General features: G+C 44.7%; 1 protein-coding gene and 1 pseudogene across 4 annotated transcripts; one reads left to right on the top strand and one right to left on the bottom strand.

Annotated features, from left to right (window-relative positions):
* Positions 1 to 29,304: 29,304 nt before the first annotated feature.
* Positions 29,305 to 45,608, bottom strand: LOC124035417 (annotated as a pseudogene).
* Positions 45,609 to 46,609: 1,001 nt separating this feature from the next.
* LOC124035007 (insulin gene enhancer protein ISL-3-like) lies at positions 46,610 to 53,102 on the top strand. 4 transcript variants are annotated; one of them, XM_046348398.1, is made up of 6 exons: positions 46,610 to 46,771; positions 47,210 to 47,399; positions 47,905 to 48,167; positions 49,324 to 49,604; positions 50,267 to 50,434; positions 50,836 to 53,102. In XM_046348398.1, exons 1-6 carry the CDS (start codon positions 46,714 to 46,716, stop codon positions 50,950 to 50,952), a joined length of 1,077 nt encoding a protein of 358 aa, XP_046204354.1. In that variant the 5' UTR covers positions 46,610 to 46,713; the 3' UTR covers positions 50,953 to 53,102. The 4 variants fall into 4 exon arrangements, with proteins under 4 accessions (XP_046204354.1, XP_046204352.1, XP_046204353.1 ...); XM_046348396.1 differs by having other exon boundaries at positions 49,324 to 49,616; XM_046348397.1 differs by having other exon boundaries at positions 49,321 to 49,604.
* The last annotated feature ends 18,987 nt before the right edge of the window (positions 53,103 to 72,089 follow it).

Genomic DNA, 72,089 nt, shown 5'->3' with positions numbered 1-72,089 from the left:
ATCTGGGGCTAGGCTACCGCTCTCATGTTAGTCTTCCCTTCTCAGTGGGGCTCCGGACAGAGACAGACAGACAGATCTGGGGCTAGGCTACCGCTCTCATGTTAGTCTTCCCTTCTCAGTGGGGCTCCGGACAGAGACAGACAGACAGATCTGGGGCTAGGCTACCGCTCTCATGTTAGTCTTCCCTTCTCTGTGGGGCTCCGGACAGAGACAGACAGATCTGGGGCTAGGCTACCGCTCTCATGTTAGTCTTCCCTTCTCTGTGGGGCTCCGGACAGAGACAGACAGACAGATCTGGGGCTAGGCTACCGCTCTCATGTTAGTCTTCCCTTCTCAGTGGGGCTCCGGACAGAGACAGACAGATCTGGGGCTAGGCTACCGCTCTCATGTTAGTCTTCCCTTCTCTGTGGGGCTCCGGACAGAGACAGACAGATCTGGGGCTAGGCTACCGCTCTCATGTTAGTCTTCCCTTCTCTGTGGGGCTCCGGACAGAGACAGGCAGACAGATCTGGGGCTAGGCTACCGCTCTCATGTTAGTCTTCCCTTCTCAGTGGGGCTCCGGACAGAGACAGACAGACAGATCTGGGGCTAGGCTACCGCTCTCATGTTAGTCTTCCCTTCTCTGTGGGGCTCCGGACAGAGACAGACAGATCTGGGGCTAGGCTACCGCTCTCATGTTAGTCTTCCCTTCTCTGTGGGGCTCCTGACAGAGACAGAGACAGACAGATCTGGGGCTAGGCTACCGCTCTCATGTTAGTCTTCCCTTCTCTGTGGGGCTCCGGACAGAGACAGACAGATCTGGGGCTAGGCTACCGCTCTCATGTTAGTCTTCCCTTCTCAGTGGGGCTCCGGACAGAGACAGACAGACAGATCTGGGGCTAGGCTACCGCTCTCATGTTAGTCTTCCCTTCTCAGTGGGGCTCCGGACAGAGACAGACAGACAGATCTGGGGCTAGGCTACCGCTCTCATGTTAGTCTTCCCTTCTCTGTGGGGCTCCGGACAGAGACAGACAGATCTGGGGCTAGGCTACCGCTCTCATGTTAGTCTTCCCTTCTCTGTGGGGCTCCGGACAGAGACAGACAGACAGATCTGGGGCTAGGCTACCGCTCTCATGTTAGTCTTCCCTTCTCAGTGGGGCTCCGGACAGAGACAGACAGATCTGGGGCTAGGCTACCGCTCTCATGTTAGTCTTCCCTTCTCTGTGGGGCTCCGGACAGAGACAGACAGATCTGGGGCTAGGCTACCGCTCTCATGTTAGTCTTCCCTTCTCTGTGGGGCTCCGGACAGAGACAGACAGACAGATCTGGGGCTAGGCTACCGCTCTCATGTTAGTCTTCCCTTCTCAGTGGGGCTCCGGACAGAGACAGACAGACAGATCTGGGGCTAGGCTACCGCTCTCATGTTAGTCTTCCCTTCTCAGTGGGGCTCCGGACAGAGACAGAGACAGACAGATCTGGGGCTAGGCTACCGCTCTCATGTTAGTCTTCCCTTCTCTGTGGGGCTCCGGACAGAGACAGACAGATCTGGGGCTAGGCTACCGCTCTCATGTTAGTCTTCCCTTCTCAGTGGGGCTCCGGACAGAGACAGACAGACAGATCTGGGGCTAGGCTACCGCTCTCATGTTAGTCTTCCCTTCTCTGTGGGGCTCCTGACAGAGACAGACAGACAGATCTGGGGCTAGGCTACCGCTCTCATGTTAGTCTTCCCTTCTCTGTGGGGCTCCGGACAGAGACAGACAGACAGATCTGGGGCTAGGCTACCGCTCTCATGTTAGTCTTCCCTTCTCTGTGGGGCTCCTGACAGAGACAGAGACAGACAGATCTGGGGCTAGGCTACCGCTCTCATGTTAGTCTTCCCTTCTCTGTGGGGCTCCGGACAGAGACAGACAGATCTGGGGCTAGGCTACCGCTCTCATGTTAGTCTTCCCTTCTCAGTGGGGCTCCGGACAGAGACAGACAGACAGATCTGGGGCTAGGCTACTGCTCTCATGTTAGTCTCTCCTTCTCTGTGGGGCTCCGGACAGAGACAGACAGACAGATCTGGGGCTAGGCTACCGCTCTCATGTTAGTCTTCCCTTCTCTGTGGGGCTCCGGACAGAGACAGACAGATCTGGGGCTAGGCTACCGCTCTCATGTTAGTCTTCCCTTCTCAGTGGGGCTCCGGACAGAGACAGACAGACAGATCTGGGGCTAGGCTACCGCTCTCATGTTAGTCCTCCCTTCTCAGTGGGGCTCCGGACAGAGACAGACAGACAGATCTGGGGCTAGGCTACCGCTCTCATGTTAGTCTTCCTTCTCAGTGGTGCTCCGGACAGAGACAGACAGATCTGGGGCTAGGCTACCGCTCTCATGTTAGTCTTCCCTTCTCTGTGGGGCTCCGGACAGAGACAGACAGACAGATCTGGGGCTAGGCTACCGCTCTCATGTTAGTCTTCCCTTCTCAGTGGGGCTCCGGACAGAGACAGACAGATCTGGGGCTAGGCTACCGCTCTCATGTTAGTCTTCCCTTCTCTGTGGGGCTCCGGACAGAGACAGAGACAGACAGATCTGGGGCTAGGCTACCGCTCTCATGTTAGTCTTCCCTTCTCTGTGGGGCTCCTGACAGAGACAGACAGACAGATCTGGGGCTAGGCTACCGCTCTCATGTTAGTCTTCCCTTCTCAGTGGGGCTCCGGACAGAGACAGACAGATCTGGGGCTAGGCTACCGCTCTCATGTTAGTCTTCCCTTCTCTGTGGGGCTCCGGACAGAGACAGACAGACAGATCTGGGGCTAGGCTACCGCTCTCATGTTAGTCTTCCCTTCTCAGTGGGGCTCCGGACAGAGACAGACAGATCTGGGGCTAGGCTACCGCTCTCATGTTAGTCTTCCCTTCTCTGTGGGGCTCCGGACAGAGACAGACAGATCTGGGGCTAGGCTACCGCTCTCATGTTAGTCTTCCCTTCTCAGTGGGGCTCCGGACAGAGACAGACAGATCTGGGGCTAGGCTACCGCTCTCATGTTAGTCTTCCCTTCTCTGTGGGGCTCCGGACAGAGACAGACAGATCTGGGGCTAGGCTACCACTCTCATGTTAGTCTTCCCTTCTCTGTGGGGCTCTGGACAGAGACAGACAGATCTGGGGCTAGGCTACCGCTCTCATGTTAGTCTTCCCTTCTCAGTTGGGCTCCGGACAGAGACAGACAGACAGATCTGGGGCTAGGCTACCGCTCTCATGTTAGTCTTCCCTTCTCAGTGGGGCTCCGGACAGAGACAGACAGATCTGGGGCTAGGCTACCGCTCTCATGTTAGTCTTCCCTTCTCTGTGGGGCTCCGGACAGAGACAGACAGATCTGGGGCTAGGCTACCGCTCTCATGTTAGTCTTCCCTTCTCTGTGGGGCTCCGGACAGAGACAGAGACAGACAGATCTGGGGCTAGGCTACCGCTCTCATGTTAGTCTTCCCTTCTCTGTGGGGCTCCGGACAGAGACAGAGACAGACAGATCTGGGGCTAGGCTACCGCTCTCATGTTAGTCTTCCCTTCTCTGTGGGGCTCCTGACAGAGACAGAGACAGACAGATCTGGGGCTAGGCTACCGCTCTCATGTTAGTCTTCCCTTCTCTGTGGGGCTCCGGACAGAGACAGACAGATCTGGGGCTAGGCTACCGCTCTCATGTTAGTCTTCCCTTCTCAGTGGGGCTCCGGACAGAGACAGACAGACAGATCTGGGGCTAGGCTACTGCTCTCATGTTAGTCTTCCCTTCTCTGTGGGGCTCCGGACAGAGACAGACAGACAGATCTGGGGCTAGGCTACCGCTCTCATGTTAGTCTTCCCTTCTCTGTGGGGCTCCGGACAGAGACAGACAGATCTGGGGCTAGGCTACCGCTCTCATGTTAGTCTTCCCTTCTCAGTGGGGCTCCGGACAGAGACAGACAGACAGATCTGGGGCTAGGCTACCGCTCTCATGTTAGTCCTCCCTTCTCAGTGGGGCTCCGGACAGAGACAGACAGACAGATCTGGGGCTAGGCTACCGCTCTCATGTTAGTCTTTCCTTCTCAGTGGTGCTCCGGACAGAGACAGACAGATCTGGGGCTAGGCTACCGCTCTCATGTTAGTCTTCCCTTCTCTGTGGGGCTCCGGACAGAGACAGACAGACAGATCTGGGGCTAGGCTACCGCTCTCATGTTAGTCTTCCCTTCTCAGTGGGGCTCCGGACAGAGACAGACAGATCTGGGGCTAGGCTACCGCTCTCATGTTAGTCTTCCCTTCTCTGTGGGGCTCCGGACAGAGACAGAGACAGACAGATCTGGGGCTAGGCTACCGCTCTCATGTTAGTCTTCCCTTCTCTGTGGGGCTCCTGACAGAGACAGACAGACAGATCTGGGGCTAGGCTACCGCTCTCATGTTAGTCTTCCCTTCTCAGTGGGGCTCCGGACAGAGACAGACAGATCTGGGGCTAGGCTACCGCTCTCATGTTAGTCTTCCCTTCTCTGTGGGGCTCCGGACAGAGACAGACAGACAGATCTGGGGCTAGGCTACCGCTCTCATGTTAGTCTTCCCTTCTCTGTGGGGCTCCGGACAGAGAGACAGACAGATCTGGGGCTAGGCTACCGCTCTCATGTTAGTCTTCCCTTCTCTGTGGGGCTCCGGACAGAGACAGACAGATCTGGGGCTAGGCTACCGCTCTCATGTTAGTCTTCCCTTCTCAGTGGGGCTCCGGACAGAGACAGACAGATCTGGGGCTAGGCTACCGCTCTCATGTTAGTCTTCCCTTCTCTGTGGGGCTCCGGACAGAGACAGACAGATCTGGGGCTAGGCTACCACTCTCATGTTAGTCTTCCCTTCTCTGTGGGGCTCTGGACAGAGACAGACAGATCTGGGGCTAGGCTACCGCTCTCATGTTAGTCTTCCCTTCTCAGTTGGGCTCCGGACAGAGACAGACAGACAGATCTGGGGCTAGGCTACCGCTCTCATGTTAGTCTTCCCTTCTCAGTGGGGCTCCGGACAGAGACAGACAGATCTGGGGCTAGGCTACCGCTCTCATGTTAGTCTTCCCTTCTCTGTGGGGCTCCGGACAGAGACAGACAGATCTGGGGCTAGGCTACCGCTCTCATGTTAGTCTTCCCTTCTCTGTGGGGCTCCGGACAGAGACAGAGACAGACAGATCTGGGGCTAGGCTACCGCTCTCATGTTAGTCTTCCCTTCTCTGTGGGGCTCCGGACAGAGACAGAGACAGACAGATCTGGGGCTAGGCTACCGCTCTCATGTTAGTCTTCCCTTCTCTGTGGGGCTCTGGACAGAGACAGACAGATCTGGGGCTAGGCTACCGCTCTCATGTTAGTCTTCCCTTCTCTGTGGGGCTCCAGACAGAGACAGACAGACAGATCTGGGGCTAGGCTACCGCTCTCATGTTAGTCTTCCCTTCTCTGTGGGGCTCCGGACAGAGACAGACAGACAGATCTGGGGCTAGGCTACCGCTCTCATGTTAGTCTTCCCTTCTCTGTGGGGCTCCTGACAGAGACAGACAGACAGATCTGGGGCTAGGCTACCGCTCTCATGTTAGTCTTCCCTTCTCTGTGGGGCTCCTGACAGAGACAGACAGACAGATCTGGGGCTAGGCTACCGCTCTCATGTTAGTCTTCCCTTCTCAGTGGGGCTCCGGACAGAGACAGAGACAGACAGACAGATCTGGGGCTAGGCTACCGCTCTCATGTTAGTCTTCCCTTCTCTGTGGGGCTCCGGACAGAGACAGAGACAGACAGATCTGGGGCTAGGCTACCGCTCTCATGTTAGTCTTCCCTTCTCTGTGGGGCTCCGGACAGAGACAGACAGATCTGGGGCTAGGCTACCGCTCTCATGTTAGTCTTCCCTTCTCTGTGGGGCTCCGGACAGAGACAGACAGACAGATCTGGGGCTAGGCTACCGCTCTCATGTTAGTCTTCCCTTCTCAGTGGGGCTCCGGACAGAGACAGACAGACAGATCTGGGGCTAGGCTACCGCTCTCATGTTAGTCTTCCCTTCTCAGTGGGGCTCCGGACAGAGACAGAGACAGACAGATCTGGGGCTAGGCTACCGCTCTCATGTTAGTCTTCCCTTCTCTGTGGGGCTCCGGACAGAGACAGACAGATCTGGGGCTAGGCTACCGCTCTCATGTTAGTCTTCCCTTCTCAGTGGGGCTCCGGACAGAGACAGACAGACAGATCTGGGGCTAGGCTACCGCTCTCATGTTAGTCTTCCCTTCTCAGTGGGGCTCCGGACAGAGACAGAGACAGACAGATCTGGGGCTAGGCTACCGCTCTCATGTTAGTCTTCCCTTCTCTGTGGGGCTCCGGACAGAGACAGACAGATCTGGGGCTAGGCTACCGCTCTCATGTTAGTCTTCCCTTCTCTGTGGGGCTCCGGACAGAGACAGACAGATCTGGGGCTAGGCTACCGCTCTCATGTTAGTCTTCCCTTCTCTGTGGGGCTCCTGACAGAGACAGACAGACAGATCTGGGGCTAGGCTACCGCTCTCATGTTAGTCTTCCCTTCTCTGTGGGGCTCCGGACAGAGACAGACAGACAGATCTGGGGCTAGGCTACCGCTCTCATGTTAGTCTTCCCTTCTCTGTGGGGCTCCTGACAGAGACAGAGACAGACAGATCTGGGGCTAGGCTACCGCTCTCATGTTAGTCTTCCCTTCTCTGTGGGGCTCCGGACAGAGACAGACAGATCTGGGGCTAGGCTACCGCTCTCATGTTAGTCTTCCCTTCTCAGTGGGGCTCCGGACAGAGACAGACAGACAGATCTGGGGCTAGGCTACTGCTCTCATGTTAGTCTCTCCTTCTCTGTGGGGCTCCGGACAGAGACAGACAGACAGATCTGGGGCTAGGCTACCGCTCTCATGTTAGTCTTCCCTTCTCTGTGGGGCTCCGGACAGAGACAGACAGATCTGGGGCTAGGCTACCGCTCTCATGTTAGTCTTCCCTTCTCAGTGGGGCTCCGGACAGAGACAGACAGACAGATCTGGGGCTAGGCTACCGCTCTCATGTTAGTCCTCCCTTCTCAGTGGGGCTCCGGACAGAGACAGACAGACAGATCTGGGGCTAGGCTACCGCTCTCATGTTAGTCTTTCCTTCTCAGTGGTGCTCCGGACAGAGACAGACAGATCTGGGGCTAGGCTACCGCTCTCATGTTAGTCTTCCCTTCTCTGTGGGGCTCCGGACAGAGACAGACAGACAGATCTGGGGCTAGGCTACCGCTCTCATGTTAGTCTTCCCTTCTCAGTGGGGCTCCGGACAGAGACAGACAGATCTGGGGCTAGGCTACCGCTCTCATGTTAGTCTTCCCTTCTCTGTGGGGCTCCGGACAGAGACAGAGACAGACAGATCTGGGGCTAGGCTACCGCTCTCATGTTAGTCTTCCCTTCTCTGTGGGGCTCCTGACAGAGACAGACAGACAGATCTGGGGCTAGGCTACCGCTCTCATGTTAGTCTTCCCTTCTCAGTGGGGCTCCGGACAGAGACAGACAGATCTGGGGCTAGGCTACCGCTCTCATGTTAGTCTTCCCTTCTCTGTGGGGCTCCGGACAGAGACAGACAGACAGACAGATCTGGGGCTAGGCTACCGCTCTCATGTTAGTCTTCCCTTCTCAGTGGGGCTCCGGACAGAGACAGACAGATCTGGGGCTAGGCTACCGCTCTCATGTTAGTCTTCCCTTCTCTGTGGGGCTCCGGACAGAGACAGACAGATCTGGGGCTAGGCTACCGCTCTCATGTTAGTCTTCCCTTCTCAGTGGGGCTCCGGACAGAGACAGACAGATCTGGGGCTAGGCTACCGCTCTCATGTTAGTCTTCCCTTCTCTGTGGGGCTCCGGACAGAGACAGACAGATCTGGGGCTAGGCTACCACTCTCATGTTAGTCTTCCCTTCTCTGTGGGGCTCTGGACAGAGACAGACAGATCTGGGGCTAGGCTACCGCTCTCATGTTAGTCTTCCCTTCTCAGTTGGGCTCCGGACAGAGACAGACAGACAGATCTGGGGCTAGGCTACCGCTCTCATGTTAGTCTTCCCTTCTCAGTGGGGCTCCGGACAGAGACAGACAGATCTGGGGCTAGGCTACCGCTCTCATGTTAGTCTTCCCTTCTCTGTGGGGCTCCGGACAGAGACAGACAGATCTGGGGCTAGGCTACCGCTCTCATGTTAGTCTTCCCTTCTCTGTGGGGCTCCGGACAGAGACAGAGACAGACAGATCTGGGGCTAGGCTACCGCTCTCATGTTAGTCTTCCCTTCTCTGTGGGGCTCCGGACAGAGACAGAGACAGACAGATCTGGGGCTAGGCTACCGCTCTCATGTTAGTCTTCCCTTCTCTGTGGGGCTCCTGACAGAGACAGAGACAGACAGATCTGGGGCTAGGCTACCGCTCTCATGTTAGTCTTCCCTTCTCTGTGGGGCTCCGGACAGAGACAGACAGATCTGGGGCTAGGCTACCGCTCTCATGTTAGTCTTCCCTTCTCAGTGGGGCTCCGGACAGAGACAGACAGACAGATCTGGGGCTAGGCTACTGCTCTCATGTTAGTCTTCCTTCTCTGTGGGGCTCCGGACAGAGACAGACAGACAGATCTGGGGCTAGGCTACCGCTCTCATGTTAGTCTTCCCTTCTCTGTGGGGCTCCGGACAGAGACAGACAGATCTGGGGCTAGGCTACCGCTCTCATGTTAGTCTTCCCTTCTCAGTGGGGCTCCGGACAGAGACAGACAGACAGATCTGGGGCTAGGCTACCGCTCTCATGTTAGTCTTCCCTTCTCAGTGGGGCTCCGGACAGAGACAGACAGACAGATCTGGGGCTAGGCTACCGCTCTCATGTTAGTCTTTCCTTCTCAGTGGTGCTCCGGACAGAGACAGACAGATCTGGGGCTAGGCTACCGCTCTCATGTTAGTCTTCCCTTCTCTGTGGGGCTCCGGACAGAGACAGACAGACAGATCTGGGGCTAGGCTACCGCTCTCATGTTAGTCTTCCCTTCTCAGTGGGGCTCCGGACAGAGACAGACAGATCTGGGGCTAGGCTACCGCTCTCATGTTAGTCTTCCCTTCTCTGTGGGGCTCCGGACAGAGACAGAGACAGACAGATCTGGGGCTAGGCTACCGCTCTCATGTTAGTCTTCCCTTCTCTGTGGGGCTCCGGACAGAGACAGACAGATCTGGGGCTAGGCTACCGCTCTCATGTTAGTCTTCCCTTCTCAGTGGGGCTCCGGACAGAGACAGACAGACAGATCTGGGGCTAGGCTACCGCTCTCATGTTAGTCCTCCCTTCTCAGTGGGGCTCCGGACAGAGACAGACAGACAGATCTGGGGCTAGGCTACCGCTCTCATGTTAGTCTTTCCTTCTCAGTGGTGCTCCGGACAGAGACAGACAGATCTGGGGCTAGGCTACCGCTCTCATGTTAGTCTTCCCTTCTCTGTGGGGCTCCGGACAGAGACAGACAGACAGATCTGGGGCTAGGCTACCGCTCTCATGTTAGTCTTCCCTTCTCAGTGGGGCTCCGGACAGAGACAGACAGATCTGGGGCTAGGCTACCGCTCTCATGTTAGTCTTCCCTTCTCTGTGGGGCTCCGGACAGAGACAGAGACAGACAGATCTGGGGCTAGGCTACCGCTCTCATGTTAGTCTTCCCTTCTCTGTGGGGCTCCTGACAGAGACAGACAGACAGATCTGGGGCTAGGCTACCGCTCTCATGTTAGTCTTCCCTTCTCAGTGGGGCTCCGGACAGAGACAGACAGATCTGGGGCTAGGCTACCGCTCTCATGTTAGTCTTCCCTTCTCTGTGGGGCTCCGGACAGAGACAGACAGACAGATCTGGGGCTAGGCTACCGCTCTCATGTTAGTCTTCCCTTCTCAGTGGGGCTCCGGACAGAGACAGACAGATCTGGGGCTAGGCTACCGCTCTCATGTTAGTCTTCCCTTCTCTGTGGGGCTCCGGACAGAGACAGACAGATCTGGGGCTAGGCTACCGCTCTCATGTTAGTCTTCCCTTCTCAGTGGGGCTCCGGACAGAGACAGACAGATCTGGGGCTAGGCTACCGCTCTCATGTTAGTCTTCCCTTCTCTGTGGGGCTCCGGACAGAGACAGACAGATCTGGGGCTAGGCTACCACTCTCATGTTAGTCTTCCCTTCTCTGTGGGGCTCTGGACAGAGACAGACAGATCTGGGGCTAGGCTACCGCTCTCATGTTAGTCTTCCCTTCTCAGTTGGGCTCCGGACAGAGACAGACAGACAGATCTGGGGCTAGGCTACCGCTCTCATGTTAGTCTTCCCTTCTCAGTGGGGCTCCGGACAGAGACAGACAGATCTGGGGCTAGGCTACCGCTCTCATGTTAGTCTTCCCTTCTCTGTGGGGCTCCGGACAGAGACAGACAGATCTGGGGCTAGGCTACCGCTCTCATGTTAGTCTTCCCTTCTCTGTGGGGCTCCGGACAGAGACAGAGACAGACAGATCTGGGGCTAGGCTACCGCTCTCATGTTAGTCTTCCCTTCTCTGTGGGGCTCCGGACAGAGACAGAGACAGACAGATCTGGGGCTAGGCTACCGCTCTCATGTTAGTCTTCCCTTCTCTGTGGGGCTCCTGACAGAGACAGAGACAGACAGATCTGGGGCTAGGCTACCGCTCTCATGTTAGTCTTCCCTTCTCTGTGGGGCTCCGGACAGAGACAGACAGATCTGGGGCTAGGCTACCGCTCTCATGTTAGTCTTCCCTTCTCAGTGGGGCTCCGGACAGAGACAGACAGACAGATCTGGGGCTAGGCTACTGCTCTCATGTTAGTCTCTCCTTCTCTGTGGGGCTCCGGACAGAGACAGACAGACAGATCTGGGGCTAGGCTACCGCTCTCATGTTAGTCTTCCCTTCTCTGTGGGGCTCCGGACAGAGACAGACAGATCTGGGGCTAGGCTACCGCTCTCATGTTAGTCTTCCCTTCTCAGTGGGGCTCCGGACAGAGACAGACAGACAGATCTGGGGCTAGGCTACCGCTCTCATGTTAGTCCTCCCTTCTCAGTGGGGCTCCGGACAGAGACAGACAGACAGATCTGGGGCTAGGCTACCGCTCTCATGTTAGTCTTTCCTTCTCAGTGGTGCTCCGGACAGAGACAGACAGATCTGGGGCTAGGCTACCGCTCTCATGTTAGTCTTCCCTTCTCTGTGGGGCTCCGGACAGAGACAGACAGACAGATCTGGGGCTAGGCTACCGCTCTCATGTTAGTCTTCCCTTCTCAGTGGGGCTCCGGACAGAGACAGACAGATCTGGGGCTAGGCTACCGCTCTCATGTTAGTCTTCCCTTCTCTGTGGGGCTCCGGACAGAGACAGAGACAGACAGATCTGGGGCTAGGCTACCGCTCTCATGTTAGTCTTCCCTTCTCTGTGGGGCTCCTGACAGAGACAGACAGACAGATCTGGGGCTAGGCTACCGCTCTCATGTTAGTCTTCCCTTCTCAGTGGGGCTCCGGACAGAGACAGACAGATCTGGGGCTAGGCTACCGCTCTCATGTTAGTCTTCCCTTCTCTGTGGGGCTCCGGACAGAGACAGACAGACAGATCTGGGGCTAGGCTACCCCGCTCTCATGTTAGTCTTCCCTTCTCAGTGGGGCTCCGGACAGAGACAGACAGATCTGGGGCTAGGCTACCGCTCTCATGTTAGTCTTCCCTTCTCTGTGGGGCTCCGGACAGAGACAGACAGATCTGGGGCTAGGCTACCGCTCTCATGTTAGTCTTCCCTTCTCAGTGGGGCTCCGGACAGAGACAGACAGATCTGGGGCTAGGCTACCGCTCTCATGTTAGTCTTCCCTTCTCTGTGGGGCTCCGGACAGAGACAGACAGATCTGGGGCTAGGCTACCACTCTCATGTTAGTCTTCCCTTCTCTGTGGGGCTCTGGACAGAGACAGACAGATCTGGGGCTAGGCTACCGCTCTCATGTTAGTCTTCCCTTCTCAGTTGGGCTCCGGACAGAGACAGACAGACAGATCTGGGGCTAGGCTACCGCTCTCATGTTAGTCTTCCCTTCTCAGTGGGGCTCCGGACAGAGACAGACAGATCTGGGGCTAGGCTACCGCTCTCATGTTAGTCTTCCCTTCTCTGTGGGGCTCCGGACAGAGACAGACAGATCTGGGGCTAGGCTACCGCTCTCATGTTAGTCTTCCCTTCTCTGTGGGGCTCCGGACAGAGACAGAGACAGACAGATCTGGGGCTAGGCTACCGCTCTCATGTTAGTCTTCCCTTCTCTGTGGGGCTCCGGACAGAGACAGAGACAGACAGATCTGGGGCTAGGCTACCGCTCTCATGTTAGTCTTCCCTTCTCTGTGGGGCTCTGGACAGAGACAGACAGATCTGGGGCTAGGCTACCGCTCTCATGTTAGTCTTCCCTTCTCTGTGGGGCTCCAGACAGAGACAGACAGACAGATCTGGGGCTAGGCTACCGCTCTCATGTTAGTCTTCCCTTCTCTGTGGGGCTCCGGACAGAGACAGACAGACAGATCTGGGGCTAGGCTACCGCTCTCATGTTAGTCTTCCCTTCTCTGTGGGGCTCCTGACAGAGACAGACAGACAGATCTGGGGCTAGGCTACCGCTCTCATGTTAGTCTTCCCTTCTCTGTGGGGCTCCTGACAGAGACAGACAGACAGATCTGGGGCTAGGCTACCGCTCTCATGTTAGTCTTCCCTTCTCAGTGGGGCTCCGGACAGAGACAGAGACAGACAGACAGATCTGGGGCTAGGCTACCGCTCTCATGTTAGTCTTCCCTTCTCTGTGGGGCTCCGGACAGAGACAGAGACAGACAGATCTGGGGCTAGGCTACCGCTCTCATGTTAGTCTTCCCTTCTCTGTGGGGCTCCGGACAGAGACAGACAGATCTGGGGCTAGGCTACCGCTCTCATGTTAGTCTTCCCTTCTCTGTGGGGCTCCGGACAGAGACAGAGACAGATCTGGGGCTAGGCTACCGCTCTCATGTTAGTCTTCCCTTCTCTGTGGGGCTCCGGACAGAGACAGACAGATCTGGGGCTAGGCTACCGCTCTCATGTTAGTCTTCCCTTCTCAGTGGGGCTCCGGACAGAGACAGAGACAGACAGATCTGGGGCTAGGCTACCGCTCTCATGTTAGTCTTCCCTTCTCTGTGGGGCTCCGGACAGAGACAGACAGATCTGGGGCTAGGCTACCGCTCTCATGTTAGTCTTCCCTTCTCTGTGGGGCTCCTGACAGAGACAGACAGACAGATCTGGGGCTAGGCTACCGCTCTCATGTTAGTCTTCCCTTCTCAGTGGGGCTCCGGACAGAGACAGACAGACAGATCTGGGGCTAGGCTACCGCTCTCATGTTAGTCTTCCCTTCTCAGTGGGGCTCCGGACAGAGACAGAGACAGACAGATCTGGGGCTAGGCTACCGCTCTCATGTTAGTCTTCCCTTCTCTGTGGGGCTCCGGACAGAGACAGACAGATCTGGGGCTAGGCTACCGCTCTCATGTTAGTCTTCCCTTCTCTGTGGGGCTCCAGACAGAGACAGACAGACAGATCTGGGGCTAGGCTACCGCTCTCATGTTAGTCTTCCCTTCTCAGTGGGGCTCCGGACAGAGACAGACAGACAGATCTGGGGCTAGGCTACCGCTCTCATGTTAGTCTTCCCTTCTCAGTGGGGCTCCGGACAGAGACAGAGACAGACAGATCTGGGGCTAGGCTACCGCTCTCATGTTAGTCTTCCCTTCTCTGTGGGGCTCCGGACAGAGACAGACAGATCTGGGGCTAGGCTACCGCTCTCATGTTAGTCTTCCCTTCTCTGTGGGGCTCCTGACAGAGACAGACAGACAGATCTGGGGCTAGGCTACCGCTCTCATGTTAGTCTTCCCTTCTCTGTGGGGCTCCGGACAGAGACAGACAGACAGATCTGGGGCTAGGCTACCGCTCTCATGTTAGTCTTCCCTTCTCTGTGGGGCTCCTGACAGAGACAGAGACAGACAGATCTGGGGCTAGGCTACCGCTCTCATGTTAGTCTTCCCTTCTCTGTGGGGCTCCGGACAGAGACAGACAGATCTGGGGCTAGGCTACCGCTCTCATGTTAGTCTTCCCTTCTCAGTGGGGCTCCGGACAGAGACAGACAGACAGATCTGGGGCTAGGCTACTGCTCTCATGTTAGTCTCTCCTTCTCTGTGGGGCTCCGGACAGAGACAGACAGACAGATCTGGGGCTAGGCTACCGCTCTCATGTTAGTCTTCCCTTCTCTGTGGGGCTCCGGACAGAGACAGACAGATCTGGGGCTAGGCTACCGCTCTCATGTTAGTCTTCCCTTCTCAGTGGGGCTCCGGACAGAGACAGACAGACAGATCTGGGGCTAGGCTACCGCTCTCATGTTAGTCCTCCCTTCTCAGTGGGGCTCCGGACAGAGACAGACAGACAGATCTGGGGCTAGGCTACCGCTCTCATGTTAGTCTTCCCTTCTCAGTGGTGCTCCGGACAGAGACAGACAGATCTGGGGCTAGGCTACCGCTCTCATGTTAGTCTTCCCTTCTCTGTGGGGCTCCGGACAGAGACAGACAGACAGATCTGGGGCTAGGCTACCGCTCTCATGTTAGTCTTCCCTTCTCAGTGGGGCTCCGGACAGAGACAGACAGATCTGGGGCTAGGCTACCGCTCTCATGTTAGTCTTCCCTTCTCTGTGGGGCTCCGGACAGAGACAGAGACAGACAGATCTGGGGCTAGGCTACCGCTCTCATGTTAGTCTTCCCTTCTCTGTGGGGCTCCTGACAGAGACAGACAGACAGATCTGGGGCTAGGCTACCGCTCTCATGTTAGTCTTCCCTTCTCAGTGGGGCTCCGGACAGAGACAGACAGATCTGGGGCTAGGCTACCGCTCTCATGTTAGTCTTCCCTTCTCTGTGGGGCTCCGGACAGAGACAGACAGACAGATCTGGGGCTAGGCTACCGCTCTCATGTTAGTCTTCCCTTCTCAGTGGGGCTCCGGACAGAGACAGACAGATCTGGGGCTAGGCTACCGCTCTCATGTTAGTCTTCCCTTCTCTGTGGGGCTCCGGACAGAGACAGACAGATCTGGGGCTAGGCTACCGCTCTCATGTTAGTCTTCCCTTCTCAGTGGGGCTCCGGACAGAGACAGACAGATCTGGGGCTAGGCTACCGCTCTCATGTTAGTCTTCCCTTCTCTGTGGGGCTCCGGACAGAGACAGACAGATCTGGGGCTAGGCTACCACTCTCATGTTAGTCTTCCCTTCTCTGTGGGGCTCTGGACAGAGACAGACAGATCTGGGGCTAGGCTACCGCTCTCATGTTAGTCTTCCCTTCTCAGTTGGGCTCCGGACAGAGACAGACAGACAGATCTGGGGCTAGGCTACCGCTCTCATGTTAGTCTTCCCTTCTCAGTGGGGCTCCGGACAGAGACAGACAGATCTGGGGCTAGGCTACCGCTCTCATGTTAGTCTTCCCTTCTCTGTGGGGCTCCGGACAGAGACAGACAGATCTGGGGCTAGGCTACCGCTCTCATGTTAGTCTTCCCTTCTCTGTGGGGCTCCGGACAGAGACAGAGACAGACAGATCTGGGGCTAGGCTACCGCTCTCATGTTAGTCTTCCCTTCTCTGTGGGGCTCCGGACAGAGACAGAGACAGACAGATCTGGGGCTAGGCTACCGCTCTCATGTTAGTCTTCCCTTCTCTGTGGGGCTCTGGACAGAGACAGACAGATCTGGGGCTAGGCTACCGCTCTCATGTTAGTCTTCCCTTCTCTGTGGGGCTCCAGACAGAGACAGACAGACAGATCTGGGGCTAGGCTACCGCTCTCATGTTAGTCTTCCCTTCTCTGTGGGGCTCCGGACAGAGACAGACAGACAGATCTGGGGCTAGGCTACCGCTCTCATGTTAGTCTTCCCTTCTCTGTGGGGCTCCTGACAGAGACAGACAGACAGATCTGGGGCTAGGCTACCGCTCTCATGTTAGTCTTCCCTTCTCTGTGGGGCTCCTGACAGAGACAGACAGACAGATCTGGGGCTAGGCTACCGCTCTCATGTTAGTCTTCCCTTCTCAGTGGGGCTCCGGACAGAGACAGAGACAGACAGACAGATCTGGGGCTAGGCTACCGCTCTCATGTTAGTCTTCCCTTCTCTGTGGGGCTCCGGACAGAGACAGAGACAGACAGATCTGGGGCTAGGCTACCGCTCTCATGTTAGTCTTCCCTTCTCTGTGGGGCTCCGGACAGAGACAGACAGATCTGGGGCTAGGCTACCGCTCTCATGTTAGTCTTCCCTTCTCTGTGGGGCTCCGGACAGAGACAGAGACAGATCTGGGGCTAGGCTACCGCTCTCATGTTAGTCTTCCCTTCTCTGTGGGGCTCCGGACAGAGACAGACAGATCTGGGGCTAGGCTACCGCTCTCATGTTAGTCTTCCCTTCTCAGTGGGGCTCCGGACAGAGACAGAGACAGACAGATCTGGGGCTAGGCTACCGCTCTCATGTTAGTCTTCCCTTCTCTGTGGGGCTCCGGACAGAGACAGACAGATCTGGGGCTAGGCTACCGCTCTCATGTTAGTCTTCCCTTCTCTGTGGGGCTCCTGACAGAGACAGACAGACAGATCTGGGGCTAGGCTACCGCTCTCATGTTAGTCTTCCCTTCTCTGTGGGGCTCCGGACAGAGACAGACAGACAGATCTGGGGCTAGGCTACCGCTCTCATGTTAGTCTTCCCTTCTCTGTGGGGCTCCTGACAGAGACAGACAGACAGATCTGGGGCTAGGCTACCGCTCTCATGTTAGTCTTCCCTTCTCTGTGGGGCTCCGGACAGAGACAGACAGATCTGGGGCTAGGCTACCGCTCTCATGTTAGTCTTCCCTTCTCAGTGGGGCTCCGGACAGAGACAGACAGACAGATCTGGGGCTAGGCTACTGCTCTCATGTTAGTCTTCCCTTCTCTGTGGGGCTCCGGACAGAGACAGACAGACAGATCTGGGGCTAGGCTACCGCTCTCATGTTAGTCTTCCCTTCTCTGTGGGGCTCCGGACAGAGACAGACAGATCTGGGGCTAGGCTACCGCTCTCATGTTAGTCTTCCCTTTTCAGTGGGGCTCCGGACAGAGACAGACAGACAGATCTGGGGCTAGGCTACCGCTCTCATGTTAGTCTTCCCTTCTCAGTGGGGCTCCGGACAGAGACAGACAGACAGATCTGGGGCTAGGCTACCGCTCTCATGTTAGTCTTCCCTTCTCAGTGGGGCTCCGGACAGAGACAGACAGATCTGGGGCTAGGCTACCGCTCTCATGTTAGTCTTCCCTTCTCTGTGGGGCTCCGGACAGAGACAGACAGACAGATCTGGGGCTAGGCTACCGCTCTCATGTTAGTCTTCCCTTCTCAGTGGGGCTCCGGACAGAGACAGACAGATCTGGGGCTAGGCTACCGCTCTCATGTTAGTCTTCCCTTCTCTGTGGGGCTCCGGACAGAGACAGAGACAGACAGATCTGGGGCTAGGCTACCGCTCTCATGTTAGTCTTCCCTTCTCTGTGGGGCTCCTGACAGAGACAGAGAGACAGATCTGGGGCTAGGCTACCGCTCTCATGTTAGTCTTCCCTTCTCAGTGGGGCTCCGGACAGAGACAGACAGATCTGGGGCTAGGCTACCGCTCTCATGTTAGTCTTCCCTTCTCTGTGGGGCTCCAGACAGAGACAGACAGACAGATCTGGGGCTAGGCTACCGCTCTCATGTTAGTCTTCCCTTCTCTGTGGGGCTCCGGACAGAGACAGACAGATCTGGGGCTAGGCTACCGCTCTCATGTTAGTCTTCCCTTCTCAGTGGGGCTCCGGACAGAGACAGACAGATCTGGGGCTAGGCTACCGCTCTCATGTTAGTCTTCCCTTCTCTGTGGGGCTCCGGACAGAGACAGACAGATCTGGGGCTAGGCTACCACTCTCATGTTAGTCTTCCCTTCTCTGTGGGGCTCTGGACAGAGACAGACAGATCTGGGGCTAGGCTACCGCTCTCATGTTAGTCTTCCCTTCTCAGTTGGGCTCCGGACAGAGACAGACAGACAGATCTGGGGCTAGGCTACCGCTCTCATGTTAGTCTTCCCTTCTCAGTGGGGCTCCGGACAGAGACAGACAGATCTGGGGCTAGGCTACCGCTCTCATGTTAGTCTTCCCTTCTCTGTGGGGCTCCGGACAGAGACAGACAGATCTGGGGCTAGGCTACCGCTCTCATGTTAGTCTTCCCTTCTCTGTGGGGCTCCGGACAGAGACAGAGACAGACAGATCTGGGGCTAGGCTACCGCTCTCATGTTAGTCTTCCCTTCTCTGTGGGGCTCCGGACAGAGACAGAGACAGACAGATCTGGGGCTAGGCTACCGCTCTCATGTTAGTCTTCCCTTCTCTGTGGGGCTCTGGACAGAGACAGACAGATCTGGGGCTAGGCTACCGCTCTCATGTTAGTCTTCCCTTCTCTGTGGGGCTCCAGACAGAGACAGACAGACAGATCTGGGGCTAGGCTACCGCTCTCATGTTAGTCTTCCCTTCTCAGTGGGGCTCCGGACAGAGACAGAGACAGACAGATCTGGGGCTAGACTACCGCTCTCATGTTAGTCTTCCCTTCTCTGTGGGGCTCCGGACAGAGACAGACAGATCTGGGGCTAGGCTACCGCTCTCATGTTAGTCTTCCCTTCTCTGTGGGGCTCCGGACAGAGACAGATCTGGGGCTAGGCTACCGCTCTCATGTTAGTCTTCCCTTCTCTGTGGGGCTCCGGACAGAGACAGACAGATCTGGGGCTAGGCTACCGCTCTCATGTTAGTCTTCCCTTCTCAGTGGGGCTCCGGACAGAGACAGAGACAGACAGACAGATCTGGGGCTAGGCTACCGCTCTCATGTTAGTCTTCCCTTCTCTGTGGGGCTCCGGACAGAGACAGACAGACAGATCTGGGGCTAGGCTACCGCTCTCAATGTTAGTCTTCCCTTCTCTGTGGGGCTCCGGACAGAGACAGAGACAGACAGACAGATCTGGGGCTAGGCTACCGCTCTCATGTTAGTCTTCCCTTCTCTGTGGGGCTCCGGACAGAGACAGAGACAGACAGATCTGGGGCTAGGCTACCGCTCTCATGTTAGTCTTCCCTTCTCAGTGGGGCTCCGGACAGAGACAGACAGACAGATCTGGGGCTAGGCTACTGCTCTCATGTTAGTCTTCCCTTCTCTGTGGGGCTCCGGACAGAGACAGAGACAGACAGATCTGGGGCTAGGCTACCGCTCTCATGTTAGTCTTCCCTTCTCTGTGGGGCTCCGGACAGAGACAGACAGACAGATCTGGGGTTAGGCTACCGCTCTCATGTTAGTCTTCCCTTCTCAGTGGGGCTCCGGACAGAGACAGACAGACAGATCTGGGGCTAGGCTACCGCTCTCATGTTAGTCTTCCCTTCTCTGTGGGGCTCCGGACAGAGACAGACAGACAGATCTGGGGCTAGGCTACCGCTCTCATGTTAGTCTTCCCTTCTCAGTGGGGCTCCGGACAGAGACAGAGACAGACAGACAGATCTGGGGCTAGGCTACCGCTCTCATGTTAGTCTTCCCTTCTCTGTGGGGCTCCGGACAGAGACAGACAGACAGATCTGGGGCTAGGCTACCGCTCTCATGTTAGTCTTCCCTTCTCTGTGGGGCTCCGGACAGAGACAGAGACAGACAGACAGATCTGGGGCTAGGCTACCGCTCTCATGTTAGTCTTCCCTTCTCTGTGGGGCTCCGGACAGAGACAGAGACAGACAGATCTGGGGCTAGGCTACCGCTCTCATGTTAGTCTTCCCTTCTCAGTGGGGCTCCGGACAGAGACAGACAGACAGATCTGGGGCTAGGCTACTGCTCTCATGTTAGTCTTCCCTTCTCTGTGGGGCTCCGGACAGAGACAGAGACAGACAGATCTGGGGCTAGGCTACCGCTCTCATGTTAGTCTTCCCTTCTCTGTGGGGCTCCGGACAGAGACAGACAGACAGATCTGGGGTTAGGCTACCGCTCTCATGTTAGTCTTCCCTTCTCAGTGGGGCTCCGGACAGAGACAGACAGACAGATCTGGGGCTAGGCTACCGCTCTCATGTTAGTCTTCCCTTCTCTGTGGGGCTCCGGACAGAGACAGACAGACAGATCTGGGGCTAGGCTACCGCTCTCATGTTAGTCTTCCCTTCTCAGTGGGGCTCCGGACAGAGACAGACAGATCTGGGGCTAGGCTACCGCTCTCATGTTAGTCTTCCCTTCTCAGTGGGGCTCCGGACAGAGACAGACAGATCTGGGGCTAGGCTACCGCTCTCATGTTAGTCTTCCCTTCTCTGTGGGGCTCCGGACAGAGACAGACAGATCTGGGGCTAGGCTACCGCTCTCATGTTAGTCTTCCCTTCTCTGTGGGGCTCCGGACAGAGACAGACAGATCTGGGGCTAGGCTACCGCTCTCATGTTAGTCTTCCCTTCTCTGTGGGGCTCCAGACAGAGACAGACAGACAGATCTGGGGCTAGGCTACCGCTCTCATGTTAGTCTTCCCTTCTCTGTGGGGCTCCGGACAGAGACAGACAGATCTGGGGCTAGGCTACCGCTCTCATGTTAGTCTTCCCTTCTCTGTGGGGCTCCGGACAGAGACAGAGACAGACAGATCTGGGGCTAGGCTACCGCTCTCATGTTAGTCTTCCCTTCTCTGTGGGGCTCCGGACAGAGACAGAGACAGACAGACAGATCTGGGGCTAGGCTACCGCTCTCATGTTAGTCTTCCCTTCTCAGTGGGGCTCCGGACAGAGACAGAGACAGACAGACAGATCTGGGGCTAGGCTACCGCTCTCATGTTAGTCTTCCCTTCTCTGTGGGGCTCCGGACAGAGACAGAGACAGACAGTTCTGGGGCTAGGCTACCGCTCTCATGTTAGTCTTCCCTTCTCTGTGGGGCTCCGGACAGAGACAGAGACAGACAGATCTGGGGCTAGGCTACCGCTCTCTTGTTAGTCTTCCCTTCTCAGTGGGGCTCCGGACAGAGACAGACAGATCTGGAGCTAGGCTACCGCTCTCATGTTAGTCTTCCCTTCTCTGTGGGGCTCCGGACAGAGACAGAGACAGACAGTTCTGGGGCTAGGCTACCGCTCTCATGTTAGTCTTCCCTTCTCTGTGGGGCTCCGGACAGAGACAGAGACAGACAGATCTGGGGCTAGGCTACCGCTCTCATGTTAGTCTTCCCTTCTCAGTGGGGCTCCGGACAGAGACAGACAGATCTGGGGCTAGGCTACCGCTCTCATGTTAGTCTTCCCTTCTCAGTGGGGCTCCGGACAGAGACAAAGACAGACAGACAGATCTGGGGCTAGGCTACCGCTCTCATGTTAGTCTTCCCTTCTCAGTGGGGCTCCGGACAGAGACAGACAGACAGATCTGGGGCTAGGCTACCGCTCTCATGTTAGTCTTCCCTTCTCTGTGGGGCTCCGGACAGAGACAGAGACAGACAGATCTGGGGCTAGGCTACCGCTCTCATGTTAGTCTTCCCTTCTCAGTGGGGCTCCGGACAGAGACAGACAGATCTGGGGCTAGGCTACCGCTCTCATGTTAGTCTTCCCTTCTCTGTGGGGCTCTGGACAGAGACAGACAGATCTGGGGCTAGGCTACCGCTCTCATGTTAGTCTTCCCTTCTCTGTGGGGCTCCGGACAGAGACAGACAGACAGACAGACACAGCTCTCCTCGAACTCAATCTTGGGGTGACTTTGAATAATGCTCCATTTGCACAACACTGACCCAGTGAGGACAGAGGAGACGTGTGTGGGCCTAGAAAGAACCATCATCAGGAAATCCCACTTTAAATAGGTCCCCAAATGTGAAACAAAACAGGTTGAAATAAAACCAGCAATGGGCCATATTCAAGCCTTTACAGAACAAGCCTATTCAAGTGTTCCTATGTTAATTACAAGACAGATTTGACATGGGATTTCTCTAAGTTGGGTGGGAGTGGGAGTGGGTGGTGTTTTTGCTTTCATTTTATTTGTATTAGCTACTGTAACTGTGCAGTTCTCTCTGCTCTAACAACCAAGCCACAGGGTGCTTTCTCTGGACAAACTGTCTGTGCCAAATAAACAGACACTTTCTTACTATACTTTTGTCTTTCTATAACAGAGATAAAGAGGTTTGTATTGAAGGAGAGGAACATCAACCATATCAAGCCTGGCATTTTCTAGCCAGATACAAGAACAGGCAATTGAAGAAATGACGGAGGAATTAAAAGTATGAGGATAGGTAGTGAATGGCCCTAAAGGATCCCAAGAGGTACAGTATAGGAAAAGCATGTGAATCTGATTATGAGCTGTGATGGAGGATTGATGTTTTAGATTGGAGTGCTGGTAGCCTGAACATGCCAATCCTGTGCACTTTAATCTTTACAGATGTTTTGTAAACTTAATATGTGGGGAACTCATTGCCAAATATCAGGTGGTGCCATTCAAATAATAAATAAACCTTTGTAACATTAACAATACTGTGGTCCCATTTTATTGCTTTCAGTTGTACATGAGCCATGCCATTTTCAATTATAATATGTTGTACATTGGTAGCAGAGATTTTCGTATTCACTCTAATATTCATTACTTGCATGTATTTACCAAGGGAAATGATGTATATATGGATGCCCTTTATAAAGCAATACATGAAATAACACAGTAGAATACATTCCAGACCAAAAAGTACTTAGATGTATTCTAATTTGCATAATCCGAGATAGAATCCTCTACATTAATATGAATGAGTTTGTTTTACATGTGGGCTCTTTATCAGATATGACTGAGCCTTCCCATTGGCTCCAGACTCTACAACATCACCCTACAACACTTTTGCATTAGCAACTGTCAACTTATTTGCATATCGCTCTGAAATGAAATAAATGATTCACATCTATTACCATTGGAGAGACCTGTCACAACAAAAATGTAATTGGTTAACGAGGTTTCTCATTATAAATGTCTGGTAATGAGGATTAAACCCCCTAATTAACTTTCGATCAAATAATTAATTGAGTACAAACTACCCATTTTGTTGCTTGTCAAGTGTTTACAAGTAAATGATATGTGTAATTGTTAATTAATAACAACCAAGGCTTCAATCAAGCAGGCCTAAGTGTTTCAGAAGTATTCATTAAGACATGGGGAGAGTAAAGTGGGGGTTGGGTCTCATGTTATTTGAGGACCTGGATCATGTGAAGTAAAGTCATTATGGGTTTCAATAAGAGCTGATGTAGCGTTGTATTTCCAGCTGAACGATCACACCACCCTCCTTTGAGACAATGCTTTTCCTCTACTTAGGGGTTAGCGGAAGAAACGTTTGGCATGTATGTCTTAACAAATATATTTGCATTCTTAAGTAGATATCCTTTGTTAGTGTAATTGAGCACTTCAGTGTTCATTAGGAAACTATACATTTTGAACATTTTGAAACACACTGATTATCCTTGTCCTTCATAAATGTGCCATTATCCACCATAATATATAACACTATTATCCTGATACTGTAGCTTTCCATTATCCACCGTGATATTTAACACCATTATCCACCGTGATATATAACACTATTATCCTGATACTGTAGCTTTCCATTATCCACCGTGATATTTAACACCATTATCCACCGTGATATATAACACTATTATCCTGATACTGTAGCTTTCCATTATCCACCGTGATATATAACACTATTATCCTGATACTGTAGCTTTCCATTATCCACCGTGATATTTAACACCATTATCCACCGTGATATATAACACTATTATCCTGATACTGTAGCTTTCCATTATCCACCGTGATATATAACACCATTATCCACCGTGATATATAACACTATTATCCTGATACTGTTAGCTTTCCATTATCCACCGTGATATATAACACTATTATCCTGATACTGTAGCTTTCCATTATCCACCGTGATATTTAACACCTTTATTATCCACCGTGATATATAACACTATTATCCTGATACTGTAGCTTTCCATTATCCACCGTGATATTTAACACCATTATCCACCGTGATATATAACACTATTATCCTGATACTGTAGCTTTCCATTATCCACAGTGATATATAACACTATTATTCTGATACTTTAGCTTTCCATTATCCACCGTAATATATAACACCATTATCCACCGTGATATATAACACTATTATCCTGATACTTTAGCTTTCCATTATCCACCGTGATATATAACACTATTATCCTGATACTGTAGCTTTCCATTATCCACCGTGATATATAACACTATTATCCTGATACTGTAGCTTTCCATTATCCACCGTGATATATAACACTATTATCCTGATACTGTAGCTTTCCATTATCCACCGTGATATATAACACTATTATCCTGATACTGTAGCTTTCCATTATCCACCGTGATATATAACACCATTATCCACCGTGATATATAACACTATTATCCTGATACTGTAGCTTTCCATTATCCACCGTGATATATAACACCATTATCCACCGTGATATATAACACTATTATCCTGATACTGTAGCTTTCCATTATCCACCGTGATATATAACACCATTATCCACCGTGATATATAACACTATTATCCTGATACTGTAGCTTTCCATTATCCACCGTGATATATAACACTATTATCCTGATACTGTAGCTTTCCATTATCCACCGTGATATATAACACCATTATCCACCGTGATATATAACACTATTATCCTGATACTGTAGCTTTCCATTATCCACCGTGATATATAACACCATTATCCACCGTGATATATAACACTATTATCCTGATACTTTAGCTTTCCATTATCCACAGTGATATATAACACTATTATTCTGATACTTTAGCTTTCCATTATCCACCGTGATATATAACACTATTATTCTGATACTTTAGCTTTCCATTATCCACCGTGATATATAACACTATTATTCTGATACTATTTCCATTATCCACAGTGATATATAACACTATTATTCTGATACTTTAGCTTTCCATTATCCACAGTGATATATAACACTATTATTCTGATACTTTAGCTTTCCATTATCCACAGTGATATATAACACTATTATTCTGATACTTTAGCTTTCCATTATCCACAGTGATATATAACACTATTATTCTGATACTTTAGCTTTCCATTATCCACAGTGATATATAACACTATTATTCTGATACTTTAGCTTTCCATTATCCACAGTGATATATAACACTATTATTCTGATACTTTAGCTTTCCATTATCCACAGTGATATATAACACTATTATTCTGATACTTTAGCTTTCCATTATCCACAGTGATATATAACACTATTATTCTGATACTTTAGCTTTCCATTATCCACAGTGATATATAACACTATTATTCTGATACTTTAGCTTTCCATTATCCACAGTGATATATAACACTATTATTCTGATACTTTAGCTTTCCATTATCCACAGTGATATATAACACTATTATTCTGATACTTTAGCTTTCCATTATCCACAGTGATATATAACACTATTATTCTGATACTGTAGCTTTCCATTATCCACAGTGATATATAACACTATTATTCTGATACTTTAGCTTTCCATTATCCACAGTGATATATAACACTATTATTCTGATACTTTAGCTTTCCATTATCCACCGTGATATATAACACTATTATTCTGATACTTTAGCTTTCCATTATCCACCGTGATATATAACACTATTATTTTGATACTTTAGCTTTCCATTATCCACAGTGATATATAACACTATTATTCTGATACTTTAGCTTTCCATTATCCACCGTGATATATAACACTATTATTCTGATACTGTAGCTTTCCATTATCCACAGTGATATATAACACTATTATTCTGATACTTTAGCTTTCCATTATCCACAGTGATATATAACACTATTATTCTGATACTTTAGCTTTCCATTATCCACCTTGATATATAACACTATTATTCTGATACTGTAGCTTTCCATTATCCACCGTGATATATAACACTATTATTCTGATACTGTAGCTTTCCATTATACACCGTGATATATAACACTATTATTCTGATACTGTAGCTTTCCATTATCCACCGTGATATATAACACTATTATTCTGATACTTTAGCTTTCCATTATCCACAGTGATATATAACACACTATTATTCTGATACTGTAGCTTTCCATTATCCACCGTGATATATAACACTATTATTCTGATACTTTAGCTTTCCATTATCCACAGTGATATATAACACTATTATTCTGATACTGTAGCTTTCCATTATCCACCGTGATATATAACACTATTATTCTGATACTTTAGCTTTCCATTATCCACAGTGATATATAACACTATTATTTTTTTTTTTTTTTTTTGTCTGATATAACTGTAAACTTTCAGTAAATATTTACAACACTATTATTCTGATACTTTAGCTTTCCATTATCCACCGTGATATACAACACTATTATTCTGATACTTTAGCTTTCCATTATCCACCGTGATATATAACACTATTATTCTGATACTGTAGCTTTCCATTATCCACCGTGATATATAACACTATTATTCTGATACTTTAGCTTTCCATTATCCACAGTGATATATAACACTATTATTCTGATACTGTAGCTTTCATATATACAACACTATTATTCTGATACTTTAGCTTTCCATTATCCACCGTGATATACAACACTATTATTCTGATACTTTAGCTTTCCATTATCCACCGTGATATACAACACTATTATTCTGATACTGTAGCTTTCCATTATCCACCGTGATATATAACACTATTATTCTGATACTGTAGCTTTCCATTATCCACAGTGATATATAACACTATTATTCTGATACTTTAGCTTTCCATTATCCACAGTGATAAACAACACTATTATTCTGATACTTTAGCTTTCCATTATCCACCGTGATATATAACACTATTATTCTGATACTTTAGCTTTCCATTATCCACCGTGATATATAACACTATTATTCTGATACTTTAGCTTTCCATTATCCACCGTGATATATAACACTATTATTCTGATACTTTAGCTTTCCATTATCCACAGTGATATATAACACTATTATTCTGATACTGTAGCTTTCCATTATCCACCGTGATATATAACACTATTATTCTGATACTGGAGCTTTCCATTATCCACAGTGATATATAACACTATTATTCTGATACTTTAGCTTTCCATTATCCACCGTGATATATAACACTATTATCCTGATACTGTAGCTTTCCATTATCCACCGTGATATACAACACTATTATTCTGATACTGTGGCTTTCCATTATCCACCGTGATATATAACACTATTATTCTGATACTGTAGCTTTCCATTATCCACAGTGATATATAACACTATTATTCTGATACTTTAGCTTTCCATTATCCACCGTGATATATAACACTATTATTCTGATACTTTAGCTTTCCATTATCCACCGTGAAATATAACACTATTATTCTGATACTGTAGCTTTCCATTATCCACCGTGATATATAACACTATTATTCTGATACTTTAGCTTTCCATTATCCACCGTGATATATAACACTATTATTCTGATACTGTAGCTTTCCATTATCCACAGTGATATATAACACTATTATTCTGATACTTTAGCTTTCCATTATCCACCGTGATATATAACACCATTATCCACCGTGATATATAACACTATTATTCTGATACTTTAGCTTTCCATTATCCACCGTGATATATAACACTATCATTCTGATACTTTAGCTTTCCATTATCCACCGTGATATATAACACTATTATCCTGATACTGTAGCTTTCCATTATCCACCGTGATATATAACACTATTATTCTGATACTTTAGCTTTACATTATCCACAGTGATATATAACACTATTATTCTGATACTTTAGCTTTACATTATCCACCGTGATATATAACACTATTATTCTGATACTTTAGCTTTCCATTATCCACCGTGATATATAACACTATTATTCTGATACTTTAGCTTTACATTATCCACAGTGATATATAACACTATTATTCTGATACTTTAGCTTTCCATTATCCACAGTGATATATAACACTATTATTCTGATACTTTAGCTTTCCATTATCCACAGTGATATATAACACTATTATTCTGATACTGTGTTACGGCCTTCTTCCGTTGAAGGAGAGTCGCACCAAAATGCAGCGTGGTTAGTTCGATACATCTTTAATAAAGAAAAAACACGAACAATACAAAAACAACAAACGGAACGTGAAAACCTCTACAGCCTATCTGGTGACAACTAACACAGAGACAGGAACAATCACCCACGAAATACTCAAAGAATATGGCTGCCTAAATATGGTTCCCAATCAGAGACAACGATAATTACCTGACTCTGATTGAGAACCGCCTCAGGCAGCCATAGACTATGCTAGACACCCCACCAAAACCCCATGACAAAAACGCACCACAATAACCCATGTCACACCCTGGCCTGACCAAATAAATGAAGACAAACAGGCTGACTCTGATTGAGGCTCTGGCAGCGCTGCCAGAGCCACCGTGATATATAACACCATTATCCACGGCGATATAACAGTGTATTATTCTGATACTGTAGCTTTCCAAAAAGGAAAGCCCAAACATCCATTTGATCAGATTTCAAATCCTCAACAAAAACAAATTGAAAGGAACCAGTTGTGAGACATTGTAGCATATCCACTAGCTTTATTATTCATTAAAAAGATATCACAATCAAAGATGTATTAGATGTAGACATTTTAAGCACCCATTTCAAAATGCACAAGAAGCATGAAATGCAGTTTAAGGCAGGATTTTCTTTTGGGTAGTTAAAACTGGAAGCTTATGGTGGTTAATGTTTCATCTTCAGATTTCGGAGTATTATAGGATCTTGGTTGGATCATGATGGCGATCACTTCTTCAATGCTGCAGTCATCTCAGGAACAGCCTACAAGTACAAACAGTTCTCATACCCCTGACAGTTTCATTGGCAACAACAACAAATGACACATCCATTGTTTTTGACTGTTTTCTGAAATCAGAGTGTATGTAAACACAGGTAAGATGAGAACTATTGTCACAGTTCTGGACCTGCCTGTTATTATTATCTCTACCTACCCATCACTTCAGCAGAATATTACTAACTTAAACACCTAGTCACCAACACCGGCCGATCACACGCAACGACACTGGTTAATAAATGATGAGCCAAACAAATGGAAAAAGCCACTAGGCTTTCACTTCTCACAAAGGGTCCCTCTTGAAGAGTCTGGCAAAGCTTGGGCACTGGATCTGGATCTGACCACCTCCGTCTTTATGCTTAAACTAGAGGGTAGAAGTGCTGCCTGGAACCCTGTGGCGTTGAGCCCTGCCAAAGTTACCTGGATCTGCCACCTCCGTCTTTATGCCTAAACTAGAGGGTAGAAGTGCTGCCTGGAACCCTGTGGCGTTGAGCCCTGCCAAAGTTACCTGAACATGTCAATTAGCAGTGAATAGGAACACAGAATCGATAGGAAAGCCAACACCAGGCAGTCCCCTTAGTTTAACTATCAGGTGGTTCCTGTTAAGGTTGAGGAGTGGAAGTTACTCTCTGAGCAGGAGGTCCTCTCATGAACTATCCACTGATACATTCACGAGTTCAATAATTCAGTACATCTGCTTTTCCATTAGGTGGAGTAATATACAGTTACAAATGGTTCCTATTCTATCAATCACAATAACTCATTTACCAGGTTTGGATTCAGGCACTCAACAGAGAAATGTTTACAGTCGGAAAGAGTAAGAACTCAACTGCATATTCATTTAAACATGATTTCACTCAGTGTTATTTTAGGCTAGGAAACCTAGTTAACAGATTGTAACTGAATAAGGCACAACTCAGTAAGCCACAAGGTCTCTAGAAGTTTTGCTTTCTGAGATTAAACAACTGAATAATATGCAAATGTATGAGAGGGAAAACCAGACATTAACATGGCCTTTAAAACAGGTCAAATAGATGGCTGCACCACCAAGCTAATGAATCCCCATTATTTAAGACTGAACGGCAAATGGAAGGTGTCCTTTAATGATTTATAATGATAAACCTAACTATTCAATCAAACTCATTTATAGAACCCCTTGTACATCAACAGTTGTCACAAAATGCTTTTACAATGAATGACATTATTACACAGGAATACTTTTAATGAGCGTCTAACTGACAGCCTGGGCCTCTGATCACAGGAAATGGCTTGCGGGAGGTCTCTAGTGAACCAGGAAGTGCCTCAATGACACAATCAGAGAAGAAGAAGAGTGAATTAACAGTGACCATTAGACATTTCCCTTAATAATTGAAATGTTTGAATAAAGGCTCAAAGGGAGTCAGTTTAAATGCAGTAACATTAGTCGATCAGTCGTTGATGTGTCTTATTACAGCGTCATTAACTGAGGAGGATATCTGAGATATCACCTTTTTCTTGCGCTTTTCAAATGTGTTTTGCTATTGGAATAAGGCACGAGGGGATTTGGTATATGGCCAATATACCACGGCTAAGGGATGTTCTTAAGTACGACGCAATGCAGAATGCCTGGACACAGCCCTTAGCCGTGGTATATTGGCCATATACAACAAACCCCTGAAGTGCCTTATTGCTATTATAAAACGGGTTACCAACCTAATTAGAGTAGTAAAAATACAAGTTTTTTCATACCTTGAACCAGCCAGTTTATAATAATTTATAGCTAATTAAGGACCTATGTAACGCTCGTCTTCTTCCTCTGAGTAGGAGTAGGAGAGATCGGACCAATGTGCAGCGTGGTAAGTGTCCATAATGATATTTTATTTACATGAACACCAGAAAACAAAATAACGAGAGAATGAAATGAAATGAAACAGTCCTGTACGGTGACAAACACTAAACAGAAAACAATCACCCACAACTCAAAGGTGAAACCAGGCTACCTAAGTATGGTTCTCAATCAGGGACAACGATTGACAGCTGCCTCTGATTGAGAACCATACCAGGCCATACACAGAAATACCAAAACATAGAAAAAGGAACATAGACAACCCACCCAACTCACGCCATGACCATACTAAAACAAAGACATAACAAAATAACTAAGGTCAGAATGTGACAACCTAATTCAGTCAAAACCAATGTTATGTTTGCTTTTATCAGGAAACCACTTTTGGTAGAATAAGGTCCATATTATTAATATAACAAATACACATCATATTAATAAAACTATTTTAAATCCTCCTGAGGGTACTAGAAGAATGACTCTTAAATGAGAAATTGACAGGGTGTGACAGGGATCTGTAACGATGGCATGAGGGTGTGATGGATATTTCCCTCAAGACTCCTCACCACAATTTACCCATCAGGACTAAGCAGATCTCAAGTACATGAACACTGACACTTTAAATGCTGTCATGAATTAGAAATACTGGGCACCATACAGGATAAATCCAGTGTATCAGTGTTGACTTGGATAACACTCAAAGCACTTTACTAATCCTATACAGGGTGTGGTGTGCAATACTTCATTTAGCCAATGCTGAAGATCTAGGTCCACCTCCTTAAGATTGACTAAATATTTACCTCCATATAGGGATTCATTTCACACCTTTAATATCACAATATCTAATCGTGTCATCATTGACAGTTTTACCTTGAAGAGATCCTCCACCAAACCGTAGTCAGCTACCTGGAAAATAGGTGCCTCTGGATCTTTGTTGATGGCAACGATTATCTAGAAATGAAACACGTGTCACAGTTGGTCTCAGTACATGTACTAACCTGTCCTCTGAATGAAAATGCAAAGCGGTGTGCATACTGTACATGGATTGCCTCAGAATGTTAACGGAGGCTAAACCAAACACTTCAATCATAAATTAAAGATACATTGCTATGTAAACTGTTGATCCACATCCTAAAGCAGTGAGTCAGCATCCGGCATTAGGACAATATCAGTCACTATGATGAGAATCAAAATTAAGTTTAAAAAAAGAAAAGAAAAAGAACAAAATAAAATAAAGTTGAATTACCATCCCTTACTACTCTCTCGCGTGTTATATACACACACTATGCTTTCATGACATATTGCATAGCTTGTTAAAGCAGCAAACATACAAACCCAAATTAGCTGCACTTAAGTGATGTCACATAAGAATGTGTTTGTTTTAAGTGGATGAAAGTGATTTTATAAACAGCTCCGTGACATCAAGCGACTGGACATACGTAGAAGCAGAGTACATTTCATACAAAACAAATAGATATGGGACTATGGCTGCATAATAATACATAATACTGTGGTCTGACACATTCAGAACACATCCCACACACTCTACTCTCCTCTTAAGAAGCTCTGAAGCAAGAGAGAGAAAATACAAATAAATTATACATCATTCTTTAAAAAGCTTCTTCAGATTCCCTTTTAAAACACACTTCCTAAGTGCACGGGATCCCGGAGCAGATAGCTCGCCTTGGTGGAAGAAATCCACTCAGGAGACTGTTGTCATGGCTACGAAAGTGTTTCTCCATTTTACATTTACATAAAACAGTTCTCTTCCAGGGACAGACGTATTCTGCCCTCCACTTGTTGTAAAAGTGGGTCAACTACAGTGAAAAAAGAGGAATACAAATAAGAAAAAGTACTCTGACCAAGTTCATTCAAATCCTCCTCATATATAGACAGTCTGAAAGAGTGAATTGCTGTAATACTATTAATGAGGTAAATTGGGGCAGTTGTATGACACCCATTTTGGCTTTTTCAAATCAGCCTATACAGTAACAGTGTTAACTGGACTAATTATTGGAATGGGTGATAAACATTTTAAAAAACAGTTTCAAAGAGTTGTAAATGTTTTTTTATTAATTAACACTTTTTAACATTAATACAATTTATTTTAAATCAATATGCCATTTAATCAGTATCCCCATTGTTTTACTGTATGTATATCTTTACTTGTTAATCCATCACTAGTGCAAATTCCATAAAAGGCGGTAGAATAAGCTTAGTTACATGAAATTGTGATAAACATGAGGGTGAGACATATTTATCACTCTCCTGGTGACAAGGCGCTACATCACAAAGAGCTCAGAAGAATTTAATCAAATAAATCAACACCACAGTTAATTTAGCAATCAGACGCACAAGCCCTATAACTATACGTACTTGTGCATGACTTGCGACAGCAAGAATCAGCAAAAAACTATGTTTTAAAAAGCACAACTTGCTTCAAAAATATCTTGCTGTATAAAACACATCCTTTATTAGAAAGTACTAGAAAAATTCAGAACATCTTGCATCCTCAAATATAAAAATATATATTTTTTCATCAGTAGAACAAATCTATTTACATTTGTTTAAATGAAAAGAATTATCCACAAGTAATAACACAGATATACCACAATAATACCACTAGCTTATTTAGGCTGCTTAGTTTGATGTTATGTGGTGTATCAAAGGTGCTGAAATCAGAGATGCCCACTGCGATGTAGAGTTCCTGGAAATAAAACACAATACATTATTATACTGACTGGCCATTTGATCAAAAATGTAATTCATATAACGAAAAATGTATATTATTGCAATAATACTACATAGACATAAATAAATCAGCTTTCAAGTTTTAATAAACAGAGTTATTGTAGGGACAAAAAATATATATTCTGAAAAAAAAAAAGTCTCAACCAAATGAATGAAAAGGTTTGGCCACAATATGATATGTAAAGACTATTGATTTAACCATTACTTTTCAACAACTTAAAATGAGAAGATGATGCGTGTTTGCACACATTAATACACAGCGTGGCCATCAGAGAATCCCTATGACCACAGCCTTATGAGATAGGCTCTCCTAACCAGTAGTTGCAGTGACCATAAGTGACCAACACCAGAACCACAAACTGATCCCCAATCCCCCGGAACCATTTCCACCATACTCTGACCCGGTAGGCAGTCAATTCCTGACCATACATCTCAATGGCTCTGACCAGAGTGTGGTCCTTTAGGGTGTCTGACAGCCAGAGTGTGGGGGCCTGGGCCCCTGGCTGCAACATTACCATCCATTCTCCAGGGAGCAGCACATCAATTGCTTTCAGCTAAATGCACTCACATATGAATATTTCAGTAGGATTTAATGTTTCAGCTGCAGCCCCAGAGGAACAGAGCATCAATTTGTGAACACAGTTCTCCCGGAGTTAAAAGCCAGGCCGGATAATACAGTATGAAAGGCACTGTCAATCCAGAGGCCTTTTTTCCCCCCAGACTGGGAGAGAGAAAATAAAAAATAGAAAAGCTTCTCCCCGTTAGCCTCCAAGTAGGTCCCCAGCTGGGTATAAACAGCTTTTTGAAAGTTTTCCACTACAAACTGCTAGACTTGGGGGGTCATTTAGCCCTGGATGTTTTTAAAGTATATGTAGGGAGAGGAGGAGAATGGCCAGATGATTTGCCAAGCTTGGTCAGTTTTTCCCTCCTCTTCTGCCTGTCTGTCTGCTTGCCTGTCTGGCGTTTGGTCTCTCCACAGCTGCTGTGAGCCGTGGCAGCAGGGCAGGGACTTGGTGCACTTGCTGGCCTGTTAATAAAATCCCCCAAAGTGATGCTGAAACCCAGTGGTTCACACAGCACAGCTCCCCTCAGGTGTGAGAACACAAGCTCCTGTACACACAGCCAGATTGTGACACAACGGAATTAATCAACCAGGTGATCACGGGATGCTGCTGTGTGCAAACAGACAACAATTGACAACAGGTTGGCTAACGATACTAAATACTGTTAGACTGGCTCTGTGGTATCTCAGGACTGAGTCCTAGAACTGGTTTGACAGAAGAATCTATGATATTCAATGCCTTGAAAAGCATATGAAAAAACAGTAAAAGTGGTCCCACTAGAAGTCTTTATTTTGTTATATTTGTACTGTTGGCCTACATGTGACAATGCTTGTAAAGATGAGAAAATTATAAAGTTATCACTTGAAATGATTTCTTTAGTCCTCTAAAATCATAAGTAAAAGACTATATCAACCTGCATCATTCAGAAACCACCAATGCCTATACAGTGCTCTCACTTAACAATAGCCTTATATTATAAAGCTTTCCTTCTTTGTTCCTTATGACAAAACCTGAAACAATTGTGTAATTATTTTAATCAATTGTTATTGTATCCCATTTCAAGTAAGATACTTAGTCTTTGTAAGTACTTAACAAGAATACAGTAATTGAAAACATTAATTTTGCCAGCGTTATTTTGATTGATACATTGAGTCAAGCGGAGGTGTTGCTCTCCTCATTTAAGTGACACGGTGTCTTGTAAAAGCCACTAATAAGTTTTATCCTGATGAGTGCAGTTCATAATAAAATACACGACAACGCATGTGTAAACTAAAACAGGCCACTGACAGTTACACTAATAAGGTCATAATGGCCCAGGTTCCTGAAGCCAACAATGCAGAAAAGCCCGCAGGCAGCAATCAAAAATGTATCCTAATTATCATGTGAATACTGCATCACCTCTGAAGAATGATAAATTATAAATCCACAACATGGTTCCCCTCTCAGACTGGCATGAGGAAAGATGTGATTTCTTTGTGTGTGTGGGGGCGGGGGGGTCAGAGCATTTCTGAAGGCTTGTCATGGAATAATGGAGACTTAGGAGGTAGAATTAGTAGACATAGACACTGCTTACTGTGTAGGAAATATACATACAACTTTAAATATATACAGTACCAGTCAAAAGTGCACACACCTGTAGAATAATACTGAAGACATCAAAACTATGAAATAACACACATGGAATCATGTAGTAACCAAAAAAATGTTAAATACATCAAAATATAATTTAGATTCTTCAAAGTTGCCACGCTTTGTACACTCTTGATATTCTCTCAATCAGCTTTACCTGGAATATTTTTCCAACATTCTTGAAGCAGTTCCCACATATGCTGAGAACTTGCTGGCTGCCTTTCCATCAGTCTGCGGTCCAACTCATCCCAAACCATCTCAATTGGGCTGAGGTCGGGTGATTGTGGAGGCCAAGTCATATGATGCAGCACTCCATCACTCTCCTTAATGATCAAATAGTCCTTACACAGCCTGGAGGAGTTGGGTCATTATCCTGTTGAAAAACAAATGACAGTGGGACTAAGTGCAAACCAGATGGGATGACGTATCACTGCAGAATGCTGTGGTAGCCATGCTGGTTAAGTGTGCCTTGAATTCTAAATAAAATCACTGACAGTGTCACCAGCAAAGCACCTCCACACCACCTCCTCCATGCATCACGGTGGGAACCACACATGCAGAGATCATCCGTTCACCTATTCTGCGCCTCACAAAGACACAGCGGTTGGAACCAAAAATCTCAAGTTTGGACTCATCAGACCAAAGGACAGATTTCCACTGGTCTAATGTCCACTGCTCAGGTTTCTTAGCCCAAGCAAGTCTCTTCTTATTGGTGTCCTTTAATAGTGGTTTCTTTGCAGCAATCCGACCATGAAGGCCTGATTCACGCAGTCTCCTCTGAACAGCTGATGTTGAGATGTGTCTGTTACTTGAACACTGTGAAGTATTTATTTGGTCTGCAATTTCTGAGGCTGGTCTTCCTTTCATGTGGCGGTCCAGTTAACTCTAATGAACTTATCCTCTGCAGCAGAGGTAACTCTGGGTCTTCCTTTCATGTGGCGGTCCAGTTAACTGTAATGAACTTATCCTCTGCAGCAGAGGTAACTCTGGGTCTTCCTTTCATGTGGCGGTCCAGTTAACTCTAATGAACTTATCCTCTGCAGCAGAGGTAACTCTGGGTCTTCCTTTCATGTGGCGGTCCTCATGAGAGCCAGTTTATTCATAGCGCTTGATGGTTTTTGTGACTGCACTAACTGACCTTCATGTCTTAAAATAATGATGGAATATTGTTTCCTCTTTGGTTATTTGAGCTGTTCTTGAAATAATATGGACTTTTACCAAATAGGGCTATCTTCTGTATACCACCCCTACATTGTCACAACGGATTGGCTCAAACGCATTAAGGAAAGAAATTTCACAAATTAACAAGGCACACCTGTTAATTGAAATGCATTCCAGGTGTCTACATGAAGCTGGTTGAGTGCATGCCAAATGTGCAAAGCTGCCATCAAGGCAAAGGACAGCTACTTTGAAGAATCTCAAATAAATTTTGATTTGTTTAACACTTTTTTGTTAACTACATGATTCCATATTTGTTATTTCATAGTTTGTGTCTTCACTATTATTCTACAATGTAAAAAATAGTAAAAATAAAGAAAACCCCTTGAATGAGTAGGTGAGTCCAAACTTGACTGGTACTGTATATATAATATTACTGTAAATAGTATATTACATTTGATTACATCAATTATATTTCCAGTGCCCTGATTTGTTTTGAATATGAATAGCAATACACAAGCAATGAATGGTTACTGGTTTAGGATGTTGCATATCATACCCTTCTGTGATTGTACACAATGTAAACAGGAAACAACAATATTGGCAGAGTTGTCCATTTTGAGGGGCAGGGTGGACTCACAGCACTTAAGTCTCCTTCCTAATGGGACTGGTAAATCATTTAGGATCTTAAATCAGCCATTAACTACATTACAGCCGCTTCAGACGGCCCTAATGTGGGTCTGATGACAGCTGGGATATCCCTGTCGCGAGCCAAATGACCCATTTAGCCTTTTTAAGCTTATTCAATTTTAAATAATGTCACAATAGAGAGTATTGTCACACATTGTGATTTTGTTTGTATTGTTTTGGAAAACAAGTGTGTGCTTGCCTGTATTAATTCCCTTTAACCTGATGTAGCAGGCATAAGAGAAGCGCCTGAGCGGAGTTCCCACATTCGGTTTTCAGCGGAAAAGGAAGCTAGGTTGAAAATAGGTGTATTCCTGAAAACCGGACTATGCAACACGACTAAGAATAATTCCCTTTACTGTGAGGGGTCTGTCTTGTGGCTTGTTGGCTTTGCCAAAACATACACAGCCTCAGCAGTCTTGGCACACACACACACCCTAATCCACACAAATCTGCTAACTAACACACTGTACACACAATTGAATGTAGGGGACAGATAGGCCATCTTGGAACATCAAGATCGAGAAAATACAGTGCATTCAGAAAATATTCAGACCCCTTGATTTCTTCCACATTTTGTTATGTTAGACGTATTCTAAAATTGAATTTAAAAAAAATATTATTTTAAATTTCCTCATCTACGCACAATACCCCATAATGACAAAGCGAAAACAGTTTTTTAGAAATGTTTGCAAAAAAAAAAAAAAAAAACAGAAATATCTTATTTACATAAGTATTCAGACCCTTTGCTATGAGACTCGAAATTGAGCTCCTGTTTCCATTGATCACCCTTGAGATGTTTCTACAATTGATTGGAGTCCAGCTGTGCTACATTCAATTGATTTGACATGATTTGGAAAGGCACATACCTGTCTATACAAGGTCGCACAGTTGAAAGTGCATGTCAGAGCAAAAACCAAGCCATGAGTCCTAAGGAATTGTTCGTAGAGCTCCGAGACAGGATTGTGTCGAGGCACAGATCTGGGGAAGGGTACCAAAAAATGTCTGCAGCATTGAAGGTCCCCAAGAACACAATGGCTTCCATCATTCTTAAATGGAAGAAGTTTGTTGCCACCAAGACGCTTCCTAGAACTGGCCGCTCGGCCAAACTGAGCAATCAGGGGAGAAGAGCCTTGGTCAGGGAGGTGAACAAGAACCTGATGGTCACTCTCACAGAGCTGCAGAGTTCCTCTGTTGAGATGGGAGAACCTTCCAGAAGGACAACCATCTCTGCAGCACTCCACCAATCAGGCCTTTATGGTAGTGGCTAGACTGAAGCCACTCCTCAGTAAAAGGCACATGACAGCTACCTTGGAGTTTTACAAAAGTCACCTAAAAACTCTCAGACCATGAAAAACAAGATTCTCTGATCTGATGAAACCAAGATTGAACTCTTTGGCCTGAATGCCAAGCGTCACGTCTGGAGGAAACCTGGCACCATCCCGACGGTGAAGCATGGTGGTGGCAGCATCATGGTGTGGGGATGTTTTTCAGCAGCAGGGACTGGGAGACTAGTCAGGATCGAGGGAAAGACGACCAGAGAAAATTACTAAGAGATCCTTGATGAAAACCTGCTCCAGAGAAGAATGGGAGAAACGCCCAAAATACAGGTGCGCCAAGCTTGTAGCGTCATACCCAAGACGACTCGACACTGCAATCGCTGTAAATGACTAGATTTGAAATGGAATAGGCGTACAGAGGCCCATTATCAGCAACCATCATGCCATCGCAGCTTCATTAAATAGTACCCACAAAACAGTCTCAACGTCAACTGTGAAGAGACGACTCCGGGATGCTGGCCTTCTAGGCAGAGTTGCAAAGAAAAAGCCATACCTCAGACTGGCCAATAAAAAGAAAATATGAAGATGGGCAGAAGAACAGAGACACTGGACAGAGGAACTCTGCCTAGAAGGTCAGCATCCCGGAGTCGCCTCTTCACTGTTGACATTGAGACTGGTGTTCTGCGGGTACTATTTAATGAAGCTGCCAGTTGAGGACTTGAGAGGCGTCTGTTTCTCAAACTAGACACTAATGTACTTGTCCTCTTGCTCAGTGGTGCACTGGGGCCTCCTGCTCCTCTTTCTATCCTGGTTGGAGCCCTTTTGCACTGTTCTGTGAAGGGAGTGGTACACAGCGCTGTACCAGATTTTCAGTTTCTTAGCAATTTCTCGCATAGAATAAACTTCATTTCTCAGAACAAGAATAGACTGACGAGTTTCAGAAGAAGGTTCTTTGTTTCTGGGCATTTTAAGCCTGTAATCGAACCCACAAATGCTGATGTTCCAGATACTCAACTAGTCTAAAGAAGGCCAGTTGTATTGCTTCTTTAATCAGCACGACCGTTTTAAGCTGTGCTAACAATTGCAAAAGGGTTTTCTAATGATCAATTAGCCTTTTAAAATGATACACTTGGATTAGCTAACAGAACGTGCCTTTGGAACACAGGAGTGATGGTTGCTGATAATGGGCCTCTGTACGCTATGTAGATATTCCATTTCAATCTGCCGTTTCCAGCTACAATAGTAATTTACAACATTAACCATGTCTGCACTGTATTTCTGATCAATTTTATGTTATTCTAATGGACAAAAAAAGTGCTTTTCTTTCAAAAACAAGGACATTTCTAGGTGACCCCAAACTTTTGAACGGTAGTGTATATACAGTTGCAAAACTGTCTAAAACTGTTTTTGCTTTGTCATTATGGGATATTGTGTGTAGATTGAGGGGGGAAAAACTATTTATTCCATTTTAGAATAAGGCTGTAATGTAACAAAATGTGAAAAAAGTCAAGGGGTCTGAATACTTTCTGAATGAACTGTAGGCTAATGAAGGTCAGCAAAAGTGCACATACAGTTCAATTAAAGTCATTCAGCAAGACCAAACATAATTACATTTGTAATCCAAAATACCTCAATTAAAATATAATTTGACAGAACATTTAATATGATAGTGTGATGCTGAAAAACTGAAACAATCATATACAATTTATTAAAGTTCTATTATTATTTTCTTGTCCGGTTGCTCACTAAGAAATATTGTATGTTGGTTTCTGCTGTGACACAGTGAAATAACAGAGACAATAAAAGGGTGTGTGTTGTATCACTTACAGGTGCTACAATCTTGCCAGTCTGGCCGACCTGAATGTCATTGGGGACATAGCCAGCATCCACAGCAGCTCTGGAGGCCCCCACTGCATTCACAACATACAGCAGTTTATTAATACACATGATCATACCACGCAGTTACACACAGACAACTGACCTCACACTCTTTCCACTGTCCCTCACACATGCACCCACTCACTCTCAAAGATTCTCTCTCTCCTTCTCTCTGATGTACACACACATGCACCCAATCACTCTCAAAGATTCTCTCTCTCCTTCTCTCTGATGTACACACACATGCACCCACTCACTCTCAAAGATTCTCTCTCTCCTTCTCTCTGATGTACACACACATGCACCCACTCACTCTCAAAGATTCTCTCTCTCCTTCTCTCTGATGTACACACACATGCACCCACTCACTCTCAAAGATTCTCTCTCTCCTTCTCTCTGATGTACACACACATGCACCCACTCACTCTCAAAGATTCTCTCTCCTTCTCTCTGATGTACACACACATGCACCCACTCACTCTCAAAGATTCTCTCTCTCCTTCTCTCTCATGTACACACACATGCACCCACTCACTCTCAAAGATTCTCTCTCTCCTTCTCTCTGATGTACACACACATGCACCCACTCACTCTCAAAGATTCTCTCTCTCCTTCTCTCTGATGTACACACACACATGGTTATTTATACCTGCAGCACCCATTTTGTCAGCGAGGTCGTACAGCAGTTTGATGTTCTCACCACTCTTCAGCCCTCGTCCTAATGGGACAAAGAAATCAAGTGCTTGGTCACAATGACCTAACAGAATGAGAGGCCAGGGAATGTGAATGACACGTTGGCTGAAGCAGTCAGACAGTGTAAAGCTAAGCCCTTACCTGTGGACACTACCACTTTGGCACTAGTGAGCTCTGGTCAATCGCTCTTGGTCAGGATCTGCTTAAGTCATTCTGACATCCCCACAGGAGAGGGTGAGGCAACTGCAACAGAACGGACAGACATAACTAAAAATATATCTCAAAACGCAGTCAAATTAAATGTGCAAAATATTCTTTACACTTGCATCAGAATATGCTGCTCGGGAGCCATAATCCGGTATTGAAAACATTACTGTTATGATGAGAGACAGAGAAAGGTTACTGAGTGGCGCTGCTGTCAACAGTGTAATGGAAGAGTATTGTACCCTGTTCAGTAGCAGCACTGCCTCCCTCCACAGCAGCAGGTTCAAAGGAGGTTCCCCTCACTGTGAACACCTTGACTTTCTCATTGCACTTCACTGTGGCCAGGGCATTACCTGTAGTACAGACACCACGTACAGTAACACCACATGCAATGTGTTTGCTTGGTTATATTGGAATATATTCTTAGAGAAAAAAAACGCAATAAGAAAAAGTATTTAGAAGAATTTGGTGATTCAATTAAGCTTTTGCGTGTGTTTGTTATTCTCTGATAAATGCCATTGTCTGTTTTACATGCGATGCAATTCAGGCAATTCTAAAAAATACAATGACAAATGTTCCCAGTAATAATTAAAAACAAGAAAGAACAGACTAGCATTGTAATTATTTGCATTGTAAGAACTTGCATTGTATGAAGCTAGGGCGGTTCCTGGCATATGCATTGTGTATTACTAATTGGACTGTCTGACAACACCAAAACATCCAAGTGTAAGACCTTTGTCTGGCAAAAATGCAGCAGCAAAATGGTTAAAAAACAACAAAAAAACACTGAATTTCCAACCAGGAAGAGTCAGGCTCTTGCCAAAGTTTAAGTGGATAATTTTAATCAGACCCATCTATATTTTATGATTATAATGTGCCCAATCAAAATATGATATGAGCTTATTCTTCTTCAGGGAGGCTTTTAGGCTTTCAGACTGACAGCTGGGATGACCAGGGTGGATCTCTGTAGTCATTAAGAGGTCAGAAACGACAACATGAACTATTATAGCCTCATCACTTTACTAATGAATATAGAACAATCATCTCCATTTAACCCCTGACCCCAGCCCATTAGCAGAGCACTACACCAATACTGAAATCTATCTAATCATTTATTCTGCTGTTTACGTATGCATTATAGGTAGTGCTAAGAACAGGCCTGCAGCGATAAGAAACTATGTTGTAATGCATAATAATTGGTGTGCTTACAAAATATTTGGGGTCATTTTATACCTCAATGGAATAGTTGTTAATTATAAAAGATATTTCAACAGGAATCTCACCAGCGTAAATGGTTCTAACGACGGTGTCTTGAGATTTGACCTCGATGATGTCAGAGAGTTACAACATCCAGCTTGGCTGACACTCTGGGAAGGAGATTCTGTTGAGCATAATACAGTATTGAGATGATATTCTTTAATTCAACCTTATCACCCTGTGGATCTCTCAGGACACAGAGAGGTGATGGGGAGGTTGATTGTTTTAAAATAGGAATGTTTCTCAACATTTTAAGGACTTGGCAAAGTTTTGGTACAATAAAGACCAAATTTAAACTATTACAAATAATGTGTCCTTACAGAAACAGTTTAAAGTAGATGATGTCAATAATGCTATAGTACCATGACGGATACAAACTGCCCTCTGTGAGTTGGATAAAACTAGCTTGGGCTACGGAGACTCAAATACGAAACTGTGTGAAGTTTAGCCCAAGGATGGACAATGGAATTCAAAGTCATCTTTGACAAATGATTGCTGATGATGTTTTTAGTAAAATAAATTAAATCAGATACCAGACAGTTTTAGGATGCATCATCTAAAACACATTCATCCACTCAGGGAAATCGAGACCAGACAACCCAGCCTCAGTCAATATGAGTTGGATTACAATACATAAGATATTGTTTAATGCATCCTAATTCAATAGAAATACCATTAGATCAGCAAGTTGACAGTTCTATTGCAGAATGACAGATTACTGGGGTAGTAATTGAGGGGTAGTACTACACTTACTGGGTCAAATTGGAAGGAAAAAAACAACTTTCAGAAGCATTAAAGCATAATGTTTAAAAATGGTAAATCAGATCAACTAGATGTTGCCATGATGATAAAATGCACTATAATTCATGCATGTCTGGAAACATAATAAAATAAACTTCCTATGATAAGGAAGGATTTGATCATTATATAGCTATTAATAATATGGGGGAAATGCAGACATGTGAACACTGTTGTGTTACAGTCAGTAACTCACCTTCCCAAAAGCAGAAGCTCCTGCACAGATGTGTGTGAAGTTGAACTGCTTCTGGGAAGCAAGAATCAAAGGAGTCAATTCCTCTGTATGGAGAAAAGAGGACCAGGGTTAAAGTACATATTTAGACCAAAAGGATGTATCATGCCATTCCATCATTCCAACAGGAAATATCATCTAAACATCTCCGGCATCTGTATTTGAACTAAGCATATCCACACAGACCTCAAAACGTAACAAAACTATCCCATCCCAGAATGGTAACAGTCCTTTGTAGCAGTCATGTTGAGCCACTAGAATCTTCTTGACCCCATGGACTTTACTGATCTGGTCTGCAACCTGCTAAAGAATAATCCAACACAGAAATAAACAGTTAACCATATCAGCCAGCTGTATATCATGAAAAGAGCTACATTGTACTGCACAAGTGTGACATACGTATGAAATACCACATTAAAACATAACTTCCATTGATGTGTGACTGAACAGCTGTTATGGCAGGAGTAGCCAACCATCCTCCAGCAGAGCTGGGCTATTGCGCAAGCCTTCCTGAAACACACCTGATTCTACCCACCAGAATCACAATTAGTCTAGCTGAATTAGGTGCATTATTGTAGGGTTGAAGCAAAATTTGGTCAAAATTTGGTCTCTCTTGCAGAGATGTTTAATCTCAATGAGACCAACCTGGTCAAATAAAGGTACATTTAAAAAAAATGCATGCACACTGGTAGCTCTCCAGATAAGAGGGGTTGCCACCTCTGTGGGGCATTGTAGTGACAGTCATACCTTGGCACAGTTGGTTCCAGCCACCAGGCAGGTGACCTCTCCTCCCACCTTGCTGGCAGCAGTAATGATCTTCAGTGTGATGGCTTTGAGCTGGTTGTTGTTGTGCTCTGCTATTACCAGAGTATTCTGAAACCTCTGTACCAGACAGGGCTGCAGGAGAGAACACAACCGATCTCCATAATGAAACTGTTTTAAAAATAAGCCTTAGTTAATTGACATATCTGATTGTCAATAACTACTATTTTGGTATTTTGGCCTTGAATGATAAACTAGACAGCTGGCATAGTTTTGGGGCACATTATCAGACTGGCTCTATCAAATTAACAGTGTAAACAGTAGTGTGTACAAAGGTCAATATAAAACACACTGTGCACGATAGGGAATAAAGGCAATATGAAATACGTTTGTCGAACACCGAAGGGAAGGCTTTAGCCATGTCAGGTCAACTGTGTGTTTTGTCCTCCAAGATAACAAAATCACAAGTCAGGTGACACACTGTACTGTAGTGTAGTTAGTTATGTTGCCAAAATGTGGATCAGTTTCATGCTCCATCTACTCAGACACGATAACCGTTAATAGCTACAATGTATGTAGCTAACAGTGCAGTTGCAAATTAGAGTGAAAGTATGTTGTCGACATGCCATGTCCTGAACTGACCTCAGACAGATTTCAGTCAGACTAGCCAACTAGACGTTGGTGGCAATCTGAAACGGTAGAAGAAATGGCTGCATTTGTCAACACTGGAGTTTTACAAACCAATTGTCCCAAACGTATTATGTTAATTGCTGTGAACATAACTGGCTAGCTTTCTAGCTAATCAGCTAAATTTTTGCTACCTATTTGTCTTGATATTGTAACGACCCTGGGTTTATAAGCAAATCGACTGTGCCGCACGAGCACGCTTTTGCGGCACAGTCGATAGCGCGCCGGATGGTCGAGGGTTCGAGACCTGCTCCCTACCTGTTTCATGACAATATAAACAGGCAGCTGAGAGGCATCAGTTAATTCTCCACTCTTGAATCTCGCGAGAACAATGTATGTAGTCTGATCTCTCCGCGTCTCTTTCACTTTAAACAGTGAACTCAGGAAATAGCCCTATCTAATCATTTCATTATGAATTCAAATGCCCTTTTAGGGGATTTGAGAATGCATGTACTGTAGGCTATAAAATACACGGTGTAAGCATTCCATTCCATCCATAGACATATATTTATTCCATGACGTAAACATTTATATTTAATTGGAAAAATACAAGCTGATGTAAAATTATATAATGAGAGCCCTGTACTCCAAAATTCCGAGACAATGAAAGGAACCTACCTACATTTTATTAATTTGATATATGAAATAGAACAAATTCAATACAGAAACTTTATGGATACACTTTATTTGATGTATAACTAAAAAGCAGGTACCAGTCTAGAGTGGCTCACTGCGCTGCTCTCCTGTCCTGTCATGAAGCAGTAAAACTGTACTTCTAATGTTCCTCCAGTAGGTGTCCTTGTTGTTCTCGAGTAGATGGATGAACTGATTCACATGGTGTCAGGTGTCATGACGAGTTGTCTCTGTGCATTCTCCTCTGTCTCAGGAAAAACATGCAATTTAATGCTTACTCCTGCTAATTCGAATTCCAATGTAGGCCTAATAAAAGTGTACAGATTTTAAATAATTAGCAGTAATTGTCAGGAAATAATACATCAACCAAAAAAGCTCACCATAAACGTAGGCAAATATCCAAGCCCCAAAATACCTTAGAATGACCTATTGCATTCCAACAAATAACCAACTGTTTCAAAATAAATAAACATTTTCGAACTACTTAATTCTTTAAAATCTCTAGCGAGACTTGATATGACAGTGAGAATATGTTATGTGGGACGAATGGATGTCCAGTTTTACGCGTGACGTCAGAGAGTGTGTGGGACACTGCAGCGCCTCTTCCCGGGGCCGTCCCACAGTCCGAACTGAAGTTATCAGACAGCCAGGCACAGGCTACTCACCTCCCTCCTTTCTCCTCTTCTTCTCCTTCTTACTTCTTTTCTGCATCTTATTGCAATCCCGTCATCATTCCTGTATGGTGGATATTATCTTCAACTCTTCTTTCTTGGGTGATATGGGGGATCATTCCAAAAGTAAGTGGCATTTTTTTTTTGCATTTATCCGCTTTTCCCAGTGTTGTAGATTACACTACAAATCGTAGCCTCTGAAATTAAAACATATTATGTTATCGCATTCAAATACCATCCTGGTTCATATATTTATTTGCATAAAGCAAATATAATATATTTTTGTATTGGTATTGTTTTGTTGTCCATAATGCGGACTTTTTCTTGTTTATAGTTCATTTTATCTTAGATTTCTTTCTAAACGAAACGATTATGCATGATTTCAGAACAGGTCTTAGTCACTGGAATGTAATACAGTGAGAAACTGGGAGTATTTCGCTCTGTATAAGACCATTTAAGACGACGAAGTGACATGTAGGCCAGTGGCTCTCAAAAAGTGTGATTTAAGGTGTCATTAACTGTGTACATGGGAAAGAATGGTTACAATGTCTGTGCTCTCTGCAGAGAAGTCCGGATTCGCGATGTGTGTAGGCTGTGGAAGTCAGATACATGACCAGTACATTCTGAGAGTTTCCCCGGACCTGGAGTGGCATGCAGCCTGCCTGAAGTGTGCAGAGTGCAGCCAGTACCTGGATGAGACATGCACTTGCTTCGTACGGGACGGAAAAACCTATTGCAAAAGAGATTATGTAAGGTAGGGATTGAAATTCTTTGGAGATATTTTGTTAGTGATTGAACGTATTTTAACATTTACATTTACATTTAACGTTGGTGTGAATGAGGAGGTAGCCTACAAACTCAAATTTAGCATATCCATATACATGCAAGACTTGTACCTACATCACAGATGCTTATTAGGCCTAAAAATACAAATGTCCTTGTTTTGGAAGGTTTATAAAAAAAAGCGTGTTCAGTCTGCATAATTCATACTAAATGTATCTGTAGTTCAACACATAAAAGGCCATTTGACCTACAATTAAGCAGCTTTCTACAATTAAAATAGTTCGTTCAAGTTAGCTTTTATACTTTGATCCTGGCTAAACAATGCACAGTAATATTTATCTTAGCCTTGTTTCTGACGTTCGAAGTAGACCCAGTAATGTAAAACTTGGAACAAAAACTGCAGTAACAACAAATCAAATGGCTGTTAGAAGTTGTTGTTTAATTCAATACATTTTTTTTTCATTTATTCCTTGCAGGTTATTTGGAATAAAATGTGCAAAATGTAACCTGGGATTCAGCAGCAGTGATTTGGTGATGCGAGCCCGGGACAACGTGTACCACATCGAGTGTTTCAGATGTTCCGTGTGTAGCAGGCAGCTCTTGCCGGGGGATGAGTTCTCTCTCCGGGACGAGGAGCTGCTGTGTCGGGCGGACCACAGTTTACTAATGGAGCGGAGCTCCGCCGGAAGCCCAATCAGCCCCGAACATATCCACTCCAACAGATCACTACACTTAGCAGGTCAGTTGCACATCCAAAACAACACCACCACTGATTTCTGTAATAATAATAATAAGAAGAAGAACAACAACAATAATAATAATATGGAGGCAATCATGTTAATCAGAATGATGATATTCATTGTTATATTAATTATCCTAATAATAGCCTGATAATAATAGTTCTAAATATATTTCCTATAATTATCGATAGGCCTAATTTTATGATCATAACGATCGGTAGACTCCAGAAAACAAATCAGATGCAAGCTTTGAGTCATTAAGATGTCAATAACTAGGCTATATTGGGCAATAGGCGACCAATATCAGACTGACATTTAAACTTTTTATTGGAAAATCACTGAGATATGATTTCATTTTAAACCAAGCTTTTAAAATGTATATATTTTGACAATAAGTGACGTTGGATTTTTTAAGGATTTTAATTTACATTACTATTTAATAGTGTTGACCCAATAATACAAATACAGTAGGCTATAATAACTTCAAAGATTAGGCTAATCCCTACTCCTTGATTTTAGGCCTATCAGGATCATCTGGGTAACAATAAATACAATTTTACAGATAATCTCTTAATGTGCAAATTAAATAATTGTAGTAGATATAAATGTTAACGAGTAGGCCTACACACCGTTTCTGTTGCCTAATTGACTAAGCCTTTTTAATTGAACAAAAACTTAATGCATGACATAAACAAGGAGTGTGTAATAGTGCGCGGATGGGAATCTGTAGCCTATTGAACTATAATGCAATAAAGCTTACATGCTTTTAGAATTACATTGTCATTGGGGCCTAGACATAATTGTTGCTCAATATGGGCGATGTATTTTTAGGGGGGAATACCAAGATCAAATGGAGTACGTGTGGATGGTTAAATATATATATTTACGATAACAGTCTCTCCATCCACACGTACTCTCTCTATATATATATTATAACGCATGGCAAAAGTTCAATAAGTTATATTTTAGATTAATAAGAGTACCTAACGGTCTATATAACCTATGGCAAGGAACATGCTCCAGGAAAAAACGTATTTGCACAGCCTGGGATAATAATTAATAATAATAATAATAACAATGACACTAATAACAATATAAATCAAACTTTAGTTAATTTCCTTTTTTATTAAATATAATTCCGCCTCTCTTCAGCAGAGCCGGTGACAGTACGGGCACCACACCGAAACCACGTCCACAAGCAGTCAGAGAAGACAACACGAGTGCGAACCGTTTTGAACGAGAAACAGCTCCACACGTTACGGACCTGCTACAACGCCAATCCGCGGCCAGATGCGCTAATGAAGGAACAACTGGTGGAAATGACCGGCCTCAGCCCAAGGGTTATTCGAGTTTGGTTCCAGAATAAAAGATGCAAAGACAAAAAGAGATCTATTCTCATGAAGCAACTTCAGCAGCAGCAACACAGTGATAAGACTGTAAGCATCTTCGTAAGTTAATCTCGGAAACATTTTTTTATACTTCTTTTAGCCTATTACTTTTTCTTTATGTTTGGTTCATCGTTGAATCCTTACATTTTTGCGATAGTTGAGGTACAGTCAGCACAGTCTGGTCTCATAGACTAGACAAAACATAGTAAACGAGAATCCGGCATATAAGAATTGCTATTAGTAACATATCATACGAATTGTAATTCGTAACATTCCATACGAAATGGATGATAGACATCCACAAATTAATACCATACCAAACGTACATATCATGTCTCCAAGATTTTCGTTTACTATGTTAGGTCTACCCGTGAGTCTAGGTTGGTCAGCAACGAAGCACTTGTGGCCAAATGGTTACCTCTTATTAAAGGCAAAGAATTCGTTTTTCTGGAATGATTTGACCAGTGCCACACTTGAATAACCCTTGGTCCGAGGCCGGTCATTTCCACTAGCTGTTCTTTCATTATTGTTTTTCTGTATTCAACCTGCCAATAAATAATTAATCAAGAATTCAATTGTGCATGACCTGTAATGGAAAGCAAAGACTACAGAACAAAATGCTGACATTCTGATCTGGGAATTTGATAATTTTCTTCGACTCTACCAAAGTGTAGATTTAATTTGGATTTCCTATTCTAATCTCGTATCAGAGTCTACAGGGGCTCACGGGTACGCCTCTGGTTGCCAGAAGCCCTATCAGGCACGACAACACGGTGCAGGGTAACTCGGTGGAGGTGCAGACCTACCAGCCTCCTTGGAAGGCCCTCAGCGAGTTCGCCCTGCAGAGTGATCTGGACCAGCCGGCCTTTCAACAACTGGTAAGATAGAGGAGACATTCTATACTTGCATGCTAATGTGCGTGCACATGTGGGTACGCGTAATTACGCACGAACACACATTCAAACTCTCTCTACATTTACATTTACATTTAAGTCATTTAGCAGACGCTCTTATCCAGAGCGACTTACAAATTGGTGCATTCACCTTATGACATCTCTCACACACGAACGCACGCACACACGCGCGTAAACACACACACGCACGTATTCATTTTGATGACGACACTTCCTGAGTTTTTTTCTTCACTTTAATATCATCAATTTAAACGTTATAAGTAATAACGTTAAATGGCCATTTTCAACGTCAGAAGTGGCAACATTTGTAGCCTAAACAAAGCAAGAACATATTTATTTTGACATCACTGTCTTGCACATTACAGGTGTCATTCTCGGAATCGGGTTCATTGGGAAACTCATCCGGCAGCGACGTGACTTCTCTGTCATCGCACTTACCCGACACCCCGAACAGCATGGTACCCAGTCCGGTGGAGACGTGAGACCGAGCCACCAGCCTCGGTTCCAGGCCTAGCATGTTCCCGCCCCGGTCCCCGGTCCCCTGCATGTGACCAGCTCATCACAGCGTCCTAAAGACAGAGGAGTCGTTTCGGACATGGAGGAGAAAATGACATATTCTAAATGTTGAACAATTACCTAACGGCACTATAAAGCAACGCGAACGAAAGCCCTTCTTCTTTAAGACTCAGTTCAGCAGTTTTGAGGATATCAGTGACAAAAGAAAAACCGAACTTCGTTGCATGAACCGAAAGAAGATAGAAGATTCTCGTGATGGATTTACAAAACAGCCTCCCTCCATATTACATTGGAGCCATTTGATGTCGAACCAGATGGACATTCTGCAATTCATTGTGAACATATCGTCTCTTGGTTTCTTTGTGTGATTTTTGATACATTTATTTCGTTATCAAGTCCATAGACTCGTGTGTTTGTCTTAAAAAGGAGCATGATTTCCGAAGATTATATAAAACAGATTCTTGTTGTTAAATATTTGATCTTAATAGGAAAAGGGCAGGTTGTTTGAGCCTCTCTAACAAAAGTAAGTTATTGTTATTTATTGTCAGGACAACGATTCATAAAGGAAGTAATAACTGATCAAAAATAAACTGTTAAATCTTTATAATGTCTAAGGTGCACAGTCTTTGCATAAACTCTTGTAGAATTTCACTCACTAGGCTTACACCCCCGTTCCCTCACTAGGCTTACACCCCCGTTCCCTCACTAGGCTTACACCCCCGTTCCCTCACTAGGCTTACACCCCCGTTCCCTCACTAGGCTTACACCCCCGTTCCCTCACTAGGCTTACACCCCCGTTCCCTCACTCAGCCTGTGGCATGCAGTTCATCAAGTTGACCAGTGGTTATTTGAGCTATAGACATCAAAACCTTCAACCAAAGGTATTCCCAAAACGAGTATGCTTCACGCAAACCTTATAGGCCCCCAGTTCCCCGAGCTTCTAAACCACAGAGGTGTAGGCCTATATACAACAAATCAAACACCAATATATTTCTGAATTTATCAAAATAATAATTCTACTAACAAGGTGAATAAGTTTTAGTTCCCTATTTATCCCTGCATCAAGTATAAAACCCACTGCGAAAAGTAGACCTATTTAATTGCGATACAAAAGGATGGATTAAAACGTCAATGATCGAATACTGAGGGTCCATTGATGAAAGCATTTGCATATAAATGTTGAATGTTATGACTATTATCAGGCTAATCTGATAGGCCCATTGATTTGGGGGAAATCCTTATTATCATGTTATTATGTTGGTTTTATTACGCAGGCTATTTAATCATTTTAACTTTTTTTTTAAACATTGGAGCTTAAAAATTGCATGTGGAATGAAAAATAATGTATATTTTTTAAAGTAAATAAGACACCCTCAATTTAAGGTTTAGCGCAGCCTACCTAATGCTTATCATAATAGTTTTTCTGAGGCTGGGAGATTGGAAATAAGGTGGATTGGCTTCTGGTCATTTACTTTCTAGGGGCGAATTTGTGTTGTGATCAATCCAGTTTCAATGTTTAAGTCACAAGTCTAGACAGCCAAGGATCGGCGGCTTCTTATCTGCGCCTGGCATCACCTGCAAACGATACATTGAATGAAGCCACAACAAACCCACTGCTCTCTTTGGAAAGAGCTAGTTTAGGGGAGAGACCAGCTCGTAAACCCACCCTAAACTGGCCGCAGTTTATTTTCATTCCACTCAGTCAATTGCGTTATTACGCACGGGTCAGACGTCTCAGTAATGACATCTCAGACCAAGTACCTTTGCGTGATTTTAACCGGGCTACGCAAAGACTAGGCTACCTGGACGCAATTAGTTAGCACTCATCAAATAAATTGAGATAATAGGAACAATTAACAAAAAAAATACAGTAGACTTAGACTAAATATATAGCCTGTTATTAATTAACCCATTTGTAGTTGGCTATAAATTCCGTTTAAAAGTGGGTCTAACTTATTATTTTAATGTCTGACCATAATATCACAGGATCAAAGTAGTCTCAGGAATGAAACTCTATCTTGTAGATTTAATTTAATATGTATTAAACATCATTATCCTAATTCAACTCAACTATTGGCTAGGCCTACGATTTATTGATTGATTGATTTCATTATAGTGTCATGCATCTTCATGATTCCCAGCCCACATGGGCTTATACACTGTAATAATATTATCATACTTATATATGGACACACCTACCTACCTACCTACCTACCTACCTACCTACCTACCTACCTACCTACCTACCTACCTACCTACCTACCTACCTACCTACCTACCTACCTACATACATACATACATACATACATACATACATACATACATACATACATACATACATACATACATACATACATACATACATACATACATACATACATACATACATACATACATACATACATACATACATACATACATACATACATACATACATACATACATACATACATACATACATACAGAAGTTACTACGTGCATACATACATACCTACATACACACATACATACCTACATACATACATAAACATTTGCCTTCCTAATAAAATGAAAACAATTGAAAACACAAAACAAAAACCTGTATCTAAATCGGAAGTTTGAATGACAATGGGTAGATAATAGATGTGTAATTGAGCTGTTTTAGAGACGTTGCAGGAAACAATGCTGCCTGTTAGAGATAACCGGAGATAACCAGAAGTTACTGACAGAGGAATAACAATATTGATGCATCTAGCCTGGAGAGGAAAGTTTCAAGAGACAAATGTCCTAGATACACATTTATTATAATGTAGATTCATAACATTTACAAAGTTGTATTCTTCCCTTTAAGGTAAAACACATTTCAACCCAATACACTCAAAATGCCTGGAATGTTTCATTTCGATTGTGAATTAAGAGTAGGCAAAATAGTGTGGGAAAAGGATAGGCCTATGGTCATTTTGTTGGAATTGGTAGGCTGTTTCAAACACAATCGATACATCTAAGCGAGATCATAGTCCTTAGTCAATCATAGTCCTTAGTCAATTTCATTGCAGGAATTTCAGAGTAGGCCGTAGCAAAAATAGTGCATGATTGGTTGAATTTCAGATGGATTTTAACCTATACTTCTCATAAATATTGATATTTTACAACCTAAAAATATAAAAACACTTAATAATATTAAATCATTTTTATTACACTTTTTTTTTTAAATTACCACACGACAGCCATCACATAATCCTATAACACCAACCCGAATTCGCTTTAATTGATGCTTTGCACAGGGCAGCCTGGAGAAGAGCATTGCATATTTACATTTATTTTATTACGTTCCCAGTTGCGCTTGCTGATAATCGCGCCAGTTAAGGCCTGTATGATTTAATCACTGTTGGCGAAACTAATTGCAAAAGAAAATATAAAATAAGGACTTTACGAAATTCCATGAAAACGACTGGCCAGTGTAAACAGAACATTCAAGAAAAGTCATGCACGCCAAGTTCATGCCAAAAGTTTTTGAACGTTCTAAAAACTTAAGATGGTGCAACATCTATGTAGTGTCTGTTGTTGATCTTTTATCAGCTATTCAATGGGCGTGTCTATCCAGTGCGTTAAACCAGAACCACAACAAACACTATTAACACCCGCTCGCGGGAGCGTTCTGATCGCGCGCGCACACAAACACACACACACACACACACACACACACACACACACACACACACACACACACACACACACACACACACACACACACACACACACACACACACACACACACACACACACACACACACACACACACACACACACACACACACACACACACACACACACTGAGATAGCGCAGGAAATAAATGACATTTATTAAGGCTAACTAGAGAGACACTCCAGAATTTCACCATTACAATAATATATGGTCTAACCGAATGACAACCCGTTTTCTGAGCTAGTCCTGTCAACCATTGAATTGATCCCATTCAGAAAAATTAAATCAAATCAAATTTTATTTGTCACATACACATGGTTAGCAGATGTTAATGCGAGTGTAGCGAAATGCTTGTGTAGTTATGTTTTAGAGGAGTAAATACTTACTTGAATGATTTCAATCCATTTATCCAGTCATATAGCCTACCTTTGCATTTGCATCAGTGATTGCGTCTTTAGTTCAGCGGACACTTGCACAATATATGCAGTTAACATTTTATTGATTCCTCATTAATGTGTTTGAGAAAATAAGGACTGCTTGCCTGCCAACTGTCTCGGTCTAAAAATAACAGAGGGCATTTAGTTGCTACCTGGTCACTCAGTGCAACTGGACTCTTCTGAAGGGCATTGTACCACATCATGAATGATTGAATACACCAAACAATTTACATAAGTCAAGGTGTGATGCAACACTCTAATTGGTTGGACTTGTGGAATCGAATAGCAGGTCCTGTTTGGATAGATTCCAGCGTGTTGTCCCAGTCCCATCAGCGGCCGTGCGAAGTGAATGGAGCAGTACTGTATAGCGCGGCCGGTTACAGTGGCCCAGACCTGCCTCACCAATGTTCTACACCGAGAAGGGTTGTGTGGCTGGCATCATTCTTCTGCTAATTAGTGTAATACCAAATTAGCTCCAAATATAATTTATATTGGTTTAGCTTATCATAATAAAAGAGCCAGATACAAACTAATAATGCATATTTTGGGCTGCCATAAAACCATAATAACTTTTGTATAAAAAATAATGACAGATACATTTAACGTTTAATTGAATAGTAGCCTATACACATTTGCAGTTAAAAGATGAATGCCAAGGCATGAGCGTGGAAGAGAGGCCGCCATACTGACCTGGAAGGAAAAGCTGCAAGTCCAACATCTCAAGGGTATCACTCTGACAGCTTGATTTAATATAGAGACTATGGGGCGTTTTAAAAGAGACAAATAAGAGGGCTTGGAGGAGAGAGTAGCATGCAACATTGTATACTGAGGAATAACAATGAAAACTAAGGGTTAAAATCAGGTTAAATGATGAGCAATGGCAGTTACCACTGATGTGATCCATGCAGAGAAATGAGAACGACTTATTGACCCTTAATCTACTACGAAAAGGCTGGGAGGAGTTAAAGCAAGTAACGTGTCCCCTTTACAGAGGGATTTTCACTATCACTAGCTACATCACATACAGTAGATAATATTATTGTTCCTGCTTACAATGTCAAAATACTGTTCTTATTTTTTGAAGGATCCTCCTTTATGTCTTTAGGTATTTTCCAATACACATGTCCACAGCTAAATGTTATTTTGACTCCATCTGTCAACAAATAAATGATGAACACCACTGAGTATTTGCACCCCCCCCCCATGCACTTCCTGTCAGGTCTCTTAAATAGGACATTTAAGGACTAATTCATCTTAGATGGGTAATGGCCAATTTAACTTCTAGTGACAAGAATTTAATCATCTTAGGTTACACAGATAATGAAAGAGCACTGTGTGTGTGTGTGTCAACATCCCAGTGTAATACTGGGTACTTGTGTTCTATCGATCTGGAGGAATGGATGCTGCTTTTATGGGAAAGTGACACCATGAAGTAATTATTCAGATATTGTCAACCTTAAAAGCATGGAGGAGAAGGAGGAGGAGGAGAAAAAGGAGGAGGAGGAGAAGGAGGAGGAGGAGGAGAAGGCCTGGGCCATACAGGGATAATTATCAATGGCATAATAACACAGTAAGTATTCTGTAGCTCTTGTTTTAATATTTAGTTGGTGTGGTATGAGAAAAACACAAAAACACACTAGCCAACACATTTTCTTCTCAACCAGCAGTTATATAGGCTATATCATTAGAAATATTTATATATTCTCAACTCTATATTCATTTGACAGTATGTATTGCTCCAGGAATGGTCAGATATCCTACTGTAGATGACCTCGTGTGTGTGTGTTATATCCTACTGTAGATGACCTTGTGTGTGTGTGTGTTATATCCTACTATAGATTACCTTGTGTGTGTGTGTTATATCCTACAATAGATGACCTCGTGTGTGTGTGTGTGTGGGTTATATCCTACTATAGATGACCTCGTGTGTGTGTGTGTTATATCCTACTGTAGATGACCTCGTGTGTGTGTGTGTTATATCCTACAATAGATGACCTCGTGTGTGTGTGTGTTATATCCTACAATAGATGACCTCGTGTGTGTGTGTGGGTTATATCCTACTATAGATGACCTCGTGTGTGTGTGTGTTATATCCTACTGTAGATGACCTCGTGTGTGTGTGTGTTATATCCTACAATAGATGACCTCGTGTGTGTGTGTGTTATATCCTACAATAGATAACCTCGTGTGTGTGTGTGTGTGTGTTATATCCTACTGTAGATGACCTCGTGTGTGTGTGTGTGTGTGGGTTATATCCTACTATAGATGACCTCGTGTGTGTGTGTGTTATATCCTACTGTAGATTACCTCGTATGTGTGTGTGTTATATCCTACAATAGATGACCTCGTGTGTGTGTGTGTGTTATATCCTACAATAGATGACCTCGTGTGTGTGTGTGTGTGTTATATCCTACTGTAGATTATCTCGTGTGTGTGTGGGTTATATCCTACAATAGATGACCTCGTGTGTGTGTGTGTTATATCCTACTGTAGATGACCTCGTGTGCGTGTGTGTGTTATATCCTACTATAGATGACCTGGTTTGTGTGTGTGTGGGTTATATCCTACTGTAGATGACCTCGTGTGTGTGTGTGGGGGGCTGTTACAGAAAGCACAGATAAGAGAACTGAACAGGGTTGAACTCCTATATCAGCCAAGAATCAGGTCACCAGAGCACAGGGGAGGCAACAGAGATATTGTGTGTGTGCGTGTCTGTCTGTCTGTGTTTCTGTATGTGTGTATTCATTTATATGTGTGTGTGTGTGTTTATGTGCATGTATGTGCATCCGTGCATATGTGGGTACAGCTCACCGGGCTGGTGGCCAGACTGCATGGGATCACCTGGAACACACACAGAGTACAGTCAGTCACTCTGGTCCCAGTGAAGGTGTCGACAGTGTCAGCTAGCCCTCTGCTGGTCTTGTTTGGTTCTAATCACCCAGCCCCACCCACCATAAATCTTTAGCCTTCCCAGCGCAAAAACAAAACACACAAACGTCCATTAAGAGGAGAAATAAAGGTCAAAGCCACCCACTCAACAATTATTCCCTATAAAACACAGTGAAGGGTTAGCAATACTACATCCCTTTCCACTGAACATCATTTAGCAACCTGCTCCTTTCCCCTGATTAGACTCCTATTTATTCCTTTGTTATCCGTTCCTGTTCCACTGTTATTAGGCAGTTAGTTGTGAGATACATCATATATTTACCTGTCATTGGTGTGAGACAATGAGGCATTGAGGAAGAGTCACTTAGTGAAGGGAAAAAACAACTGCATCAAAGATAAGCATCAAAGAAAATGATAGGTTTGACGCTCTGGTACGCCTATTCATGTCAGGGTTGGGGTCAATCTCATGTCTGTTCAGGAGAGGTTTTTAAATGGTATCAAATGAATCCAACTCTGACTCATATCTCACAACCACTGACTGAAATAGTATTGCTGAATTAATCACCTTGTATTCGTGGGATGGCCTGCCTCCATTGTTACAGTAATAGCCCAGTCCAGGACAAGACAGCTGGGCAGAGCAGAATCTGCAGGGTCTGGCTCTACCAACCACAGTGACCCAGCTCCCACGGTGTTACCGCCACTTTAAGAAATGAAGCAATACCATTAATGGAACCAACCCTGGGTGGGGTTGAGCAGCTGACATGTTGCTCCAATCCACCAGGGCCCTGCCGACCATCCCCTCCATCCGTCCTTCACACCATTATGACTGGGCCCAGTAATATTAAAATCCAATCACTCCCCAGATTGTTTGATTAAGGAGGGGAGGAGAGGATGAGAGGAGGAGAGGAGGAGAAGAGAGAAGAGGAGAAGAGGAGAGGAGGAGAGGAGGAGAGGAGGAGAAGAGGAGAAGAGGAGAAGAGGAGAGGAGGAGAAGAGGAGAGGAGGAGAGGAGGAGAGGAGGAGAGGAGGAGAAGAGGAGAGGAGGAGAAGAGGAGAAGAGGAGAGGAGGAGAAGAGGAGAAGAGGAGAGGAGGAGAGGAGGAGAAGAGGAGAGGAGGAGAAGAGGAGAGGAGGAGAAGAGGAGAGGAGGAGAAGAGGAGAAGAGGAGAAGAGGAAAGGATCAACACACAAGGCAGAAGAAGCCAAGGGGTCTGGTGACTCTTCTGGGTTTGCGTCCCAATGGCACCCTACACCTTATATAGTGCACTACTTCTGAATTGAGCCCCATAGATCCTGGCCAAACTTAGTGCACTAAACAGGCAATAGGGCGCAATTTGGGACGCATATGTCTGCTGGTCTGAACCGTTATTGTCTCTCCCTAGAGGCTGGGGCTGGGGCTGGGGCCGGGGTCAGGGCAGGCTGTGGTCAGTATGGAAGGAAGGTAGAAAGAGAAACTCTGTGGAGGTCAGATCAGTAAATTGTGTCTGGAAAAATGGCACTACACTATTACTTTTTCCCAGCTACAATTTACTGACATGACCTCCGGTGTGTTTCTCTGGCTTCCAAAGTGTAGTGACTGCAGCATCCTAGTCCCAGGTACAGACTAACCCAGACCCAGACAGCAAGGCCTAAATTGGAACCAGAAGGCCAGGGTGAAGGTTCTTGACCATGACGACATAAATTACTGGGATTTACAAGATTTTTAAAATACTTTTAACAATACCCCTTTTAATGTGTTCTCTGTTTAATAATGCACTTTAGGGTTTAAGAGCGTGATAAACAAACCAATAATTCACTGTTTTATCATCTGAAAGGTGAAGCCCTTCTGGACTAGGTTCTACAGCAGCGTTCAAAAGCTCTCTCCAAACAGTGCAGTATCAAATGAAGAGCTATCTTAAGATGCTTTGGAAGAGGTTTAAAACAACACCACCTCTCTTTCATAAGGATGAATGCACACAACGGTGGAATTGAGACAAATGTTGAAGACAAAGCTAGAACAAATAGATGGGAAGTTCACGTCATGTCACTGGAAGTTGAAGTTCACATCATCAAGCAGAGAGCTATGAAGGTATTTGTACCACAGTTTTCACATAATGTATGTATTTTCACATGGTATGTTTCATGTCCATTAATTTTGAATTGAATTATGAATTTATTTTGATTATTATTTTGATAAAGTTATTATTTTTTCTGTCATACGAAAATGCTAAGTTCCTATAGCACTAACTAAACAGAAGATAAAGATCTGCTTCTAAAAATTATGAATGGAACTCTGGAAATGTCAACTCCACATTCTCTCTCTCTCTCTCTCTCTCTCTCTCTCTCTCTCTCTCTCTCTCTCTCTCTCTCTCTCTCTCTCTCTCTCTCTCTCTCTCTCTCTCTCTCTCTCTCTCCCTCTATCTCTCTCTCTCGCCCTCTCTCTCTCTCTCTCTCTCTCTCTCTCTCTCTCTCTCTCTCTCTCTCTCTCTCTCTCTCTCTCTCTCTCCCTCTCTCTCTCTCTCGCCCTCTCTCTCTTGCTCTCTCTCTCTCTGCATGTGTTATCTGGTTATCCTCACAGTAGTGTTTGGTTGTTTTTGAGAGAGCACCGCTAAGCTTCACAGTGAATCAATGATTATCTTCTTTGCCAAGATGCTTAAAGAGAACCTGGCAACAGAGGCGTTTCATAAATCCAAAATGAAATCCCAGGGAAATGAATCTTTCAGCAGGACATATACCTGTAACGTAATAATCCATAAAGCAATACCGAACAACCATCTTCCCTGAGGGACCATGGGACCGCATGCAGGTAGTCAGCCTCATAATGCAAGCATTCAGAAGTTAGCGGGACTTTAGGACAACTGATGTCTGTGTTAAAGCAAGAGCCTGGAACCAAATGCACACTACTGTAGCCGTACCACCACAACCACTAATCACTGAGCCATCACATATAATCCTCTACCAGCCTGTGTCTAGAGGAGCATCAAACAGCCAAACAAATTGTCCTTCTTCAAGTGTGTGTGTGTGTTTGTGCATGTAAGTGTGTGCGTTTGTGTGCCCTGCAGAGAAGACATAAAACAAGACTCGCCAGCCAGTGCCAGGGCCAGTGGGTTGTGTCAAAAACTGTGGCCCTTTCAAAGCTGCTTCCCCCCAGTCCAGTAACTATACAGCCGGGGGAGAAAAATTACTTTGCTCACATTGTTCCTCCTCACCCACAGGCCTTTGGCACTGAACTGGATCCTACCTCATTCACAGAGGTATCGAGCTACCCAGACCCTCAATGTAATAAAAGTAATGACAAGCGTTCGAACCGATGAATCAGCCCTCAATTACAGGGAGACACCGTAAAAAGCGACCTAGCCCTGACAGATCTGCCCTTTCTGAAGTACAACTGGTGGGTGTTTCTCTCAGACAGGGCTGCTTCGCTTTTACGGCATCCCATTACAGAAGTCTTAAAGAAGTTATTCTGGGAAAACAAATGGTACGTAAACGTAACTTTGTGAAACACAAACACAGCCCAAGACTAGGTAGTTCAAGACGGTCAACAGTGGTTATTTAGTCGGGCAGTTGGTTTTTAAGTCTGTAAAGTTACAATGACTGTGAACCGTGAGGTTAAGGACGTCACATTTGGATTAGCTTTACAAGTGAATGGAACAGCAAAGAAAGTGAAAAAGAACGGACGGTACGGAGGACATAAACAATTAAAGGAGAGAATAACGGATGACAAGTTAAATGTGAAATAGGCCTACCTAAACATGAACTCAGGTAACACAGAACTACCTAAATATGACCCTATTCAGGAAACTAGGCGTATGTCGCAAGTCACGACTTTACAGGAGAGCTGTTTGAACATAAAAACTATTTGTTAATCAAAATGCGTTTTTGGGCAGAAATGCCTTCTTGAACATGTGAACTTTCATGCACCTTAATAACAAACTTGTTTGCCATATGTAAATACGAATACAATTGTTAAATTATGAGCCTTGTTGGTTAAGCCACAGAAAAAGTAGCAACTTTCCCACTAGCCATGATTGGCTGAGATAATGAGTGGGCTGGACATGTCGAAAGAGGATGAGTCTGCCATGTTGAAAGTGTCTGTCTATTTGAGGTCAAACACGGCTTTAAAAAAATGTATTGTGGTGGAGCTGCATAAGTGTTGCTCTCCATTTTCTGGAAGATCAAGTTTTGAAATCAGTGGAATTAGAGTATGATAGCTAAAGAGATGGAGAAAACACCTGTCTCTGGATTGCATCTTCAAATTAAGGGCAACCGTGGTATGGCATTCCTGACAGGGAGATGCGTTCAGGATGCATGTTGATGTACACAGGTAAAATAGTCTAGCGTTAGCTAGCTATATTTTCAGATATTACACCTTTCTAATTTTGACAGAAAGTGGTTTCATTTCAAGATAAAGTGTACTGTTAGCTAGCTAGCTAACGTTAGCTGGCTGGCTCCCTAGCTGATGTTACTATTTGTTTCCCAGAGCCGTTTTCTTTTCTAGTTAGAGCCTAATGTTAGCTAGCTGGTTGGTTAGCTCCCAGCACTGTGGCTAACGTTAGCTGGCTGATTTTTTATCTAACGTTATGTGACATGTGTGATCTTAAACATTGTTTACCTAGCTAGCTAGTTATATGTCTTAAGCTAAAGTGTACTGTTAGCTAGCTAGCTAACGTTAGCTGGCTGGCTCCCTAGTGGACATTATTATTTGTTTCCCAGAGCTGTTGGCTTTTCTAGTTAGAGCCTAATGTTAGGCATTTTTGGCACTTTGTTCATTGTTGTTTAACTAGATAACGTTAGCTGGCTGGCTCATTAGCTAACGTTACATGTGTGGTCTTAACGTAGTTTACCTAGCTAGGTTCATTGTTTACCTAGCTAGCCAACTATATGTCTTATGATAAAGTGTACTGTTAGCTAGCAAGCTAACGTTAGATGGCTGGCTCCCTAGCGGACGTTATTATTAGTTTCCCAGAGCTGTTTGCTTTTCTAGTTAGAGTCTGTTGTTGTTTAACTAGCTAACATTAGCTGGCTGGCTCGTTAGCTAATGTTACGTGACGTGTGTACAACACCCGTTGAATACGGCCGGTGTCAGTAAACGCATAATGAAATTGTTGCCAGCAGAGCCAGTTGGGCTGTTTTCATGTTATACAGAGGTAAAACGAGATGGGTGGGGCTAAAGCTTAAGAGGGTGTGAACGATGCTGAGTGGGTGTAGACAAAGAACTCTTCACTAGATACCAAAACATTCAAAGGCAATTTTCTAAAATGTCAGTTTACAAGTTGATCAACTTTCAAAGCAGAATTACTTTCCCATTGTTCCTCAAATGCAGTGTATGATATACAGTTTTGTACCTCTGAGTCTCTACTCTTATCCAATGTAAAAAAACACAACTTCACATTTTGCTACATAAGGCTGAATCCAGGTGGTGAGTCACAAATGTTCTTGCTACAGAGGTCAGGGTACCTAATGGAGAACACAACACTAATTACTCAGGGGGCGTAGCTGGTATACACTGTACTCTCTCCTTACATAAGCACTCAGTGAGTGAGAGAGGGAAAGATATATCAGTACACACACATTGCTACAGTTCCTGTTACCTTGCTAGTTTATACACCTTGGCCATCCTTAACTTTGAGACTTGAGTGTGTGTGTGCATGCGTGTGTGTGTGTGTTACCGCTCCACAAATCTCAGTTTCATCTCACCCCCCCCCAAAACACACAACAACAGAACAGATCTCCATCTTCTCTGCAAACATTTGCGTTAGCTGGAAGTCTGGAAGTGGGCACGGTCAAGTTACTGATAAGAGCCGAGGCCGTATCAGAGAGATGAAGAAAGAAGAGAGAGAGAGACCAAGAGGGAGAGACCAAGAGAGTGAAAGACCAGGACAAAGAAAGAGAGAGCTAGAAAGAGAGATACCGAGAGAGCGAGAAAGAGACACCATGAGCGAGAGAGGGAAAGACAGAGAGACAGAGAGACAAAGCGAGAGAGAGAGAGACCAAGAGGGAGAGACCAAGAGAGTGAAAGACCAGGACAAAGAAAGAGAGAGCTAGAAAGAGAGATACCGAGAGAGCGAGAAAGAGACACCATGAGCGAGAGAGGGAAAGACAGAGAGACAGAGAGACAAAGCGAGAGAGAGAGAGACCAAGAGGGAGAGACCAAGAGAGTGAAAGACCAGGACAAAGAAAGAGAGAGCTAGAAAGAGAGATACCGAGAGAGCGAGAAAGAGAGACACCATGAGCGAGAGAGGGAAAGACAGAGAGAGAGGCGAGAGAGAGAGGGGGAGAGAGGGGGGGCGCGAGAGAGAGAGGGGGTGAGAGAGAGGGGGAGCGAGAGAGAGGGGGAGCGAGAGAGAGAGGGGGGCGAGAGAGAGAGAGAGGGGGGGAGCGAGAGGGAGAGCCCTTGTGAGGAAGTGACTGATGTAAGGACTTCACTTAACAGCTCCAACCACCTACTGACAGATAGTGAGATGAGAGCAAACTAAGGTTGTGTAAATTCCGCTGCCTCCTAAAACTGTCTCTGTTCAGACAATGAGACGACAGTCTGTGCATTGATGTATACTGGGGTAGGAAGAGAACAGATTTCGCAAGGCAATGAATAGGGAAACCAAGAACAACAAGATCTTACAAACAGATTTCAATATCTATATCTGGTTAACTGTGTTTGTCAGCAGTGGAACTTGAAAGAAACAGAGCACAAACTCACATAAAATCTCTTAATTTTTTTAAACTAAAGATAAATATATTTAATCACCACCTTATACATCTATAAGTGTTTATTTTAAACATCTAGAAAACATCTGATTTTTTGAATTCTCCACCACTTTCATAATGCTGGAGAGATTATTGCATTACATTACAACCATCTTAAAAAATAATAACTATCAGTTTGTCCAACAGAAACATAAAGACATAAAAGCTATGCCTGCTGGTGTAACTCTGCTTACCTATAATGATGATAAAATAACCAACTGATCTACAGTAGCCTAATGGAGTTAATAAAAATGGTAGCAAATTAAGCATTTTATTTTAAATATTGCAAAAAAACATTGCAAAAAAAACAGTATATCTTCACTACAAACGGTTGTCTTCAGAAGTTAGAAGTGTGGAACGCCAGGAGGATGATTCAACCCGTAGTCTGATTGGTTCCCAGTAGAGAGAGCGGAAACATGCCCCAATGTTATTGTACAAATGACGATGTATAAGTCACTCCTGAAATGACTTTTGTACTATTGGATGGATTATTTATACCCTTAGAGCAGGCAGCATTTATCATCCAGGGTAGTGGGTCCCCTTCAAAGTTCTCCTGTTTTATGCTCTGCATTATTTCTTGTGCACACACATAAACAAAGCTCCGGGCTGGGGGCGGTGAATCAGGGGGCTGTGTCACGGCGTGCCCCCCGGGTCAGGACAGCTTTCTTCTGCCGCCAGTGCTTACATTACCATGTGAAAGGCTAAAGCTGCTCCAAATATCCCCTCTAAACATTTATCCTGCCTGTATGGACGCCTTGGAACCTGGATCCAGCGTGGAAACATTCCAGGGAGCCTTGTTCTACATTGTCCAGGAGGACATGTCTTTAGGATTAATAACATAAGAGGGACGCTTTCAAACGTTGTGTAAAAATAAAATATTTTTCTCAACATGGCTCTTAACAATTAAAATGCTAATTTGCAGAATTTGAACATTTGTATATTTGGAATGTGGAAATGTAATTATCATGAAAATAAACACTTAAAACCATGTTTTACTTTAAAAAAAATTATAACATCTTTGATAAAAAAACATTTGTATTTGTGTTTTCTAGACCAGGCAGGCATCAATAAAGCCATGGCAGCAGCAACAGTTGTAGATGTAACAGACTCCAGCTAGGAGTAGTCTGTGATTACACTAAAAGTGGTCAGAAATGAATGTCCCAACACTGCTCCAATCTGTCTTATCATTCATCCTGTTATCGTGTTGCCTCAGTGATGAAGCTACACTTTCAAAACATGTTTCAATTCACCAAGTGTTATCTTTCATCTGACATAGCCTTCACAGCTCTCTCTGTGTGTCCAAAATGGCACCCTGATTCCTTTATTGTGCACTACTTTTGACCAGAGCCCTATAGGTCCTGCACTATATTGGGAATAGGGTGCCATTTTAGACAGACGTATATCTGTGACAGGGTCTGAAGAGCATGCCAAGCAGGAAGGAACACAACACAGCAGCTTGTGATCTGCAGTGGCGTGTAAAGAGCAGACTCACAACTTCACAGCAGTGCAGAGCCTATTTCAAATTAGCAAGAGTGCAACCACCCGGGGAACAAAATGAATATGCATGAGAATGAACTAGCTCTAATTCCCAGCTTGGTCATTCTGTTAATTGTTCCTTACGGACCGGGAGCTGAATCATCTGTCATTCCCTCTAATTTAATCACCAGCCTCCTCATTCAATTATCAAATATAATATGCAAATGAGCTGAACAATGGCCAGCTCATGCTAATGAGGTATATCAGTATAATTAGATTGGAGATGTAGCAACAGAAGGGGGGGGGGCTGTCATAAAATCAGGAGCAGATCCTTTAATTAAGACTACAACATTTTTATTAGAATCTGTAATCTCCCCGTAAATTGTTGAATGGTCGCGGGCGGCGCAATGGACGCGAGGGAAGACATTACTCTTATTGGAAACCTCCCTGAAGACCCACACCACTGATGGTGGTGTGATGGTATCAAGGGACATGGCTGACATAAGTAGCCTGGGGAACAGAGGTAGTGAACAGGCCAACTGTGGCACACTGTGTCCCCTGTGCCAAGGCGTTGGAGCATGCATGGCAGCCAGTTAGACACAGGACAGGGAACCAACCAGGTTTAATCCTCCAGTCTGTGTCACAAATTATATCCTATTCCCTACATAGTGCACTATTTTTTACCAGAGACCACTTGGGACGCAAACCTAGTCAGTCCGCTGCTGTATGCTATGCATGCAAGCACTGCTGCCTCCTTAAAGGGCACACACGCACGCACGCACGCACGCACGCACGCACGCACGCACGCACGCACGCACACACACACGCACACACACACACACACACACACACACACACACACACACACACACACACACACACACACACACACACACACACACACACACACACACACACACACACACACACACACACACACACACACACACACACACACACACACACACACAGTGAGTTATCAGGGCAGCACACGGCACAAAGCAGGCCTCTCCCCACCACCCTCACTGAACACAATGGGTCTCTCTGAGAGGCAACAGACTGCCTGCTATGGGACACGACCAAGGTGTCAAACCAGCTGAAATATTTACAGAGGCACCTTTTGTTGCTTTGGTTGATGAATGAGGAGAAAGACCTCATCCACCCCCTCCTCTGAACATCTTGCAGCAGCCAGGCTTGATGTTTGCCTGTATGGATATCCATTGGGAAGAATTAAAATGTAAAGATGATAGTCTCATTTACATGTACAATTCATTCTAATTTCTATGTATTTCTCATCACATAATCATTGAATATGAACATAGATGTAAACTGGCTAGAACATAAAAGTAATTTGAAGTCAGTATGTGAATTCTGAAGACACTAACCTAATATGATTTAGGTTGTCACTTCCTGAACATGATTTACTATATCATAGCTTCTTGAGATAGACAACATCTTGATGCCCCCACCTTGACACTTCCTGAACATAATTTACTAAATCATAGCTTCTTGAGATAGACAACATCTTGATGCCCCCACCTTGACACTTCCTGAACATAATTTACTATATCATAGCTTCTTGAGATAGACAACATCTTGATGCCCCCACCTTGACACTTCCTGAACATAATTTACTAAATCATAGCTTCTTGAGATAGACAACATCTTGATGCCCCCACCTTGACACTTCCTGAACATAATTTACTAAATCATAGCTTCTTGAGATAGACAACATCTTGATGCCCCCACCTTGACACTTCCTGAACATGATTTACTATATCATAGCTTCTTGAGATAGACAACATCTTGATGCCCCCACCTTGACACTTGCTGAACATAATTTACTAAATCATAGCTTCTTGAGATAGACAACATCTTGATGCCCCCACCTTGACACTTCCTGAACATAATTTACTATATCATAGCTTCTTGAGATAGACAACATCTTGATGTCCCCACCTTGACACTTCCTGAACATAATTTACTATATCATAGCTTCTTGAGATAGACAACATCTTGATGTCCCCACCCTGACATAATAGTATGTCCTGCCCCCAGCCCAGACACTATTTGTTAAACATGTCAGTGTGACAGAGCAGCAGAGGGTCGGGAGCAACACAGATCAAATCAAGTGTGTGTGTGTGTGTCAAATCAAATTTATTTATATAGCCCTTCGTACATCAGCTGATATCTGAAAGTGCTGTACAGAAACCCAGCCTAAAACCTCAAACAGCAAGCAATGCAGGTGTTGTAGCACGTTGGCCAGGAAAAACTCCCTAGAAAGGCCAAATCCTTGGAAGAAACCTAGAGAGGAACCAGGCTATGAGGGGTGGCCAGTCCTCTTCTGGCTGTGCCGGGTAGAGATTATAACAGAAAATGGCCAAGATGTTCAAATGTTCAGAAATGACCAGCATGGTCAAATAATAATAATAATCACAGTAGTTGTCGAGGGTGCAGCAAGTCAGCACCTCAGGAGTAAATGTCAGTTGGCTTTTCATAGCCGATCATTAAAAGTATCTCTACCACTCCTGCTGTCTCTAGAGAGTTGAAAACAGCAGGTCTGGGACAGGTAGCATGTCCGGTGAACAGGTCAGGATGCCATAGCCGCAGGCAGAACAGTTGAAACTGGAGCAGCAGCACGGCCATGTGGACTGGGGACAGCAAGGAGTCATCATGCCAGGTAGTCCTGAGGCATGGTCCTAGGGCTCAGGTCCTCCGAGAGAGAAGGTGTGTGTGTGTGTGTGTGTGTGTGTGTGTGTGTGTGTGTGTGTGTGTGTGTGTGTGTGTGTGTGTGTGTGTGTGTGTGTGTGTGTGTGTGTGTGTGTGTGTGTGTGTGTGTGTGTGTGTGTGTGTGTGTGTGTGTGTGTGTGTGCGAAAGTGCGAAAGTGCGAAAGTGCAATTGTGAGTGTGTTGGGGCATCTCCAAACTGACACATTACTAAACACAGCAACAACACTAAAATAATCCTGAACTATCCACTACCCCCCAACTTGACAAAGTAGATATTTGAAAACATGTTTTCCTTGGCATAAATAAACCTGCATTGTAATTTTGTTTCATGCTTTTGATCCAACTCTGCCTGTATCAGAGGCTTGTTACTGACCAAACCGCGCACACAGTCATTAAAAACAACAATAAAACATTGAAAAGAGAAAAAAAGCACAGTCCGAACCAGAGCAGTATGTGACTGATAATATCTCCCTTCAGTGCATGTTAAGAACCCCACTTAGGTGGAGACTTACTGGCGGAGCCCACCTGAGCACAGGCGGAGCCCACCTGAGCACAGGCGGAGCCCACCTGAGGAACAGTCCTAAAACACTTGAAGGTTCCCCTGCTTAAACTCACACTAATCCTTTCCTTGTTTTCTAGAGTACATGATCTGGGGCATGGCAGAGCCATAGGAGATTTTCATCAGATTGTCAGAGAAAATGAGAGTGGGTTCACCCGCTGCAGCCTGTGGCGCTTATTTGCTGCTTGCTGCAGTATTGGATGTTAGATAATAGGAACCACAAGGTGATTATACCACTGACATGAAGGAAGTCCATTATTTAAAATGTAAATAAAACAGTATTCTAGCCCCAGCTGGTTCGAATAGGGTTAGGGTTAGCATGGTGTGTGTGTGTGTGATGTATAACCACAGGAGGTCAGTTGAGCTGTAATTACAGTACACAGTAAGGTATGAATAACGGCATGGCTCTGCTTTAGCTTCCTTCCTTCTCGCTGTTTGATTGTTCCTGATTTAGTTCAGCCATGTTGTCCCCCCATCATTCAATGTCCCAGATGAGAAGAGATGACCTGTGTTCAAATACTAGTTGAAATAATTTCAAATATTTTACCTGTTTTTGATTGAGCTTACCTGGCAAAATAGAACCAATGGAATATTCTCAAAAGTGCACCCCCCCCCCATCTGGCACTCCATCCAGGCTACTGCCAATGCTAAAAGGATTTGAACCCAGGTTTGCAGCAGAGATGATTTGTGAGAGACTCTGGCTCCAGTGGCCATTGTGGGTGTATGTCCAGTCCAGCAGCATGTGACTGTTCAGGTTTGCACTGAGCCTTGAGCGTTCCCTGACCTGTCTGTCCATGACAGATTAGCCCAGGTCAGAGGTCATGCTCGGTGAGGAAACGTCTTTTCCTAATGGTAGCCCTGCAGGAGCAACAATGAGAACATTGAAACATCAAGTTTGGGCTGCAAAGCAATGGTGCTGTGTGTCTACTGCTTGAGTATTGGGAATGGGATGCATGATAGTAGGACATTGTATAGTTATTTCTAGTGCTTGTAGGATACATCCTATATGCTTTAATTAAATTCGTATGGCTGCAGGGGCAGTATTGATTAGCTTGGATGAAAGGTGCCCAGAGGTGCCCAAGGTAAACGGCCTGCTCCTCAGACCCAGTTGATAATATATGCATAGTATTATTAGTATTGGATAGAACACACTCTGACGTTTCTAAAACTGTTTGAATGATGTCTGTGAGTATAACAGAACTCATATGGCAGGCAAAAACCTGAGAAGAAATCCAAACAGGAAGTAAAAAATCTGAGGTTGGTCGATTTTCAACCCAGCCCCTATTGAATTCACAGTGGGATATGGATGAAGTTGCACTTCCCAGGGCTTCCACTAGATGTCAACCATCTTTAGAAACTTGAATGAGGCTCCTACTGTGTTGTGGGGCTGAATGGGAGCTGAATGAGTCAGGTGTCTGGCAGAGAGCCAAAGGCTGGTCACCGCGCAATTCACATGAGAGCGACCTGCATTCCATGGCTTTCCTACAGACAAAGGAATTCTCCGGTTGGAACTTTATTGAAGTTTTATGATAACAACACTCTAAAGATTGATTCTATACTTAGTTTGATACGTTTCTTCGACCTGTTATATAACTTTTTGAAGTTTTCGTCCGACGTTCGGATGGACCTGCAAGCACGTCTGGATTTGTTTGTTAAACGCGTTAACAAAAGTAGATACTTGGATATATATAATGGACATTTTCGAACAAATCAAGCATTTATTGTGGAACTAGGATTCCTGGGAGTGCATTCTGATGAAGATCATCAAAGGTAAGGAAATATTTATAATGTGATTTCTGATTTCTGTTGACTCCAACATGGCGGAAAATGTTATTTATTTTCTGAGCGCCGTCTCAGATTATTGCATGGTTTGCTTTTTCCGTAAAGTTTTTAAAAAATCTGACACAGCGGTTCCATTAAGGAGAGGTATATCTATAATTCCATGTGTAAAACTTGTATTTTCATCTCCATTTATGATGAGTATTTCTGTTGAATTGTTGTGGCTATGCAAAATCACTGCATGTTTTTGGAACTAGTGAACGCGCCAATGTAAACTCAGATTTTTTATATAAATATGTACTTTATCAAAGAAAACATACATGTATTGTGTAACATGAAGTCCTATGAGTATCATCTGATGAAGATCATCAAAGGTTAATGCTGATTTTTTTGTATATTTGTGCTTTTTGTGACTCCTTTCTTTGGCTGGAAAAATGGCTTGGTTTTTCTGTGAGTTGGTGGTCACTTAACATAAACGTTTGTGGTGCTTTTGCTGTAAAGCCTATTTGAAATCAGACACTGTGGTGGGATTAACAACATGTTAACCTTTAACGGTATAAGATACATGTATGTTGGAGGAATTTTAATTATGAGATTTTTGTTGTTTTGAATTTGGCGCCCTGCACTTTCACTGGCTGTTGTCATATCATCCCGTTAACGGGATTGCAGCCCTAAGAAGTTTTTAAGAGTGTAGCTTTGAAATTGAAATGTATTTATTGGTTTTATGACAATCAGAACAAACACAGATTACATCAATATTTCTGATTGAATATACCAGGAGGGAAGGAAAAGCGTCTAAACTGAGGGGAATTAGCTGACAACCTCT

Source organism: Oncorhynchus gorbuscha, linkage group LG05 (genome assembly GCF_021184085.1).
Source record: "Oncorhynchus gorbuscha isolate QuinsamMale2020 ecotype Even-year linkage group LG05, OgorEven_v1.0, whole genome shotgun sequence".
NCBI classification, from domain to species: Eukaryota; Metazoa; Chordata; class Actinopteri; order Salmoniformes; family Salmonidae; genus Oncorhynchus; species Oncorhynchus gorbuscha.
This window is presented reverse-complemented; position numbering and strand designations above follow the sequence as displayed.

Bases quoted from the DNA above. Each gene is read 5' to 3' on its own strand.
- LOC124035007 (XM_046348395.1), top strand. From the start codon at position 46,714: ATGGTGGATATTATCTTCAACTCTTCTTTCTTGGGTGATATGGGGGAT. The intron at 48,168-49,320 runs GTCAGTTGCACA...GCCTCTCTTCAG, and splicing joins CAGATCACTACACTTAGCAG to CAGAGCCGGTGACAGTACGG. The intron at 49,617-50,266 runs GTAAGTTAATCT...ATCTCGTATCAG, and splicing joins ATAAGACTGTAAGCATCTTC to AGTCTACAGGGGCTCACGGG.